At 42.8% G+C, this 72,089-nt stretch overlaps 1 protein-coding gene across 2 annotated transcripts; it reads left to right on the top strand.

Moving 5' to 3' along the window:
- The first annotated feature begins 29,028 nt into the window (after positions 1-29,028).
- Positions 29,029-64,103, top strand: tsc22d3 (TSC22 domain family, member 3). Of its 2 annotated transcripts, none has more exons than XM_062393342.1 (3): positions 29,029-29,849; positions 61,658-61,709; positions 62,315-64,103. In XM_062393342.1, exons 1-3 carry the CDS (start codon positions 29,506-29,508, stop codon positions 62,588-62,590), a joined length of 672 nt encoding a protein of 223 aa, XP_062249326.1. In that variant the 5' UTR covers positions 29,029-29,505; the 3' UTR covers positions 62,591-64,103. The 2 variants fall into 2 exon arrangements, with proteins under 2 accessions (XP_062249326.1, XP_062249327.1); XM_062393343.1 differs by lacking the exon at positions 29,029-29,849 and adding an exon at positions 60,809-61,136.
- The last annotated feature ends 7,986 nt before the right edge of the window (positions 64,104-72,089 follow it).

Here is a 72,089-nt window from a genome sequence, read left to right as displayed (position 1 = left end):
TTTGTCAACATCTCTGCCTCTCGTGTTGGATCATTCAGTCTTGCACCGACAGCTTCACCCTGCCCTGTTCTACACGCGGGACATGGACGCCAGGGTCATGCAATCTGCTGCTCATCAAATGATCCGAGAGTAGCAGGGCGATAACATCACCAGGCTCGACTTTGTGTCATTCAGCGAGATGGTGTGCACGCAGAGACAGTAAAAATCAGGACAATAAGAAAAGCACTCTCGTGAAAGTTGAACACACAGGATATAAATCTGGATAAACCATCCCCGCTAATTACGATATGTTATCACAGTTTGATGATATGGATGAATGTATGTTTTTCCCACTTTGCTAAATGTGTAATCGAACATATCCCACAGCAAAATACCTTTGGAATTAAATAACTATCTTTTATTAAAAAATCTAAATGTCAGGTTCAGAGCTGGTCAGATTAAGTTGAGGTTAAATGGCTCAAATGTGCTGCTTTTCTTGGTCTTAACATTAATATAAATTTGAGTTTCTTTGGGCTTTGTTACTTTAGCCTGTAGGAAATCCCATTGTAATGAATAGTGAATATGATCGGCAGCATTACTTGTTATCATTAGTTGCAGCCTGAGCATGTTCTGTGTTCTGTACTTTGTAAAAATCTTGGAGAAGCTTTCATTAAAGTTTAATATATGTTTTGAGGAGGCAATAACATACTGGGCCACAACGGCTGAAGTTAGAAGCAGTGACCCATAAACATTGGTTAGCCAACCAAGTGTTTTTGCAGTGTGTGTGTGTGTGTGTGTGTGTATGTGTGTGTGTGTAAATGCACATGTGCATGAAGGAGGAAGCAGTCTCCCACAAGAGGAGTTTACTTGAAAAGAGCCTCCCATGACCTGGCTTGATCTTGAGCGTCCGTTCCTCAGTGGGGGTTGTGCAAGCATTTGTGTGTGTGTGTGTGTGTGTGTGTGTGTGTGTGTGTGTGTGTGTGTGTGTGTGTGTGTGTGTGTGTGTGTGTGTGTGTGTGTGTGTGTGTGTATACATTCAGCATTGGGGATTTGGGGATCTTTGTAACGGCTGTCCCCTCGAGTGCAGGGCTGCACTTCCACCAGTGGCTCATATGGGTAATCTGATTGACAGGTTGGTGCAGCTCTCCTCCAAGAAACATCCCACCAGCAAGGTCCAGATACCTGACCGCTGAAAAGCCGTACCCGCCTGGAGATGACAGAGGAGAAGACGCCTCTAAACACCCGTCGTGCACAAGCACAACTCTCTGCCTGTATATCCGCCTGCTTGTTGTTTGTCAGCACATCACCATGAGGTCACTTCTTCCGACTCAGCTGGATGTTGTCACAGTTTGACAGACTGTCACAGCAAAATATAATAATAATAATAGGGAGCAGAGTGATGTCATATTACTCCTCCAGGGGAATTTTGCAAGAACCCCTTTAAACTTTCAGATTTAATTTCTGTCAACACACTTAAATAATTTTGTTTTCCTTTCTTTTTGTTTAGTTTGTCTCGTAAGAAAGATCAAAACCAAAATCCATATTTTCAGGACCAGTTCACTTTTCCTCGGCTGTGCTCCTGTTACTGTGCCGACCACTTATAAGCCAAAAACTACAACAAAGTCTTGCCACGTCAGAATAAAGCACCCCCACATGCCATCTGCCGTCTTTCTTCCTCCTTCAGGGGTGAACTGTGAGCCTACTGAACTGAGATAGCCACTAATGAATCAGTGGGGCCGCTCCACAAACCATCCAGCTCAGCTTGAACCAGAGGACGGCAATAATTGAATATTAAACCCCCGACGAGTGGCGAAGGCAAACTACGGGCGATGCTGACTGGAGGCAGTCGCTGCCGCTGTCATGATTGCAGAGAAACGTGCGCGGCTGCTCAATGCACTCCCATCCTGCACTACCCTCAAGTTAATCTGTCACACAGTCATAATTTCAATCTCACGAAACGATAAGAACGCTATCTGCAGACACACACTCACTCACACACATGCATGGATGTACTTGGCACGCACACGCATTAACACGGCCAGATTTAAATCAATGGTGGCAAAGCGGGAATGCTGTAGAAAGGGTGTTTTGTTCGGCTAAGTCAAGAAATGAATTTGGCTTTTGGTGTTTTTATTTTGCTTGCTGTTCAATGCAGCATGCAAATGGCAAACAGGGAGGGAGGGGGGAAATCTGTGCAACAGATCAGAATAAAAGATTAAGGAGCAACCCCGTGACTCTGCAATATAAATATGATTTCTTTTGACTCTTATGAGAAATACAAAAATGATAAAGCGGGGTCGCGAGGAGCTAAGACTCCAGGAAATGGTCTTTTTCTGGTGTAGTGCCAAAATCATCTGATGTATGAAATGGAAGTTGAGGCGGAACGTCTTGCGGGGAGTGTTGGAGCTCCTTTGTGTGCTGCTACAAATTTAATTTCTTCAAAAGCAAAACGATGTATATGCAACCGATACGCAACCAGAGTGTTTCCAGAGAATTGGGTTTGTTACATCAGAGCAGAATGGTGAAAGCAATTTTTAGTTGAGAGCAATACGTTTCCAAAATGATCTGACACAATCCATATTAGGTTGCTTTTAAAATAACTCATTTACACAAAAATTATACACGCAGATATTTTTAAACACAGGTTAAAATGCTGAAAAGAAGGCAATTAACTCCTTTACTAGTGCCAGTAGGAATTTCTCTTTCAAGTTTTATTATTTCTCCCCAAGTGAGTGATGTTTGACGTCATCAACACGCAGGAAACCAACGCATTTGAAACCAGCCTGTGTTGCATCTTGCATAAAACGAGAAGAGAAAAGAATCCCCGATGCATGTTGTTCCCAAGATGTCAATTAACCCTATTTACAGGCCGATGTCAGTAAGCTGAATGTGCATCATGCCGCTGCTCTGGAAAAGGTGCAGAGTCGTGTCTAGACTGCCAAAATAGAAAAATAAAGAAGAAATTAGCACGTTCTCCCGTGTGTCGTGTCCAACACTACTGCTTAAGTTCACAGTAGCTGCTGATGTATCATATACACTGCATTAACACTCAATTATGACAATAATAAAACTACAAACATATAAACCAGGCCGCCACATCCAAATTTCACAAGAAACCTCTTTTTCCCACAAGAGGCTGGACTTCTATCCCTCTGAAAAATAACCAACAAACAAAAACAAAATGCCAGATCCCCCCCCCCCCCCCCTGCTGTTCTTGAGAGGCTCCCTGTGAAAGCCCATCCAAGAGGCTGACTCAAACCAGCATCAAGTGTTGACAGACAGTGCAGAATAAAAGCCTTCCTCTGATCTGTGTCCTCTCCAGCTAACTGATCTGTGAGGAGAACGCCATTCAAAAGCTGTGCAGAGAGCCTCCCCATGCAAACAAAGAACGTGACCAATGGCTTCTCAAAGATTAGTGGTCGTGACAGTCAGGCACAGGAAAACTGGAAAGTAAGACGTTTCCCGTTTTCATTAATGTTTCATTGAGTCAATCTAACATAAGTGTAAAATGATACTCTGATATTATGACCGAGCTCAGAAACTTAATCCAAGAGTGAACTAATTATGCATGGGTGTTAAGTTTCACTATGTGGGTCAACTACATCTCTTAACGCTTTGAAATTGCATTCTGGTTCTGCTGTGGCAATCACCAGAGCAAAAAACATGAAAGCATCTAAGACACCAGCCACTCGGCACAGTCCTCAGATCTTAACAAACATCTCTTCGGTCAGTTTTTTCAAGGTCGGTAGTTTCACAATCTGCCGGCAGAGACATTCAACCAACGTGCTTCTACCTATTCCTGGAAGGCATCGCAGCATCGACACAGAAACGCCGACCTTCTGTCACGGACATCATCATCCCAGCACACAGGAGCTGACGCCCTGTCTCCCCCTCTGACAAAGACAGTGCTCTCGTCCTCATTATAATGTCTTAATAATGATCAGCTAAGGGTTTTTTGGGAGACACAGAGACAGAGACAGAGACAGAGAGAGAAGCAGGCAGCCTCCTGATGAATGAGCGTGTCAGCTGTATTCAACCAACGAACAGTGCTCTCTCTCCCTTGTGCACAGAGACCTGTCTCCTTAACCACTGTGTTCATGCACTAACAAGAGAACCAGTGAGTGTGAGGACATAAATCATGTTCTGTAAGATGGTGTGCCACTGGTTTTTGAACGTATGATAACCACCTCAATGGATTAAACACAGTGCCACTAGTCAGCATCATGTTACACTGCAAACAATGCTTTGTCTTTGATTGTGGGGCTGTAGCTTTAATTAAAGTACATGTAAATCAATCATTTTCTAACTCAATTGTGTCCGAATGCACCTGTAGAGGAAGGGGCGGTCAGGGGCCAACACTGGACCTCCATTTCTGGCCCCTCATTGTTTTGGCATCCTGCATTATTGATGCAGAGCTGACATCCTCCACTCAGCTTCTCTGACGCCAGCGCTTCACCTGCAGCGCTGTCTCCACAGTAACTCCACTGACATGCTGTCACAGCCCTGTGGGGACAGTGGAAGATCCCTGCTGTACTTGACAGTGAGTTTATTCTGCGATGGTTCTTCTAACGGATTCATAATCTCTCTCTCATACGAATAACTGGTAAAAAAACAAACGTTTCTTCTCCTGCTGGATACCAACATTTGTCATCAGGTGTTCATTCCTGGGAGTCTGTATATTGCTCTGGCTGGAGTCAGGGGCGTGGCTGGGAGTCACCCCAGGATCATAATAGAACTACCACACCATGATGGAGGAGATGTATGCAAGAAATATGAAAATATTTCTACATAAATCATCCAATGGACTTTATAACTCTCACAGCACATTCTCATCCAGCAAATCAGCCCCACGTTGATTCCACTGAGAAACGGATTCAGGATCTCTAACAGTGGTTTAATCCCTTTCTTTAAATAAAGATAAATGTGTGTGTAACTATGGTTGATGGTGTGATGATTACGCACGTCTCACCTCTGCTCTCTCTCTCTCTCTCACTCACGCGCTCCTGGAACCACCAGCTCAGCCACACTCTTTTGTTTTCATCCAGCATGTTGCCACTTCGCACGCGCTCTCACGAGCAGCCGATACGGATCATTCTAATGCTGCAGCAGCCACATCCCGAGCACAACAATGCACCTCGTTGACCTCGCACATCGCACAAACTAACAGCGTGCACCCTCATAAGTGACCCCCCCCCCCCCCCCCCAGAAGAGAGGAGAAGCGCAGCTTACCTCGCTCCGCGCTGACAGCTCCGTGCGTCGACTTGTGGCGGCGGACGGCAACAATGTGACGGCCGCGGTGCAGATCACAGCCGGGGAGCGCAGAAGTTTTGACGAGTCGCTGACTGAAGGGATCACACGCACACCGGGTCAGAGCGGGTTGGATCTGAGCAGCACACACACGCACGCGCCGCCGAGGAGTGTGCACGACAACGCCCCGAAACAAAAGTGATCTGCTTGATCCGCCGCCGGGTCATCAACGCGTGCCGGAGATGCTGGTGCCCAACTCGGCTGTGCGTAACGGTGCGCTCCCGCTCCCGCTCCCTCCCCAAACCGAAGGCTCCCCGAGGACACGTGACCGACCCACGGGGGACGGAAATAGCTCTGGTTCCCTCACGGCAGCAGCTGGGATCGGTTACACCTCCGCTCCACTGCCTGTGCAACCCAACCGAACTGAGCGCACCCTCCTCCTCTCCTCCTCCTCCTCCCGCCCAGCTCCCATTCCCCTGACGCCTCGTGGTGTCGCTGTCATTTGGGCACCTACTGGTTTGGAGAGTTCAGTGACCACATATATGAGTTTATTGTCTGCTACAAAGTGCGACTTAAGTCTGAATAACTTTGGTACAACTTGGAGTTCCATGACTCTACTGTGATCACACTTATTTTTTTGCTAATTAGTGTGCCAGGGTAAAACGTCATCAGTGTGCGTCTTCCACCTGCGCAGCTACAAAGGTATGTGTAATATGTGTATGGATAGAAAACATCCACTGAGCAGAACATGAACACACTCTTGGCCATTGAGGTTTTAGGGGTATAGGGTTTATCATGTTAACAATCAAATCAATATTGGTTGGCTGTTAGATGTAGTTTGTAGTAGTAGTCACATCCTGAAATGATTTAATATCTGTCACTTCCAGAATTTAGTCCCAGACTATCTCTGGCCCTCAACGACCATCTCTGAACATCTCGCACACTTAAGTAGGGCTGACTAACAGTATGGCTTCAGGCTTTACATTATAGTTGACAGTAACTCAGATTGTCCACATTATAATCTCACAATCTATTATTATTATAAGCGTGAGGCAAACTGCTGCAACCACCAGTGAAGCGTTACATCTAATTGTCCTGTGACCACAATCAGATGGTTTTACCGCGCCTAGTTTGTGTTGTTATTCACTAATTATCGCTAATTATTGGGACTTGGGGTTATTTTTTTTTTAAGGAACATTGAGTTGTCATCCAAAAGTCACTGAGTGCAGATATATGCTGCATGACACTTTTTTAAAATACATTCATTATGACAACGTACGATATGACTACACCCTCGAGAAGGTTGTGAGGTTCAGGTTTCTCCGAAAGAAAGGTGTGGTTTTATACAAATCCCCTCTGGGTTCTTTGCATTAAAACAAATCCTGATTGGTTGAGAGCATGGCAGAATGCCATTTGTTTTACAGTTGAACTAACTGTAATCATAGATCAAAAAAAATAAATGTCTGTACTTTATGGACAACCCCAGTGTGGATGTTCAAAGACTCATAAAGTGAAGAATGTCCCAGGCTTCAGTCTTGACCCGTGTTGACCTGAAGGACATCCTGACCATGTGTAGTGCTGGAGCTCAAACAAACACAAAGGTGGATGTAAATATACTTAATAGAACAAAATGTTCTTACCGGACAAACATTGAAGCATGGAGAAATTGGTGAAGCAGTTATAATATGAATATACTTCTTTTATCGATGTTAACTTTATATTTCGGCAGTCTCTGTCTATGAAATGCACCAACTTGTCACACTCGTTTATCAAGTAAGTTGCAAGTGAAGCACAACTTGAAACTTTCCAGACTCAGCCCACCTGCTTAGCTCCCTGTGGTCGTGTTTTAAAGGTGGGCAAATGGAAACAACTTTGCCTCTGCCATCATTAGCCTGCTGGGCTCGTGTGGGCGGGGGAATGTCACAACATTACTGTCTGTCTGCTGTGCATGCACAATGGAAACAACTCGCTGTTGCAATGGAAACCTCGGAGTTGTGGTGCAACAAGAGAACATTATCCTGGAACAGGCTTGGAATAGATACTTGCAATTTTCGAATTTCCTTCCAGGGCAGCTTGGTGTTTGCTCTGGGATTAAACGCTGAGTTTTTGTAGACAGCGAATGATCAGACAGACCGGTGGTTAGACGCCATGTGAGCTGCTGAGAAACATGGACCTGTCTGCTGAATTACTACCTTCACACAGCTTGCAAATACAAATGGGACAGATGTTTAATGGTGGCAGAGCCGTGCGATTCGTACAAGTTGCCATCTTAATTAGTTCCTCTGTGTCAAGCTGTTCCTTCAGCGGAGACAAGAAGGACAACTTAATGCTGGAGGGGAAACCGATACGTGGTCTTTGTCTCTCTGTCTGCCTCTCCCTCTGTCACATTCACCCACTCGCCTCCCACACACACTGCCACTCACAGTTTCCCTAACACAGATCATTATTGATTGTGCTCTGTTGTGCAGTGAGTGTGCCGTGCACAGGGCCAATCAGTGCTTTTCAACATGACTTCTTAATTTAGCCTGTTCATAGTTCAGTCTTCACTTGGCCTGTAAATGCACCAGGGTGTGCAGCTGCATTCAGACATGAGCTTTTGATCAGTGAGAACACAAAAGTGCGAGTCAGGGGGTTTGGACATTCACCAGAGTTTCTCCTTCAAGCCCCTTTAGTAAAACCTCTGGAGGGCAGGGTGAACCCATGGAGGTCTGCGAAGAAGTGGGCTTGTTGAGGACATTTCTAGCATGTGACATAAGCAAAACGATATAAAAACAAGTAACAGAAGGCAAATATCTCAGGAATGAAGAAGAGGTGCCGTACACATAGAAGACGCAGAGAAAGATATCAGCTTTAAAGCAAAAACAGGATTTGAGAGCTTATTGTGATCCGGGCCGGTGCTCGTTCAACGTACTGTAAACAAAAGTGTGTCATCTCCCGAGCAGGACTTATACATTAGGGTCCAGCCTCCGAGCCTGAATGTTCTGGAGATCTCTGTCTTGTTGTGAACACATCTGAGCAGATAATATCCTGCTGCGTTGATCATATGCGAAAGGCAAACTCCAGTGACTGTGGGTCCCGACTTCTCCTGGGCCTGTGTCCAAAAATACCCCAGAAGACTGGTGGTATACAAAGGCAGTAATTAGTGGAGGGATCCTTAAAGGGGGCTCAGAGGAAACTCTGAGATGTTCCTCACTTTTTCCTGGAGAGCATATGTGAGTGTGCATATGAAACAGGAAACATTAGGTACTGTAAGGCAGATGATAAATGCAGAGGGGCGCGCTCGGAGTCCTTCCCACACTTTATATTTATGCATCAAGTTGGTGAACAGGGTCCCCAGGGTTCAGTGTGTCTACAGGACTGAATATCAAAGGTGAAAGGAGGGACCTGTCCGCTGGTGCGCGAAGACTCCAAATCTGCTCGTTCCCTTGAGGACATGTCATTGCTAGCTAGGCAGGTTCCATCCGAGTCTCAGTATGACTCATTCCAGGACACGCTGACAGATGCAGAAACCACCCGGACATAATGATGCCTTTTTGCAAACATTGTGGACTTTTGTTATTTTGCTGTCGCTGTACTTCCAACCAACCCATGCACTTAGCCACACAAATCATGTGTCAGTCAGAAGTGTGCTTTCATTGAATACCCATTTTAAACTTCTCGTGACACTGTGACTTGCTATGCAACGTTACTCTTGTTTAACTGGAAATTACAGCATGTCAGCATTTTTCAATAAAACCTATTGTACAGCTGTAAGACTCAAAGAAGTGTATTCATCCTCTCAAACAGCTCAGAATGAGATGCCCTTGAAATGGAGAAGATTGGATGATGCCCTTTAATAGTGAATGTCCTCTGACCCTAAGAGAGAATGATTTTTCTATTACTTACACTCTCAAGATGTTCCCTGACCTTTACAACCTGAATTTAAAAATTGTATAGTAAGTATATTTGTTTAGTTTCAATTTCATCTGATTTGATTACAGCAGACCGAACCCAAGCAAAGTCATCTTTCTATGAAGGGTCAATACTAGTCTTATTAATCTCAAGGCTCCAAAGACGGAAAATGCAACTCACGGTTTTTCCTTTGAACCTCAGGTAGTGTGGCACAGCTGTCGGCATCTTGCTTTCCCTTCCATGCAAGATCAGAAATCCCCTGGTGCCCCTGATTTTCAAAAGAATCATCTTAGTTTATGAGACCAAACTAACAACGGCCAGAATTCTGAGCTATATTATTGTGTTTTAATGATCGTGTCCGAAGCTAATGATCGTGTTCATATCACCAATATCAGAAAGTATATGAATATTTGCATAGAGAAAAGACTTTAAAGGTAACCTGCGGCGTTTCTTACCATTAATCGCAATACGGAGCAGTTCTTCAATGAGTGGGTCCCACCTCATTTGCCCTACCCAGATGCATCCTCATATACAGCATACAGGCAATGTGATCCCTGCTGCCAGTTAAGGCAATTCTGCTGATGGACAGTTGGCAGTGGAAATGTGAGAAGGAGCATAGAAATAAGAAGAATAAAAAAACTTCCGGAAAATAAACACGGATTTGATAGCTGCAGGATATAAATCTTTGGAAGATATAACAACAAACATATCAAACATATGTCTGAAAAATTAGACCCACACATTTTCTGGAGATTAGAAATTCCACTGTGGAACTAATTTGTTGTTGTTTACAGCACATTGGCACATTCTCATTGTATTTTTCAAGTTAGGATGTCCGTAGGCTCTACGTGTTAGAAACCTCATCACCCGCTCACTGTTAAGCTTCTGGGTATTTTCCTGCTGTGTTCTCACATTTTCTTGTATTTTCGTAGACAGCCTCAAATGTCTTGATATTTGACATGACTGAAAACTGATTTAGTGTAAATACATGATACATTTAGACGAGAAACAGATACCTACTTCTTTTCTCCTCAGGCTACTTGCTGACTGACCTCAACATCAACGTTTTTGTTTTTGTTTGTTCTGAAACTTTTTGACCTCAGATAATTTGTACAATGAAGCAATTACAATGTAAAAGAAATACAGCTGCATGTGTGAATGGGGACGTTGGTATCTTCATAGTTTCGCTGACAATGAATAGAGAAGCAGATACTTTGCTTTGATTGAAACACCCACCACTGTTGAACCCTCGGAGGTCGATATAGTATTTAGTATTGTGTGCAGATAAGTGGCAAATTGCTTTATCTCTTACAAAGCTCCCTTAATTTACACAGAGATTAGCCCAAAACATATTGTTCATCATTACAGGACTTATGAATAGTTAATTGGAGAGGGATAACTGAGGCTGGGGAAAGTAATAATTAATGAGCCCGGGTGCACATGGGACAGAACGGGATACTTAATTAAATTTTGGCATTAGGAAGTGACCCATTTTTTGAAAGTTGTTTGCAGTGTGAGAAGTTTTAAGTCAAAGAAATCCAACTTTTTGTTCACGGGGATTAACACGTTTGTAGAGGAATTAGAGTACTAGTAGTTATCAGACTTTAAAAAGTAGATGTAATGAAACAAAGAGACTCAGGGAAACCTTGGAACTTGTGATCAGTGCTTCGCAATAGGGCTGTGCCTGGAGGCTAAAGCATCATCGTCATGCAGAGAGGACTCTTCATAAAGCCTGCCTTATACTGTGTTTTATACATTATGAAATATCTCAGCGGATGAATCTCTGCTCTCCAACTGTGCATGCCTTAGCATTTAAAGTTTTAAAAACACTAATTTGTTGAGCAGAGGATTTGTCTGTGTTTGTTGTCTTTCTGTGTGTCTGAGGATCAGTGTTGATGAAAGCAGCTGGCTCTCTGCTCACTGTCCAGTCAGTTCTCTGGGTTTGTGAGTCGGCCACAAAGAAAATCCTGCAAATAATGGCGCCTCATAAATGTCTGAGAGAGAAGATGTCTCCTCGCAGGTGGTTGGAGGCGGAGCCATCTCACTCCAGGGACTGCTCCCACCTGCTGGGACACTTCGCCTCAAGTGAACGTGACGCCTGGATGACTTGATGATGAAATCTGTGTGTAATCCATCGAACACACTGTTCTCAAATTGGCACAGTTAGATTTCACGATACTTTTTGACATTTACTACAATTTGAAATTTCAACCTCGACATTCTTATGAGTTTTTACTTTATGTTGATAATTGATCAAATGTATCAAAAAGGTTTAAGGTTCAACCTGAGGCCAATATCAGCTAGAAACGGCTCCAGCCCTGAGACCCGATGAGAGTAAGTGGCATAGCTAATGGATGCATGGATGGTTTCAAGTTCAAATTCCATATGTCTTGAGACGTGATTTTAAAGATGCCCCAGATTCTCAAGCTGGCAGTTTCAGAGCTGTGGGACCTTGACTGCAAAACACCCGGTCACCTTCAGTCTTGAGCCGGGAAGCCGGAGCTGAGGACTTAGCAGCACTGCCCGAGGATCTGAAGCTCTCGAGGGAGAGCAGGAAGTCAGCAGGGCTGAACCATGATGGGTGATCAGTGGACCTTAAGATAATTTGTAGGACTCCCGATTGAAGTCAGAAAGAGTATTTTATGGTTATTAAAAGCATCATAGAACCTGAATTTGTTCAGTTATAATTAAACACCAAAGTAGATCATATTTATTATGTAATGCAAGTAGTTTGAAATTGAAATGCTAAATTTAAACATACACATTCAAAGTACACCGCACTAATGAAACAAATATTATAGTGAAAATCTGAACCAGGTTTTTGACCTCATTTTACTTTGAGTTTCTTCTCATTTTGTATTTTGGTGAAGGTTTGGTCTGAAATGGTCTGCCTCTCCAGTGGTGGTGGGTGTAAGTTGTATTCACATTTCCTGCGTTATTGATACAGATTTGGGTCATCGTGTGCATAGCTGGAGGGAATTCTCAATCACAAAATCTGAAAAACCGTGAAGTTAGAAAAGCAGATTGCAAACGGATTAGCCCGGGGGCTTCTGGGAAAATGGTTATCTTGCTTCCTCTAGACATCACAATTCCACTGCATACTGAAACTGAGGAGACACGGACAGGGATTGTCTCACAATTTATAAGGGTATTGGTAAATGTTCAGCGGGGTGCACTGCGATCTAAAACTACGAATACTGTGGTATAGTTACACATCTCAGGGCAGGAAATAATGTGTCAACACTCGTCACTGTTGAAAGATGAAGATGAAAAACAGAGAGAGAGGAAGAATTACAAAAGGAGAGCTAGTTAGTGAGTGTGGGTATAGATGAAACACGCCGGAGAAAGTGTTGATCTACCCACTAGCTCCTCGTAGCTTTGGCAATTATTTCTCTGAACTTGAAAGCAAGAAAACTGTGAATAATGAACTTGCATTCTTTCTGTTACAGGTGCTTTCTTAAAAAAAAACACTTTCTTTTAGTTGCAGTGTATCTCCCATAGATTATATATAGTGTCCTTCCAAATGCAATAAAAGATAGGAAACTATAAACATGATCACATTTAAACTGCAGCATTTGATTCCACACCAGCACAGGTTGGACTTCATTTCAGGATTGCAGGGTGCTCAAACTTACTTCCAGTTTACACCTGTAGAATAAAACCCAGCTAGCTGTAGCAGTGGTTATATCCAGGTGTCTATAACCTTGTTTAATTCACAAGATGATTAAATGTCCCAGTCCACCACTCCAGACAGGCTCCTGACAGCAGCCTCTCATGTGGACAGGAACGAGAGACCCCAGGGGGACGTCTGATGTCACAGCAGACTTGAGCTGAAATGTCCAAGTGTCTGCTCCTGCATGCCCATGCCCACCAGATTATAATACCTGGAGGGGTCTCTAATAATCTTTGGACCCTGTCTCCGGCAGAGTCTGGGTTGGCCGTTGCCCATGAGGCAGCTTCCTGAAATTGAATTGGGAGAGATTCAATGGGTTTTAAAGACATTGGCTCTCGGTGTGATGGAACCAGATAGGGCTGAAAATGCTTGGCAGCTGTGACTGACAGAAGGCTCGACAGTGGAACGGAGTGAGAGGGACAGAGAGATCGGGAAAAAGAATTGGACACAGTTAAGGCAAACTGATGGGAGGAGAGCGATTGTCCCCATTAAAGGTCAGAATAAGGTCATGTTAGCTTCAAGTGGCTTCAGTCCTTATTTACATGCCTCATTCAAACATATGCTTCCAGTCAGGAGGGAACTATGTAAACAATGGTTGTATTCGTTAACTCTCTGAGCTTATAATAACGCATCAGCCACACATATTGTGTTGGACATATTGTTACACAGCAGATATGAAAATTAGAAATAGAAATAGAAAGAGCATACTCACTCGGTTTCCATAACCACTGACAATCGGACTGGAAGAAGCTTCAGCGACACAAACACATTGATCAGATTAATGTTCCTCTTATACTTGTTAACATGTGTATGGACTTACATTAAAACACATTTTTTCGATAAACAACAAAACTCAATTTGGGATGAATTCAATCGTCATAAATATTTCAACCATCGTATAATCAGTTTTGCTATTGTGTCGCACTTTTTGCACAGCGAAAAAAAAGAACCATTCATTCACATGACACCTGTTTGCCAGAGGGGAAAGGAAAAAGGACTGATTGCTAGTATGAGAAATGATTATAGTGCCTGTGTAAAAATTGTTTGAAGGGAAAGTGTGACAGAAGCATTGTCTCCAAATTAAGGCAAAAAAAGAAAAGAAACTGAGCCTGAAAAATATAATGCATCAGCTCGGATGGTAGAAATGGGACAGAAGCAATGGAGCAAGAAGCAAAGAGAAGTCGTGACAGTCTAATATTCACTTCATTTTCGATGGAACATTTGCCACATATCTGAAAAGAAATACATTTTTCTGCTTTTCATCTTCAACTTTGACTTCAACTGTGTGTGTCTTTGATTCTCCTTCTGAACACAACACCATAGAGCATGTGTCTGAGAGTGGTTTCACACCTGAGAGTCCGGGCCAAGGCCTGAACCAACACTCTCTCTTTGTTACATTATATATATTTGCTCCAGCTATTTTAGTTTCACATTCTGATTTAGAGATCGCACAAAAGGCAGTTGTATGACATATGTGGGCTGTGTCTACCCATGCTTTGCAGTGATTGGTTTGTAGAGTTCAAATGTGCTAAATGAACGTCCTCGTTTCTCAAACACTATCAGGGAGAAGAAGACAGAAAGCAATCAGGCAAAAATGTTTCCACTTATTTTTTCAGCATCAATTGGTTTCAAAGAATGAACTATCAAAAAAAATGTTGTTTTCCGACTGCAAACCAGCCGAACCATGGTTCCCTTTGATCCGGAACAAAACCGTCTCTTTTAGTTGGACTGAATTGGGTCCGTTGGTCTGGACTATGGTAGGAGGTTTGAAATAAACTTAAAAAAAAAGATCAAAGATCCCGACTGAACAAGGTAGATGTGAAAGCCTCTTCAGAAAAAGCTGGAAATACAGCCTGGTTTTCTACAAAAATGCCATGTCAGAGAGCACGGCAGCCCTGCAGGCATTGTACATTAGAGTACAATGGATATAAAGCTACAGCCAGCATGTCATCAGTGCTTTAGATCGTCACACCATCAAACTGAAAATATAGCGTGGGGAAAAAGGCAAACCAGCACTCATTGATCTACTTACAGTATTTCCAGTGAGGCATTGAGCTTATAGGATATCAATGCATTCAGATGAGGCTGCTAACAATAAGGGTCTTGTGAAACAGTCTGTGCCGCAGCTGAGTGCTTGACTCACTGCTGGAAAAGGGCACTGGCTCTTAGTGGTTTGCCTGCGAGACCTCAGAGTGGCAGGTACAAAGTGACAGCATTAACTTGAACTCCCATGGCGGCTTGGCTTCTCGGCTCAGGACTGCCCCCCTCCCCTCTTCGGCCTGCTGCTCCCACATTGTCGACCCCCAGACTCTTAATGATGCCTTCCAGAGGAGTCCATCTCTCTCTGCCCAAACCCGAGGGTCGTGACCGCTCGTCGTCATGGTTCCCAAACAATCTCACAAACTGTCAATCTTCTTGGAGGAGGGACGGCCTGCCCTCGGATGGCCTCAGAAACATCAGGCTTAGGACGTGATTGTAATAATCAACTGATCACAAGACTTATAAATTGATTAAGTTACTGTAGATCACATGAGGAAATTAGAAAGACCACAATCCTGCAAGAAGGCATAATGAAAATGTTCTGAATATATGTCAGCAATTAAAGGGAGACAGTCTGTGTTTGGAATTGTTGCCTTGCAGCAAGAAGGCTGTAGCAATCCCAGTTTGGCTAAGGGCCTGTTCATATGGTGTTTGCATGTTTATCCCTGATTCTCTCCAGGTTCTCCAGCTTCCTCCTTACAGTGGTTGTTGATGTGCTAGAGACCTGTGCAGGTTGTTACCTGCCTCTCGCCAAACGTAAGCAGGGATTGACTCAATCCACCTCAGCGACCCTCAAAGGATAAGTGATATGATGGATGGAACGATGGATGGAAGTCTGTCACCTGACAAATTCTATCGATTTATTTATAAACCTGTATGATTTTATATATTTTTTAGATTGCTCTATCTCATGTTTCACTGATTTATTCTCATTATGTCTTTCTAGTAAAGCACTTTGTAACATTGTTAAGAAAAGTTTGAGGTTAGATTCTGAAAGAACAGTCAAGGTGATATACATACACAGTGAATTTCCACTCTTTGTAGCGAGCTGTGGTTTGAATATGACGGGGGAATGAGATGCTGCGCCGACAGACGTGTCGTTCACCAAAACACCGACAGCTCGCGGACGACGGTCGTGCTGTGCAGTTGAACAGACATCAGAGGCAGATGCCTCGGATCGTTTCTCTGTCAAACTGTGTGACCCAGCAGCACCTCTCTTCCTCCATATGCACACAGACAAGCCGATAAGCATACAACCCATGTATGCTGTGCACTAACTCACACACACAAGCACACACACAGTGCAGCCTTTACACTCGACATTCATGCTCCTTCACCACTTCAACTCTCTATTATTATCCTGGCTTCTAAGAAGTGGAACTTGGCTTCCTTTCGAAGTCGACTGACCCAGCAGCCAGTCACAGTACTACAGGCAGGAATCTGTCACAGTTGTGTTGACCCTTGATCTCTGAGTCTTTGAAACCTGGACACCCTCCCACACCGACACCCCTGACCCCATACAGCTCCCCCCCCGAGTGGGACATCTGTGGAAACGTTCAACGGTGTGTTTGCTTCTGAAGGGAGCGTTGTAGAAGGCGAGCCACACAGGCAGAGAGGTGAAGATGTATGGAGATGCTGTGCTTGGTTCCTCAGAGGATGTATAATGTTTCAGAGGTATGTTAAAATCACAGTGTATGGAAACCACCACCAATTCTGTCTAATGGCAGGAATAGAAAAAAATAAGTTGACACGTGTTTTATAAAACATTGAGAATTGTAGCTACACCCACAATATGTTTCTTGCACCCATCAATATGCATATCATACCTTGATGTGGTTCATGGATTCACTCATAATCTAATTCTGATACATTTTGAGTGTTTGCTGCACTTGAGACATGGAAACCAATAGCAACTATACAAACTCAATTATAACAGACGGTATGTTACAACAGATCTTTCCTATCACTACGTTTTTCTCCAAATTCACTGAGCGAATCACAAATTGAATTATCTGGAGCAGGATTTGATTAGAAAAGACAATCAATTCAATAAGCAGACTCCAGAGAGGCTAACAGTGTTCACAAAAGAGAACACGCAAACTGTTGAGGCATTTCACCACAGGTTTCACCGCAGGAGCCTTTCCAGTAACTGACTGTTTACTTCAAAACTAACTTCAGACGCGCACTCACAAACACACACACTGTACAAAACACATGGAATCACATTTACAATTCCAATTTCATTGAAAGTAAATAGGCTACAGCTTAATTGAAGGAATCATCCTAGTATTTTTTAAAAAGGAAGAGGAACAAAAAATAATTGCAAAGCGCTGCAGGCTGTTTCTCGTCCCTCAGTGACCTGGGAATTCATTTTGGACAAAAAGTGATGATTCCCTTCAGTACGGTGTGACTGCAGTGGTGGAAGGACTTCAGGCCGCCTGCTGCCCGTGTTGCTTCGTCTAATGATGTTTGTCCAAAAAAAGATAAAAACCTCTCCATGGAAACACTTGTGGGATTTAATTAACAGTGAGTGACACGTTCAGGTAAACACAGCGTTGTTGTATTCAGCTATTTCTTCCCTTTAATTCTTTTGCTTAAGTTTCAAGAGAAGACACTGCTGTTGAGAGCAGGATTATTCATTTGAGGTTTTAGCTTAAGGGAATTACTCCAGACAGAACTCTGTAAGAATGTCCCAGGAGACATTGCTTCTAACTCTGAATTAGGCTGGAGGAAATGCTTTTATCTCACACATACTTCTGGCCGCCTCATATCTCCTGCGTCTGTTTTGTACGTCGCTTGTACTCAGAAATTCATGCCACACATCTTCAAGAAGCAATAGACATGTGAACAGTAGGGCCAGTATTTGATGAGGTCAGTAGGGAGTTTGCTGAAATGGATTGGTAGGCGCTGCTAGCAAGCACTGCTGTTCTCACTGGCTCACTGTTTGAGTTGTGTTCCATAATAGGGGGGTTGATTCGACACAGGAAATAATTCAATGTCCTCTCAGGCATTTGAAGATAATTTGCCGTGTTTCTCGTTGTTATTTTCTCACATTGGTTGAAACAAACTCTCCATTGACACGACATCTCTGATTTAAGGTCCTCACATATCATCTACAATGGTGTTGGTGTTCTCCCCGTGATCTAAGAAGTAACCATACACTCAACTCCACTGTTGCCTTGTTTTTTATTTACAGGAATCAAACCTAACTTAGATATGGATAGATACATATAGTTCTGGGGTGTGTCCTCAGGTGGAATACTCCATTAACATGCATAGTTCATAAGTATGACAACAAATACGCTCTTGATACATCTGGGTGTCTGACTGACTGTGTGGCTCAAAGGCAAGTATATCCCTGGACTTGAGCTTCCTCAAGGCTCAGTGACACCAAATACCTCCTAACTCTCAAATGTCGATGCCTCACCATCTCCATGACGTAAAAAGTAGACTTGTTTTTTGGGCTACACTGTAAACCATGGCGGATTACTGGCTGGTGCCTCTGAGGAGACACATCCTCTCTTACCGGCCAAACAAACACTGATTGCCTCAACTAGACTCAGACGCAAACAAACATGCATTCACCAGCAGCATCAATCAGTCAGTGCACGCCACAACACGGCAGCTTTCAGACCCACGAGCGGCCGTTTCACCCCTTGTCCGGATTGTTTTCAAATCCATTTTTACCCACATCTCAATCATCACTCACGTGCAAAACAAATGAAATTGGAAAGTTGTAAATAAACACATCCATTGTTCTAATGCTCTGGTGAGAGCAGTGTTTTAATTAACCCGGAGGAGTTGGACTTTAACAGCCAGACAAGGCCAATCAATGGTGACGTGACAGTGAGCAACAGAGGCCTCCTCTTAAACACAATCCAGTGAGGATCAATCAGGGAGAGTGCTCCTGCCATTTCTAGGTTAACTGCACTCCAACCTTAAAAGGACGGATTTGATGCTGGACGAGTTGCAATTGTCCTCAATTCGCCAGCTTTTCTGGAAGCTACTAAATGATTTAACCATAAACAAAGACAAGGCCACCGTAAGCTCACCCACATTCTCTTCCAGCCATCAACACAGCAAGAAACGGCATTTCTAATACATGCTTTTGTCCAGGTCAGTGAATTTGTTACACACGCTCTAATGCCTTTAAACATTGTGAATGACTTATATTGTGCCTGACCTGCATTATGTCCCACAGATGGTTGACCTGAGAGGTCTGACGTCCTCTGCAGGAATGCCTCAGATGGGATGTTTTATGTTTTGTGTTTGGAATTGTCATCCTGCCTGTGGTGTTGTGATAAGGTGAACCTTGAGAGTCTCTATCTTCTGAGCATAATAGGCATCTTGTTATAACTCATGGTGACGCACACCGCTATCCCCCTCCCCCCTTATTTGGTAAAATACTGAAATGCTTCTATTGTACTTCAGGCTTTTTGGTTTTGCTGTCAGCATGTGCGTTAGACCAGGAATCTGCTCTGTTAACAGATCAATGTTGTAATAAACTGTATGTTATACAACTGAGGTTAATTATTGAATTCGTCACCTTAAACATTGAATAGACATTTATCATAGTTACTTTTATTAGTTTCTGCCACTGTATTTTAGAAGATACTTGAATTTCAGTGGTATGTGTCTGTATAAAGGTTGCAAGTGTTGTGTTTATAGGCCTCCATGTGTGGGTAAGCACCAGACAATAAGGTTTGGGTCAGGTCTCTCTACACTGTGAGAGATGAGACTATTTAAACATGTGGCACATGTTTTATTGCATGCTTCTTATCCCTGACTGTTTCATTTATTCTCCTTCCATTGAAGATAATCAATACTTGCTATTGATTGCCAATACTTTTTCGCTCCGTGCCGCGGGATGTTCCCGCAAACCACCATGGAGCAGAGGCACAGCTGGTCAATTATGCGCATATGTCAGTATGAATACGGTTAAACTGTTTTCACATTAATCAATACCTGAGATTTTTATTTCCAGAAACGTCTAAAGCCCTTTACGATCACGCCACAGGGCCTCGCCGTGCTTTAATGCTTAGTCATAAAACTTTCATAATTAGAATGGTGGGCAGTTTTAAATACCGCAGGTGATATTTATAGGGATAAGGTGAGTGTGGTGCAGGTCTGACTTTATTAAGCTCTATAGGAATACAGATTCATCAGCAGTCGCAATGTAAGGCTTTGGTATTTTCATAATTCCCTCTCATACTTTATAATACACATACTTCTGAATATTTCTAAGCTTTCTCACTTCCCAAATAAATGTATAATTTAATACCACTTAATAGTTGAGACTGTATCTACAAAGAAATGTTCATAGATTTCAAGAATAAATTATTATTATTATTATTTCATAATTTTAGGCTACGTGTCATGTTAAATTACACTTTAGTGTCGCTTTCACAAATATAAAAATACTGAATCTTTAGGCTCATTAGCTCCACCTTATCAGGACTTTGAAAAGATTCCCCATAGCCTGCGTCTATTCCAAAGGAAGAGCACATGGAGGACACTGCCACTTTTATGGAGGAGGAAATTTGGTGTGGGGCAACTGTATAGCGTTGGTTACAGCTCCTTATATTTAAAGTGCCGACATTGTTTGACAGGATTGGTTTACGATTTTGAATCCAGGACTGAGAACCCTGTGAGCTAAAATTCTCCCTGCTGCTTATTTACTAAATTTTTGTTTTTGTAATTCTCATAAAATTACAACTTTATTCTAATAATATCTCAAGTTTCCTCTCAATAACAAAATGTTTCTGACAATAGTTACACTTTGTTTTCTAGTTTTTTTGGTCATCATTGACCTAATACTCGACGTATGTACCTCATACCGATGACCATTGTGAGGGCTGCATCCTGACCTCCGATTTAGTCATTGTTTCCCTAAAGACAGTAAGACCCTACTAGAAAAAGGCCTTCACTAAGTGACTGTTGAATCCATTTGAACTTCAAATAAGCTGCAGACAAACGTTATGACGAGATCAGGCAAATAAACCAAAGTAGCCGCACTACAAACATCGACAGTACTATCTCGTGAATCTTAAATTGGAACATTTAAATACTCGTTAGAACAATATCTCTGTATTTCTTTTTGATTTTGATGTATTACATTATATATGTATTTCTAACATCTGCCACATGGATTAATGGAGATCATGGTTCAGACCTAATCATATATATTCAGCCTCAAAGGTTCCTCCAGACATCAGTCACAGGGAGCTTGTCAAAAAGTATCATGGAAAGATGTGGAGTTATTATTATGAATTTACCCTGTGTCCAATTAGGGGACAGCAGCAGATTAAGTTTCTCTCCGGCAGGTCCTCTGAACGAAAGCAGAAGTGACAGACGAGTCTTACCACTGAGGGCAAATACTAATAATGTAGAAGTAAAGCCTGATAAAAGGAAGTCTGAAGCAGAGCTGAAGACAAACAGTGGTAGTTACTGACACGGAGTCAGTGCAGGTTTCCTTTAGCCAGGAGGACGGACAGAGAAGAAGATATGTTAAAGCTGAACAAGAGAAATATAAGGGTGAAAGCACACAATTAAAGTTGAATATCAGGAGCGATAGCAGGGACTGAGCTTTGACAGTCGGAGGGAAGAGTTTCAACCTCAGTTTCCTGACAATGCTAATTACCTCCCTGGCTTAAACTCGTGGCCTGAATCTCCTCCACAGCCAGCTAATGCTGCACCACTTGGGTTTGCAGCTGCATGTTCCTGTGATGAGAGATTGCCTGTAAAGAGTTTCTGCTTTGCTTTTCTTCAATCCAAGCCAAACCGGTGGTGCACACTTTTTTTTTTCCGATAATGACCGGACAGCAAATTTAATCCTCGGAGGGTGAGAGGAGTTTAGGATTATGTGCCATATCTTGCCAGCCAATGAGAGGATTTGAGACTGTCTGGCCCTGAAGCCTCGGCCAATCGTGGCCTGGGGCATAGGATCAAACACACATGGCAGGAAGGCAGCAGTGAAGAAGTGATGCACAGTGATAGCTGCAGCGTGAAGGAGTGGCTCTTTAACCAAAGAACACTGAATTGAAATTCATTCGCCCTTTTTCCTTTGATTTAAGTAACCAGCCTTGTTACTTTATGTAGTTGTTCAAACACCTGTTTAACTTGTAAAAGCGGTCAGTTTGACTATTTATCAAATATTTGTGTCTGTGATAGTTGTGCCTGTATGGATTTACCTCTCCAACATGTCAGTGTCCACCAAGTCAGTGCTAGCCATGAACTCATAATGGCGGCAATCTTTTAGCCTTGTTTTCAAACTTGACAGACAAAATAAATTAAATTTAGCACATCTCCATATTCCAATATAAACCAACTCGTCTCTTCTCTCCTTTCTCATTTTGTAGTGTTTTCTTAATTACCTGCAGTTGCTGGACCAACAATACAATGGCGATGGTCCTGCCATTACAAAGGGACTTGCAGTAGAAAAGCAAAATACTTTTAAAATTGACATTCATAAACAAGCTGCAGCACCTCATCCTTTCTTTCCCTACAATCACATCATCATATGGTACAAACACAAGTAATCACGGCTACTTCTGGGCAGGGTGTATCTTCTGTTTGTATTCACTGCCCTCTAGTGTCAGAGAAGTGGTGTTACTTAACAGGACAAAAAGCCACCGAACATGAATGATCATCACGTTATTATAGATTTTGTTAGCTGTAGGTTTTTTGCTAAACAGAATACCAGATTATGACCCAGTGGTTTTTCACAGGTTCCATGCATATATACAATAAATCTTGTTTCTGTAGTATAATGACTATTCTCCATTTGCACTCAATATGTGCATATGCCCCAATCTCCTTCCATTAACTTCATGCAACAATATTTATGTTTATCTCTGGTGCACTGTAGCAGTCTGACATACATAACCACGATGTCTCCCCATAGAGATGATTGATGTTGTTTCACTGGCTTGCCAAAGGGGGGCACTATAAGCGAGATGTTGGAATTTTGTGTTGAAGATCAGCCCACAGTCGAATTGAATTCCTCAGTTGGCTTGTAATGCCTCAGATAAGACAATGGAAACACAGCAAGTCAAAGTTTATGTTATTTTATTGAGTGTACTCGATGGACGCACCCTGTAACTGGGTCAGGTTTCTGATTTCAAGCCGTGCACATTTCCCACTGGTTTGCAGTGAGGTCTGTATTAAAAGAGCACTTGTATTGAAATAGTTTATTGAATAAAGAAACCCCTACGGTGCACCAACAACAGAAAGGTCTTAAATCTAAGAAAGATAAAAAAAAATGCGTTTTGGGAATAGGGTTGAACATTAAACTCAAATGTTTACTTCTACTCGATGGCACAGCCTTGCTTTGGCTGCAAAAGTGAGTGAATGACTCCAATGATAGATAATGATGTAAAGGTCTTAGGTTTTTTAAATATTCTTTTTATGGGGCTGATGACCCAGTTAGCAGTTGGACATTCCCACCTGCTCCTGTTGACACATCTTCATCATCAAGTGTTCTGTCACCGACACATACATGTGATCAGTTCACACAAACCTTGTCACAACAATGTGAAAGTATTTAGGCTGTGTACACAGCAGTGTTAACATGTATCTGCTGATAGACCCGATGACCTGCAGTCGGTGCTACCTTTGGTCAGTCGCATTTCGTAACGGTGCTGGGTTCTCCTCACTGTGCAGCTGAACACTGACGTCTCTGTGGGCCTGCAAACCAGGTCTCAGTAAGATCGACAGGTGAATGAGACATTATGAAATGGTGACTTCATATCAATCCGAGACACATTAACTGCCCTGAAAAGAAAACTGTGTCGACATAAATGTGAAAACTTACTTCAATTGGTAACACAATCTTTTAAGTTATATCTTTATTAAATGTGTTTAGATATGACTATATATATGATGCACATAACAGAAGGCGTACACTCCACTCTGCATCGGCCAATCCACCCAAAAGGTGGAACGAGCTCCCTATTGAGATCAGGACACAGAAAGTCTGCATATCTTTCGCTGCAAGCTAAAAAACATCTCTTCTGACTGCACCTTGGTAAAGAAAATGATGTCTAATAACCATCGTCAAGTTAGTTGCACTTAATACTGCACTTACATGTAGCACTATGTAGTTTGGCTTTTTTAAAGCTAATTGTACTGACATCATTCTTGCTGATCTGGGTTTGTTGCTTTGGGTAAAAGCGTCAGTGAAAAGATATATGATGACATGTAATGTAAGTATAATCCACTTATGAGCCTTGTGGGAATCCTGTTTGCAGATTCAAACTGATCTTCCTCTAGGTTACAAACACAAAATATCTTACTGTGTCCCAATGCAGGGTCCTTCGTGTGGCAGACCATCCACATATATAGCTTATTAGCTTCTTCACTGGAGCACAATGAGTCCTAGGTTGACCCAAGAAGCATCGACCGGTCTGATCTTGCTTTGCTCTGGGATGGACACACTTGTTGGTAAATAGTCTATTTATACAGTGACTTTCTAGTCTTAATGAGCACTCAAAGCAGTTTATAGTACGTCATTTGCCTTTCACACCCATTCATACGGTGCATCTATGTGAAGCACTTTCTCCTTCACACATCGATCACACACGGCTGACACAGCTCCTGAGTCACAGTCGCTGAAGGGTACGGCCCCTGAATTGAGCCATTGCTTTTGACTTGACGTCAAACGGTAGCAGGTGTAATCCCAGGAAAGTCTTAAAACTATGAAGTCTGGATCTCTACTGAGCATTATCATATTGAATGTTTTACAGCACATGTCGGTTTACAATCAGAAAAAAACTAGAGTACAAAGGTACAGCAGCATCAATTACATCCGGCTAACGTTATAGGGACGGACAGAAATCCAATTTGCTTCGACTCAGCCTGATGCCTGACTTGGCAGCCTTTAAAAATGTAATCCAATAAACAAGCCATCAATAATTCCACGTCTCATAAGTTATCGAGCATTGGGAAATGAACCAAATTCAACTGTGTCCCACTGCTGAAGACTGAAAGTGTGAGTGGACTCGTATATGGCTTTAGAGCCAACTCATTACACACGCACTAACCACTTTGGCAACAGGGGATCCTGTAACTTCTTTAATGTTTGGTGTGGCAGCGTAAAAGGACTTTAACAAAGCAGTTACTCAGAATTACTGGTAATGATCTGTACATTTTAAAATGCCTTACAGCATATTATACTAAATTTATATGTCATAGACCATGTTTTCCGTTTCTTTAGGTTCTGGATTTAAATGTCACTTTTGCCTTTTTTTTCTTCATAAAATCGTTACGTTAATTCAATATTATTTATTATAAACTAATTGATCTGGATTTTCAAACTGATATGATAGTTAACTTTTAATAAAAGTACCTGACATCATGTTTAATGTCCATGTTAACCTTGTGTTTCACTTAGAATTCAGTATATCAGAACCTCTTCTATTAAAAACTAAAGGAATTGTTTTGTTTTTTTACTGTGTTTTTATTTGTTTCTTTTACTTTTTTCTATTTTACATTTGTTTATAAACAGGTTAAAACTAAAATATAAATAGAATATTCTTTTTAGCTCCTTACTCTTCTTCCCCAGTGAGTTCTCAGATCATATCAGATAGGAAGGGGAAAAGAAAATGTATTTAAATATATCAAATATATAAAAAATATATAAGCTCTATATTTTGTGAAATTTTCTGTTGTTCTTCCTTTTGTGAGAACAAACTGTGGCCATGTGCCTCGCTGCCTGGTCAAACCTATCAGTGTTATTTGGACAGATTTTGGGAACGTGCCACTGATAGCGATGAGCTTCCACTATCCTAGTTTCACTGACCTACTTTTAACAGCTGTGGGAGTCGATCTGTAAAAAGGCAAATCTCCTCCAATTAATCATTTATATACGCTGTTTGCACCATTTAGCGCAGCACTGTCTAACGTTTTGGAAACAAAATGTTACACCCAAATCTGAGCCAGCAGAGAACAAGACCTGTGCTGCAGCTGGCATCAGGTCGAGTCTCTGCTTAACACAGGATCCTACCCGGGTTTTCACAGGAGATATTTCAACATGTGATATAATAGAGGAAAACTTGACGGACAACATAATGTTCAGTACAAGTGTCTCAACATGAATAATACAAGGACCCTAAAACAGGAAGCAGCTAAATGGAATTCAGTCAATGTTTATCAAAGAAGCTTTTTACCCTGCTTACAGTTATGCTAAACTAAATGAAATAGCTGCTGCCTTAAAACACAGGTATGGGGGTTGATCTTGTCACCAATCATAACGTTACACCCAATTTTGATGGCGTTAAAATGTTCCACCCAATATATGAAGGTGGGGTTTATGACCTATACTGCAGCCAGTCACCAGGAGACAATCAAGATGGCTTCACTTTTGGGAGCTGTCATGTCATCCATCTTTATATTCATTCAGTGCAAGAAAGCGCATGTGCATGAATCGCAGTGGTACTATTCTTTCTTGCATGCGAGACAATAAAACTAATTTGATTGTAAATAACTTTTTATAATTAAAGTGTCCTTGCAGTATTTTCTATTGTTTCACATGAACATTAATCCATCACAATAATAAGATCCCAGCTGGAGAAAGTACTTGAATTCTGATCATTAAGATTAAGATGCATTTATTAGTCCCAAACACATGCACAGACATGCAAAGGCACACTCATGCAGGTAAGGAAATTTAACCTCTGCTTTTGACCCATCTGGTGCAGGACACACAGAGCAGTGAGCAGCCATGTACGGCGCTCAGGGGGCAGATGTTGGGGGAGTAAGGTGCCTTGCTCAGGGGCACTAGACAGGGTAGGGAGAATCCTTGGATTTTTGGATAGATCAATCCAAGTTCGTCTTTTTGTTGTCTCTCCGTGGAGTCGAACCTGAGACGAACCAGAGACCTTTTCTGACCATAGTCCAAGTTTCTGCCACTAGTCCATCGCCTCTCCCTTCATGCCTTCTACAGCCTTTAACCTGGTGAATCAACAAGAGAAAAATCTTAACCACAGATATCTTATTACACATATAATCAGTTTAAGCTCAAGCATGAAACTGTTTCAGTGATAAACTAAACCAATGTATTAAAAGTGTGGAGTTCGATCAGTGTACCACATTTGTACCAGTCGTATCAATGACTATAACAACAGTTTCCCACTAGAGGGCAGCCTCTACCCGACACATTCCTCAGTCCCATCCCTCCACCGACCACAGTGTAACAGCCCGGCTGCCCGAGGACATCATTACACACTCAATAAAGCAATAGTCAGTCATTTTCTCTGCTTAATTGATCCCAATGCTGCCCAACAATGCGTGGTGTGACATTTCTTTACTGCAGCAGACACAGCAGCATGCCTCAGAGTGAGACATGCTATTTGTAACTATCTTGTTGTTGTGCTCTTGCGTGACCGACCATCTGCAGACACCGTGCTGTACACTTGCTGGTCAGCGGCCGAGGTCAAAGCATCAGCAGCTTGTTCCTCCGGGAGCCTTTTGTGTACGTCTATCGTGACATTATCCCACCGGCGCTTGTGAAACACACGTCTCGAAGACAAATAGCGAAGGACGCTCTTGCCCAATCACAAACTGTCTCGGTACAAACCGACAGAATCGTGAACCAGCCCACAGTGGGAGGCCTGATAAGATATGTCTGGCAGAAGACGTGGCCACCGGGGACTCCCAACAACAGCCCGAGACAAACAACTCAGGTTTCAACATACTTACATAACAGATAAACAAAGATAAATATGTTTATGTTTACTATGCAAGTAACCTGTATAGTGTTTTTTACTCCCAATTGCAAACAAACCCAGTAGGGTACACATGCACATTGGAAACTTATGCCACCACTGTGCATTATTTATTTGAATGGACGTCATTACCATCATGTGGTAAATTAAAACAATATTTTTGCTTTACCCGACCTATTTATGACTTTTCATTCTAATATTATATGCTTAACTGTGGCAGGAGAGCATTCCAGCGGTGAGGTGCACCCAGGACAGGCGGTCTGTCTATCACTGGACATAGAGACCATTTGCATTCACATCCTTCTCTGGCACAAGGGTCTTTTAGCGTTTATTTTTCAATGAAACTACAAATTTGTACTATGAAAGGAAACAACAACACCAGTGAAAATCCATGCAAACAACGTACAGAAAGGATCTGACAGTAAAATCACACTTTTGACTTTCTAACCATTAAGCTGCTGTGCTTAACATGCACCAATAACTACAATAACACTCAGTCGAACTCGTACCTCTGCCAAAGCCAAAGAAGATCTACGCAATTGCCTAGTTCTTATAGTCAAAATATAAAAGAGAGACGGATGCACTCTGATAACCACCATTAAGTATTTGTTACAAAACATAGTTAAAAACAGATTTATTAGAACAAACTCATGGATTTGCCCCTTACTGCGTATGTGTTCCCCCCAAACCAAGCTGGTCCCATCTCTTCATCAAGTTTGGTGGAAACCAGGGGCGTTGCAATGTTGAGGTGGTCGTGGTTGTTTGCGGCTAAACTTTAAAATGTTACTATTAATAAGATTGTTGTTAAGATTTATAAGTTGTAAATGAATGATGTTTGGTATGTCTTTCTGTTGTGGGAGGGACTGAGGGTTGTTATGCTTCAATGAGGGGCCCTTCCTTGACCCTTTTCCCCTTGGGCCTCCAAAGGTCCTTGAAATTCTCCTGGTGAAAACATAACCTCTTTGGTTGAGGGAAAACAAAATCTTTAGACCTATTCACAATCCATTTCTAGGCTTGAGATTTGTGTGACGACTGCTACTTCCTCAATAAACAAAGGCAGGAAACGATTGATTCAAAACTGTTTTCGTTGAACTTGAACATCTCCTGGAAATATTGTTTTCATTTTCATCCCTTCTCAAATCGTCGCGACAGACATGGTTGCCTTGTGTGTTGCAGTAGCCGCCCACTCCTTGTGCTGTCAGGCCGGCAGGGTGGAGCTGACAGAAGTACACATGTTTTAAGCATGCTCGGATGCTTCTCTCTCGCCCTCTGTATTTCCCTCCCTCTAATGCCTGCACTGCTTAGCTGAAAAGCGAAAGAGGAGGGCCCGGTACGCGAGCCAACAATGCTTTCTTACCAATCACATGGTTTCCCCACCCTCAGCTCCCTCCCTCTGTCCCTGTCCCTGTTTACTCCCTCCCTCCGTCTCTATGCACGCCAACCAAAGAAAAAAAAGTGCAGGAGGAAAAAAAGTGATAAGCAGTAAGCAGCTTCTGGGTTTTGCTTTCAAGCGCACTCCTGCTGAAACGGTGTGAGTGAGTGTGTGTGTGTGTCTCTGTGTGTGTGTGTGTGTGCGTGGGGCGTTCACTTTTTCTCCTGCCACAGTAGCAACACTTGCAGCAGCGTCAGACCAGGACAAAAGGCTAAACGCAGCAGAGCCACAGGAGGGGAAACTCAGGGATAGAAGCCGGCAGAGTGGCCCAGCGTGACTGCACTTCTCAGGGAGGAACTCAACCTGCATTTAGCCCTCCAGGGCGTGAAGAGGGGAAAGGACAGATCTCTGTTAACCGGCCCAGGCTGCCTGCCAGCCTCTCCTTGCCCGAGCTGAAGAGCACAGCCTGATACTGACAGTGACTTTCACTTCCTTTTTTCACAATCACCTCAGTCTGTGTCATCCAGAGTCTAGCCTCCTGCACCTGGACGTCCTTCCCTTCCATCCACCTGTCCTCCAAGATGTCAGAGGATGACTGCCTCTCGCCCATTGGCCTGGACTGCTGCAGTTGCTGCCTGGACCTGGCCAACGGCTGCGATGACTCCATGTCCGGCGGTCCGGCTCAGGGCCTCCAGGGCACCAAGGGGGCCCTGCCTGGAAGCCCAACAAGCCCCAGTGTCAGTCACTTCCGCCAGCTCCGCAACCAGCTGGTGTACCAGAACCTGAACACAGACAAGCTGAACAACATCATGAGGCAGGACTCCCTGGAGTCGGTGGTTAGGGACCCATGCTTCCTTTTCAACGAGGGGATCTGCAACAGCAACATTGACCAGACCATGCTGTCCATACTGCTCTTCTTTCACAGGTACGTCTGGTGTTCTCTTATCTGATGGGTACAGGCTCATCTGATAAGGCAGCAACCGAATTTAGAAGGTCTGTGTTTAGTATGTATCAGCTGAAAGTTAGCCTGAACTTCTGCTTGGGACATTCAGTTCTAAATCCATCTCACCTCTTATGGAACTGCACATATTGAGCATCCTTTTGCTGATATTTTGCTTCAATGAAGCAGACGGTTTCGGTGACTCATCTGGTTTCTTGGATTAGCCCTTCCTCTAAAAAGGCTGACATAAGTTTTTACTGATATGGATTCAGTAGAGGCCAGAAAGAGGCTTACCGATATTTCTATGTAAAAAGCACATCTATAACCTCTACACACCATTTGATGTAAACATAGATCGGGTCAGGTTTTGTTTAATTTACTCAGGTATACTTTGTGTTTTTCTTACTAATATTTCAAATAAAAAGTAGTTGGAATGTGCATCCAAAACAAACCACGATGCAAAAACATTTATGCTGCTAACAGTGTCTCCAACATCCATGTCTGTCACGCAGCACATCTTACACGTTACATAACGCGACAAGACGCGATATGTCCATTTGCGGAACTCTAGCAACATTATAAAGTGTTTTCCTTTGAGCGAGGCAAATCACTTCAACGATGACTAATAGCTGCAAGACGTATTTTTAACTCTTAGAAAGAGATGTTGTTCCTAAATTCCATTTCAAAGTAGAAGTGAAACATTATCAAAGGGTATTTACTTCAAAACAACACAATAGTGGAAAAACATGCCAGAGAACAGAGGTAAACAAGAACAAACCTTAATCCAAAACAGCAGGTTCTTGTCATATTGTTTCAATTAAAAATAACTTTTATCGTTAGAGGTCAATTAAAACTGGCCCGACTCCCTCTCAGCCTCCACCAAACAGTGTTTCTAAATTGGTGTTTGGCAGCTCACTTCGCACTGTATTGCGAGGAAGAGAATATCCTGCTACAAAGCTGTTGGCACTGTGATGGTTTGTTTGGCAGCTGCCGTCAAATGACTTCAGCCCTCAAATTAACAGTTACCACCCTTGCAGTCGGCAACAGTTTCTGACCGTCGCTGAACTCCTGAACCCGAGCCAGCGGGGAAGCTGTCATTTCACATGGCGTGTGTGCGGTTATCGGAGCAGTAAAATGTGGAGATGTTCCCGGGAAAACGTCAGATAGCCCAGCAACAACACAAAACTGTTATTGAGGCCACCTTTGAATGTCATATATTCTGGAGCTGTAGTTACCTGAATCCATAAAACAGAGATATGTGTTAAAGGGTCATAACATTAACATGTGTGTCAGACATACTGTACATATGACATGTAGGATAACATGGGTCTGATAATCAGGCAATAAAGGTTTTATATGGTGTACCAAAGGAATCTTGATAAAAATTGACCTTTGGCCTCAAACGTACATTACTTTGTTGTCAACAGGCTGTTTTATTGAAGTCACTGTACATTCAAATCAACTGACTGGTGTCTATTCCCAAACTGACTCTGTATAAAGCTGTACAACTAAGCTCTTGTCATATTATATTTGAAGTTAAATAATTAGAAAAAAGAAAATACCGTGAAACTATGTTTGAATAATATAAAATAATTGAATGACAGCATATCAACTTAAAAACTTAAAAAACTTACCAACAGAAGTCCTCCCCTGGTACTGATGCTTGAGAATATTTTTTATTCTGAGTGACATGAATTAACACATCACATGTTAAACTACTTTCCCTCCTCGACAGATAATGTCTACCGTGATAAAATGTACCTGTAGTAAACATGTATATGGCGCTTGTTATCAAGGATTCAGTTATTTGCTGATGATATCATATCATAATGTTCTCTGGCTAAGACATATTATCAGCAAGTTATCACACTCAGGCTACCCAAGAATTGCCAAGTAAGTTAAATTTTAACCCGTATTAACTTGTTACGTGCTACGGGCTATTTAAGACAATTCTTATCGCCCTATGTATTGTTAGCTTCTGCTTGATTGCAGTCAATAGGAGTAAACACATTTATGGTGCAGAACACGTGATGGTTTAACTTGATTTGGTGACTTTTGTATGTGAAAAAAAGTGAATCCGTGCCAAACTCTCAGATGGATGGAAAGAGCAACAGGTTTTTTTTTTTTTATTGTTTTAACACCTGACAAACGGCCTGAGACATTTGCAGAGCGTCCACACACTCTCTTTATTTTTCCGTCTGTTGAAGTTACACAACAGCTGTTTCAAGGCTCATTAATTTGACAGCGTTTCAGCTGATATTGTGCTTGCTGATCGGAGCTGCATTATTCAACGAAGGAACAATCTGTTCCTGATTTATTTATGATAGCGAGGGCGTGTCGTTATGATTCTGTTGGATGAAGAACAACAGGTGAAGGAACTCTGAGTTCAGGACTGCCAGCTCCAACTGGCACGACCTTTGAACGAATAGAGCTTCTCAAACTAAACTTTTCTTTTAGTGCATACGAATTGTTCTCAAACTTATTGGATGTGCTAAGAGGATTTATTATTCCCTGCATTCGGTGATTACACTGTCCTACCTTTATTAATGACCGCTGGCCGGGCTTTGCTGGAAGCTTTTCTGAACTGCTCTGATTCAGTTCTTCTTCAGTAACCAAGGGTTTGAGGATTGTACAGTTTTGTAGAATATTCTTTAAATGATTTTATCAGCAAACAATTCAGTGTACAAAGTTTTCATCTTGTCTGTTTATGTGAAAAACTATCTCCAGTGTAGATGATTGAATTAGTCACAGAGCTCACATGTCACAGGGGTGAGGAAGATAATGTTATAAGTGCCAATATTTCTGCCGTTTCTGGCTCAGAGTCAATGTGCTCACTCGTGCCATTGGCCGGAGGGGCGGCGCACCTGTCTGTGCCAACTGTTTGCCTGACAAACAAAGTCTTTAGCCAGAACACTTTGTTCCTGAACCTTCCCTTCTTCAGAGGGGGAGTCACACACACCGATCATGTGGCTTCCATGCAGGGGCTTTCTCGCAGGATTAAAACATTGGTTTGTGTTGCCATGTGGGATTTTCCAGCAGAAACACAAATGCACTCATTCATTCAAACGTGTACTCAAAGTCTGATCCCGGCAGTTGGGACGAGAAAGCTGCCTTGCTGAGCTGAGGAGTGCAGAGGTTCATGCATTTTTCAAGTGCTCACTTCAGAAGGGCCCAGCTTCTGATGAAAGCCCTGCCGCACTTATTTACTGTGACCTCAACATGGGTGGTCATTCTACCCAGAAGCCATCACTCTCATTTGACACTCAGTATCCATCAGTATGAAGCAGTGGCAGCGAACGTGTTATGTAAATGATTCAAGGGCCACAGAAATGTGCTGAGAGGAGAATTCGTCCTGTTTGAGGTAGAGCCAGGGAGCCGAGAGGGATGGGATCCACAGGATAAGACCAGAGGGAAATGTGCTGATTTCCTGTGAGGCTTAGAGTTGGCGACACTTGGCTGGAACCAGAGAGGCACTGTGACACACCTTTACCCCAGGCAGCCACTCAGCACATGGCGTGGTCAAGAGCGGGGAGCCTGCAGCGATGACACGTTCACATTTATCACAAGACTTCATGTCTGTGACCAGTCGGTCAGTCAAAACCCAAAAGAGAAAGAACATCAAGGCCCGCGGCGGCAAAGAAGATGTAACAAAGTGTCAAAGACGGGACCGAGCTGAGCAGGAGTTTGCACCCTTCATCTGACAGAACTCCACTTTTATAGATAAGACCATGATGACCCATCTTTTAAAGTGCCAATACTAGATAATGCGATCACTGCTGAACATACTGTCAATGCTGAGTTAGTCAAATGAAAGAAGTGATGTTGACACACTGCCAAGATCAAATGAAAGTGATGATGTCACCAGGTCCTCCTATGATGGACCAACTCTCGAAGCACCCCGCAGACACCAATTATAAAATTCCCAACATTTAGAAAAAGCTGAATGTATCAAAAGGTATAGTTGGAATAAGAAACAAGAAAAAGACACATGTCCTGAACAATCGAAACATTTATATTTTGAATGGATGAAATCGATTGGTTTGCAGGATGTTTTCTTTGTCTTTATGTTAAAAGCTAAAGTCATTCTCTTCCAAAGAAAAATTTGCTCTTAGACTAAGGCTAATTTGCGGCTCCGACTTGAATGTTTGTCCTTCTGAAAATTCTGCTCTGGCAACCATGGGCTTCAAAACAATGTTAAAGGTCGGACTTTGGAATGGGATGACCACTGGCCTTTGGCTATGGCCCAGTTAACTACTGAGCATGACCTCGGCCCTCCCATGATTGAGTGGAGACAGACTCCAGCTGTGTCAGAGACCCCACTGGTTTCTAAATTTGTGATCCAAGTGTAAACCGCAAAGTAGCTTTGCCACTATATGCCCATGTTGTTTCTGAGTGGAGACCTATGTTCAGTGATCAAGTGTGGAAAGGTTATGGAAAGTGTCTCTGCCACGTTGTACAAAATGTCCCTGGGTTAAATACTGAACATCGGATTGCGTCTTATAGAAAAAGGTGTTTCGAGTGGTCATCAAGACTAAATAGCTCAATATAAAAACAGATCATCTATAACATCCGGAAATCCACACAAATGTATATTTAATTATCCTTAAAACTGTGACTATCAATGGAGTTTTTTTCTAACTCAGGGAAGGATTCAAAGTCAGATTAGTCCTACATCCACAAAACTGTGTTTTCATTTCGAACATGACCTCTGTCCACAAAAGTAGTTTGGTTCTGTATCAGTATTAATCCCTGTCTATACTACCAGATCTGTAAATGCACATTAAGTGACCACTCACGTTGACCCAATGTAGGGCTGAAGACGTTGCATTAAACGGGATCTATAGAAGATTGCTGCAATGATTTTGCTTGGTTCCTACGCATATGAGCAGTTGTATAATCAGCGAAAACAACAGGGTCAGCAATATGCCTGTAATTGATTATCCATGTTGGCTCGCTTATCAGTGTTTTCTTCTGGAGGAGGTCATCAGCGCCTGATAAATCAACGAAGGCTTCGCCGGGACTGAAAAGACCCAGTGTCGGCTCTAAAACAAATTCTGTTTCACATTTAAGCATCAGTGCATGACAGTGGACAAATTATCTGCAGCACAGAATAATACCTTATAATAAAATACATTGAATATTCCTGGAGATTGATCGGTTAAGTTAATTTACATGTCTGATGCACCTGAAACATGATCTATCAGTCAAAGCAGAGCAGTCCTACCTGCCCAGACACTGACGGCTTGGATTTGCATAGCATACTCATCACAAAGGCAACACACCCACACATTCTCTTCAGACAACAGAAGAGAATGTCTCTCTGAGTGAGTCCTCACACAGGGAGGACTCACTCAGAGAGAATGGTGCACCCTGTCTCTGGATGTGGGAGGGAGAGAGGACAAACAAAGGTGCTCAGTCACATCTGGACTTGCAAAAACTGTGGGTAAATAACATCTGGCTGTTCCTCCCACCACCAACCCTGGGTGTATACTGACTTATACAGATCACATTCTGTAACAATAGAAGCAGATAAATCAGTCAGGAATGTAAAGATATAGGATAAAGACAACTAAACACTGTTTCCTCTGTATTATTTAACCTCTGTAAGATTTTCCGGGCCAGTTCTAAAGAATGGGGAAAAAAACAGCATATCACAAACATACAGCACAATTAAAGCAGTATTGTGTCTTTGTTTTTATAAGAAGGCTGTTGCAGGCTGTAGCATGCACTGGGATCAGATTGAATCTGACTAATGCAACAAGTGCTGAAATTCAAATGTCTTATCCCTTCCACTGCTACAAAGAAATTCACAGGAGAGAAAAGTGCGATCTTGAGTCCTTTATAAATACAACACAATCATTATGAGGTGAAACACATATGCTGAGTTTGATACTTTTGCTGTGGTGGTCTCTCCCAGTTGTCTGCCCCACATTAAAGCTTTGAAAATGTTAGACACATCCCTGCTGACCACAGAACCTGTTTCCAATTACATTTCATTGCGTGTCTCTTGTCAAAAGAAAATATTACGTGTCCTGAAGAAGTTTGAGGAAAGTTACATAACTACACGGATTGCAGGTGGCAGGGGGATGTAAACAAAGGTCGGGGGATTAGTTGGGAGAAGGCGAGGGGAAGGATGTCGGTTGAGGGAACAGATCCATGTCCAGGCGAGTCTTACCGAGCCAATCCCTGACAAACAAAGGGCACGGAGGCGAGCTCTGAGCAATGTCAGGCCAGAGGGAGGGAGAGAGAGAGTCAGAGGTAGTCTAACAGCCAGACAGGAGGGAGGCGCAAAGACAACACATAGACAGGAGCTGGCAAAAATAGTGCACTGTTGACACTTGTAGTCGGACTCTAAGATATAGGTGGACGGCAGTTGTCTTTGTGCGGCTAAAGGAAGTGATCGTTTGGCTGTGGGAAGATGTAAAAAGCCATGAAAAGTGTTTCTTTTACGGCTGTTTTTATGGGATTCCTCAACGGCCAGACTTCGAACACCTCAGTGTTGAGAAGTGACAGTCGGAGAGCGAGAGATTAATTAACAGTGTTGAAAAAACATTGGGTTTTCTAAAACGTGCTGGTACAGATTTGGTGATTTTGCATCACGAATGAGTCATGTGCCTGATTCTCATCCCTGTGGGACCAATTTAAAGAGGGATGGACAATAACGGCTTTTTAATAGACCTCTTGAGTTACTGACTTGTTGTGTTGTCACCGTGTGAATGGGTTGCCCTTGGTGCTGTGCCCGAAGATTGCCTGGAGACTCATTTCAATGGTCTGTGTGCAAGTGCTACGTGTGTGTGTGTGTGTGTAGATGTGCATGAAAGTCCCTGTATGTGGTCCCTTTTAGAGCTCCTCTATTGGCTCAACCGTCTCTAATGTCCAAGCGGTTGATGGTGCATACTTTTAGCTCGCAATGACACACATTTAACTGACAAACTCACAAACATAGACGCACACAATGAATGCCATTATTTCCACCGACTCCAGTAGACAGAGGTCTACAGACACACCCTGTACCGCAGCTGATACAATTACCTGTGTTCAGTCTTTATCATCACAGAGTGGTTACAAGTTCACTCGTCCAACAACTTCATGTCAAACATACCATGCAGTGAAGTACACCTTTGCACAGGCCGACATATTAAAGAACACGGGTACTTCCTTATTTTGAGATGATCATATGCACCTGATGACAGAAAATAGTCATTTGCAGCTCATAGCTAGAAATACTCTCTCAGAATTAACTATTTCATCTTCAAAACTTTGAAACCTTGACATTATTTTAGGCTTTTTTATGTTTTGGGCCATTTTCATCATATTTGGTCAAAAAGCACAAGTTTTAAATGAGAAGTTTGACCATGGAACGACACGTAGAAGAATAGTATATGTTTTCAAAAATATACTATTGTAGGTAATATTGAATATTTTTAATATAATATTATATAATATTTTCTATAATACATTTTTTACAAAAGTATTACCCTTTAAGGTTTAGTTGAAAAGGCTCCATCACAACCTTAATAGCAAATCTATTTACATTTATTTTGTTTGAAATAATTCTCGGAATCTTTTAATCAGCCTATCTTATTTAATAACAGCCATAAGGCCCTGGGATTAGAAGATTGTCTGTGTGTCTGGTAGACAAGACACACGCCCCTTGGCAACACAAACACTCACACACAAACATGAAGACATGCACACTAGGTGAAGTAAAGGTGACCCACAGCATTATGTTGTTGTTGACACATCACCACAGCTGAATCCAGCTAAGCTCTTTTGTCCTGTGTGACAGACAGTGGAGATACAGTATGTTCCAGAGGTGGATTAGACGCGTATAAGAAACATGTCAAGGTTGTCATCTGAATCAAATCCTCGAGATCAGAGTGTGTCGGAAAAAGTCTTTGTGAGGCATAAGAGGGGATTGACCACGCCCTGTTTCTTTAATTAACTTAAATTCATATTGTAGGGCACTCCCTTTTTTTTTAACAAAAAACATATTCGATAAAAATGTAAGACAAATATGCATTCAACATTACAACATTGCTTGTAACGGGAAGAAAACTCACTTAGATGTCATCTACAACTATTTCTATGAAAAAAAAGAATTCTTATATACGGGAAAAAAAGTCATTATTTAACAAGAATTGTCATTATATTCTGTTGAACTTTTGCTTCTCATAAAATCATTATAACAGACTTTGAAATTCTAATTATTTGGTAGTAAAGAAAAGACTAAAGTAATTAACTGAAAGTGAAAATGAAATCTGCCCTATGGGCAATTCCCTCATTGCTTTAAAACTATGTCAGGATTACTTTGCTATGGCCCTAAACCATCATTTAGTGCTGTCATCACGTAGCAAACTGTTAACAGAGTACAAGAGCTTTAACCCTCTAAACACCAATTTGAAATGGTTGAAGCTGTCCTAAAACAAACAAGAAGAAATAATAAGAATAAATATCAAATCAAAAATAAATACATGGCTCTCCACCCAACACAGACACCTGTAAGAAGGGTGTGGAACGTATATAAATTGGGAAATATTTCAACAAAAGGAAGGAAGCGTTCTTACAAAAATGATTCAACTATTACTTCAAAAGAGAGAAGTAGCACCATCCATCCATTTAAATCCTTTCATGCTTCTTGTTTATGCAAGTCTCTTTGGCCTTTCCTCGTATATTTGCAACATCTATCCTCCCATTTCTTTATCCTTGTTTTTTATTCCCTCTCTTTCTTCATTGTCTCTTTCTCGATCCCTTCAACTCACTTGCTCTAGTTGGCAGCAGTTGGACTTATATAAGGGGCGTTGGACTGACCAAGGCTCACGCTCACTGCCTTATCTGTTTGGACCATGGCTATGGCGCCTATCTAGATAATAAGGCAGCCTGTCAACACTTGCCATAACGCACATACATACACACCCACAAAGACACACACAAAGCCCGGGATGTGACTATGAGTAATTCAATATCAAACAGTCTATGTCTTATAATTACACTCTTTTAATAGCCATTAGACAGTCATACCGTTTGCATGACCCCTGATATTATTATTATATTTGGGTTGATACCGTTGATACGTTACCTGGCTATTTCCATCAGACTGCAGTCTGCACACAACAATGTGCTGTACTACAGTGTTAGTCCGACAATGGAAAGTATGTGTGTTGCCTAGAGTTCCTGGTCTGGATGAAGGGAAGCTGAAATGATGCTGTGATTAGACTTGCACCATCCAGGCTGAGCGGTACGAGCTGCCGGCTGGAGAGTAATACAAATTTCATCCAGTCCTATTTTCATTACCACAGGATCCCCGGGCTCGTTCTCTGACTGCATGATGAGTGAGAGTGTGGTAACTCAGCCTGCCACTGAAGGCCAAGTTCAAGTTTGGCTGAGATGTGGAAACACAATCTTTTCCGGACTGTATCTTTCTGCAGATCCATGGGGATTGAAGTAAATTTAGCAACTGACTGTGTCAAAGCTTGACTGTGATTTTGTGTCCAATTTGAAAGAGCTTGAATAGAAAAAATTAAATGGAATTCTGGTGAATATGTAACTATTCTTTGCGTGGCAGCATCCTCTAAAAGGACTGGCATACCCACCATTCATTTTCAAATTCAGTCCGAGGATTTTTTCCATCTGTGTCTCCCTGGACGACTGTTTCATAATCCCGAGCACAGTTATCCCACACCAAATCTTTTTCTTTCTTGCCACAATAGTCTGAAGCACAACACAGCCAGACACTGCTTTTGTGGAGTGGGTTTCAGCCAAGCCTATCATTAGCCTGGGTTTTATTCACACACAGGTTGGGTACATCATGTACCTAAAGTGTACCTGCACCCACACAAACACACACACAAGGAAAGAGTAACAAAACTATAAAGAATGGAAATGAGAATGCACTTCAGAACTCACCTTGCATCAGCTCAAATCACATGCAAATGTGTCCACAACCCTTCATCCAAAGAACACAGACTCACACACACACACACAAAGGCTCTTACACAAACACTCTCAAGATGTCTTGTACTCTGCATGACATGCCGATCAGTATTAAAAAAAAAAACGCTTTAGCAACGGATTTTGTCACAGCCCATTACTGAGAAATGAAAAAGAGTCACTGGGAAAGAACACAGTTAGTCCTCAGAACTCCTGCAGGTCATGAGATCAGGCTTTCGAGTACACAGGAAAGCAACGCGAGCAGTCACATGACCTGTTGTTGAATGTAGTGGTCATCTGCAGACTGACAACACACTTTTTCTGATTTAACTTTTCTTACTCACTACTAAACAAGTTGAACTATTTGGGATGGATGGGTGATTTTTTGCTGTCAGCGTTTTCCGAGCATGCCTTTCCTGCCATGCGACTGGACAAATGGTAATGAGGTTGGTATAAAAGGCAAAATAGGAACCAGTTTGGGTCAGAGAGTTCATGTCAAACACAGTTAGGCACCATCAATAAACGTATAAATAGATTATTACTGAAGTGAATGGCATCTACTTCCCATTACACAATCACACTGGTAAGTTACTCCACAGTATCTGAGTGGAGTTTAACATATAGGTGAGTTAAAAATATATTTGTATAATCTTGAAAGACACCCTTACAACACCCACCCCAACTCTGGGAACTTTTGTGTTTCACTGACATCTGTAATTGCATCAATAAATCGGGCCTATGCACAACATTGACAGTATATGAAAAAACAAGCGAGCGAGAGACTTCAGCGTTCAAGCTGGGAAACTGAGTGGGAGGCGTGTTGGGCAACCTGCCGTTGCTTTGGTGCAACGGGTTTGTTGCACCAGATGAATTGTGGAATGCAATCAATTTCATTGCTAAATCAAGAAAGTATTTTTTTCCCCCGTAAGGCAAAAGCAGAGCTTGGCAGAAAACTGAATGTCATCTAGCTGCCATCAGGAGTTAACGTTTACGGTATACATTCTCTGAAAAGGCTAAATGACTGGCAAATCCCCATGAACTATAATCAAACTTTGACTGCATGGTTTCCTGTTTGTTACTGGGGCTTCCAAGTTTCCAAACTCTCATTGGCTTTAAATGTCCCTGCAGTAATGGAGGCAGGCTCTGTGTGAAAAAAACAGAAAAGCAGTGAATGAGAAAGAAAAAAGGAAGAAGCTGAAAGACAGAACCGTTCAGATGGCTCTTGATTTTCTGGTTGATTGCATTTCAACCCTCACCTATGGGCGCAAGCTCAATCAGACAAATTAAGTTTACTCCGTCAGGTTGCTGGGATCAGCCTTAGAGATAGTGTGAGCAGCTCAGACATACCGAGCCCTGGGTAGACCTGCTGCTCCTTCAAGTAGAAAGGGAACATTGGAGGTGGTTTGTGCATTTAATCAGGAGGCCTCCAGGACGCATTCCACTGGAGGTTTACTGGGTCACACAGCCAGGACTGAGGTAGATTCAGAATTCACTGAAGGGATTATATTGGGGGGTGGCTGGGGAGAGGGATGTCCGGGGATACCCCACTTGGTCGGCTACTTCCGCAACCTCAGCACGGATAAGCGGCAAAGAAAAGAATACCTCAAAAGGCAAATTGTTCCTCCTTGATAACAATAGAGGAATTGCAGTGAGACAAGGATAATGAAAAGATAATGCTGATTATATCAGCGTTTATTATGCGTACAGTTCTGCGAAACTAAAAGCAGAAGCTTGCAGGGCTGAGGACCAGATTGGTTCCACTGGCAGGCTACAGCAGCGGTTCAAGGAAAACGTGGAACTGTCCTGCCAGGCTCTTTTTCTCTGGATAACTTTATGGCAGACGAGAGCCTGCAAGAGGAAAAATAAACGCCTGTGCTAACTTTCAGTGAGTCTGTGATTGTTCCTGGTCGTTGCCCAGCTGAGAGACAGTGCGAGGCTCTAGCAAATGAGCAAAAATAACAAGATGTGTCCTGTCCAAGGCCTAACTTGTGCCTTTGTGTCACTGTGTTTATGAGAGGCATGTCGTACCAACGGGGCAGCCTGCGGTGGTCGAATCTGATGGGGGCATTATGCCTCCCTCTGCCCAGCCATCTTACTGTGCCATCGCAATTAGCACCAGTGAAATTAAATGACCTCCGTCTGCATTCCTTCCAGTATGCTGTCATGGAGCAGAGTGACTCACAGACACGTCGTTATGTTCGCATGCTATGGTGTGTTTACACAGTCTGGGATTGAGCTAAACAACAGCCATCCGAAATAATGTAGATGCTTTTGCAGCAAAGAAACACATGCAGCGCCGATGCTGGGCTGAGGAAGCAGCGAGGTCACTGCCAAGAAAGTGTCCGAGCCCGGGAGGAATGTTGACAAATGCCTGAAATGTCCTCTCCCTCCCTTTCCTCATTTGTTCTTCCAAAATCGAGTACCAAAAAAAACCCAACAACCTAATTCCATCCAGACAACCATCAACAACTCGGACACGAGTCTGTCAAAGACCGATTTCACGCTGGCCTGAATGCAAGGTGTTATAACGTGGAAGCGGAGCCTGCAGTATTCTGGCAGAGGGAGAGAGAGGAAAGAGGGAAATGTAAGTAACGCTCCAAGTCTCAACCCTTCAGTACTTGTGAGCCGACGGTGAAAAGGTCAGTCGGGGTCAAGAATGTTTTTTTTTTGGCGTCAGTAGGTGCATCTTCTGCTAAGAGCTCGAGCTCAGCTGGGAGACTGATAGTTGACCTGGTGGTTGACCTGTTCTTAACAGCTCTGTGATCAGCAATGGTCAAACCGAACAACTGAAGAGGAGAAAGCTTCTAAGCAAATGAAAAAAACACATTGAGAGAAACAAGAAATTATGTTTTTTTTTAAATGAGACTACCTTGTTAATCGGGAGTGGGTTTGAAGGAGCATTATGATTCCTTTTCCTTGCTGCCATAAGTGGAGGCACCCATTTACAGGAATTTAACAGGAAATCATAATCATCTGTGTGCTGCATGACTCTTTTCCTCTCTTCACATTTCCATCTGCCTTTTCCACTCACCCTTGCACTGCTCAACCCTAACGTGTTACTGAACCATCAGCCTCGGGCTTGTTTAGCATAGTTCACGCGTTGCTCCACTGTAGGCTGCAGTCGTATGCAGGGTCAAGTTGTGTTGGAGGGAAAACGGTGCAAATACACAATCAAGCTGTTACGAAACAGCGTGCTTGGGTTGTTTTTCTTCTGTTGGTTCTTATTTAGTAAACAGTGGCTGCAGGAAGGACATATCTCGCCAGTAAAGCTAATCTACAACATATGAGGGGCAATTTGACAACCATGAAAAAATGGAACAACCACAATACCATCGAACAACCCAGTTTGCAGCGTATGGGCGACAGATAAGTCAAGGTTCCAACAGTCAAGTCATCAATGATCTGTAGGTTTCATCCAGATTCCAAGACAGAGGCCTATTCTCACCAGAGGTTACATAACAAACTGTCCCAACAAGTTAGCAAAACACTGGTGATCAGTAAATGCCTTTTCAGGGATGTTAGTGGTTAGATGAAGTTGTTTGCTGTATTTCTTGTGCACCTTTTATCCATACCTCCTAAATGCCCGCTGGAGGGAAAGAGCGCTATTCTTTGGAAATTCAGAGCAACACCCTGATTAAAGAAAACACAAACAAAAAAAGTCGCCCATTGTTGAGGGTTGATATAAAAGAGGGGAAAAAAACTGAAGACTAGCAGGATACTTCCTCCTTTTCATGTTCAAATCAGCTTTCTAGAACAGAGCCCGACATTGCAGTAGTCGTCCCTTCTGCAATATTAAGTCTCATAACATCTGTACCATTGTGTTGAAAACAGTGCCGCTTGGCGCCTCTCACAGGACTTGTCTCTGGTGCTCACTCTCATTTCAGCATCCTAACTGACATTTGCATTTTATGGAACCACAATTGTTAAATGTGAATGGTCAACTTGCTGCCAGAGTTTTCAGTTGTGTAACTTTTTGGATTGAAGATAATGAAATGAGTACCTCCTACAGAAAAAACACAAATTATTCCAATACACTGATTTATTTAACTTATTCTGCATCTATAACCATACAACAATATATAGATGTATCTGTTTTATAGCTTATGATGAATAGATAACCTAGTTCTACAGTTTGAATCGGATCAATATGATTCCTTGGCAAGAGACTTAATTTGAATACAGTGTTATACAATTATTAAAAGATTTAATTGCTTGGTCTTGTTTTGTTGAAATTTGTATTCACTTATTTCTTCATAAAAAGCCATAATTACTACAAGGTCAAATCTGTTGTACAGGCAATTAAAAAAAGAAAAATGTATTCAGTGAAATATTGTTGAGGATGTAGTGAAGCCAGTGTTTGAATCATCTAAACATGGCAACTGGTCAACTTTGATGCAATAAAACACTGAGCAATAGCATTTTACTTTACTAGTTTATTACTACACTGGTAATGCTCATGTTTTCAAATTTGTTCTGTGGAAGCTTTGTTTGTTATATTCAGATTTTTGATTCAGATTTCGACTTGACAGTCTAGCCCAGCCTAACCACATGCTGTCACAGACACTATGAGACGTGCAGCAGGACAGATTACAGACTCAGACTTCGCCTATTACCTTGATCTCATGATAAGTGGCTAACACGTTTTACAGATGTCAGCACTGCTACTCCTGCAAAACATCCGAATGAGCAAGTTTCAGGATGTGTCATCTTAGAAACAGGTGAGGGTTTGATCTGGTATATCTATTATTTATCTTTTAAAGGGTCTGACACAAATACTTGAGGATAGTGTCATTTATGTCCTTGATATTGTTCCTAGAGACAATAATATTCACTTTGAAACAAGCTCCTCCCCTCGTGTCTCAAGGTAACCACGTTTTTTGGACGGTTTACTTAAAGAACTGGGAGTACAGCCAACACCTCCTATCAGAGGAAACACTGCCTAACAACAGCTGCGAAAGCCCTCTCCTCTCTCCCCCCCCCCCGTCCCCCCCTATCTCTCTCCTCGTCCTCTTCTTTTCTCTTCCTCATTTTTGCATTTTCCTGTTTTGGCGTGAGCTCTCCGCTCAGTCTTTGATACAAAGCGAGGGGCTGTCCTCGGGGCCCAGCGAGCACAGACACAGAGTATCCGGTGAACTGAAAGCAGATACCACAGATTCTTGTTATTGTGATCATTTTGGCTTTGATGGCTCGGACACTTTTTATTTTGGAAATCATGACATTATAGGAAATATGCTGTGGTAACTACACAGCATCCTTCTAGCTTGAACAGGAGGAATATTGCCTCAAAATGTGGTTAGCTGTATTTCAATGTGAAAGGAAATAATCTTGCCACACTTCCTTAACTTCAAAAAGAGCCTGAACGCAGATCGTTTATCATAAATAAGCTTCTGTGTTTTATACGTGTGGGTCATGTCTCACAGAAGCAGACACCTATAATCAGTCTAATTTATACTTGCAGCACTGCAGCCGATAATAAGACACTTTGTTCCTATTTCTTAGCTTTATGATGTTTTACAACATGAAGTAAGGTACATGACGGCATCACTGGGAGTTCACCTTTACTCAGAGCACAGCCCAGACATGGGACCACTCACTGTGCACAAGGCTGTTGTTTTCACTGGGACTCCTCCCACCCGGCATTCAGATACTGTTCAGGATTACAAACACCGAGCGCAGTCTCACTCCCGCGTGCACGCACCCATCACAGGAAAATGTATGCCGCAGTGGCAACACCTGAGCCGAGAATAAGCGAGCGCGTACCAGACAACAAGGAATGTGCAACAGGTCAGAGACAGGATGATTTGCCTCGAGGGAAGCGTACTGGGCGAGGCTGTCCCGAAGCCTGTCAGTCAGAGATGAGTTACTGCTCAGAGACACTGTGAATAAAAAAAAAACAAAAAAAAACAGGAAGAACAATATAGCTGTTTGAGGGGGAGGCGTGCAGCATGTAAAGAGAAGGAGAAGGAGTAGAAGAGGAGGAGGAGGAGGAGGAGGAGGCGGGGGAGCAAACCAAGACAGCACGAACAAAAGACCCCGGATGACACAGAGAGCAGACAAATGACTGTGCACAAGGTGGCAGGCAAGACACAGAAGTTGCACAGCCAAATCAGCCATTATATCAATGAAATGTACACAAGAAAAAAACAAGGGGCTTATACTCATACTATTGCTGTTATGGTTTTATAGGGGGTATCCTTGTAGTAAACACTGGCAGCTGCCTCGCAGGCGCCACACTCCTGCCTTTGTGGTTGGACTATAATTATAGTTTTACCAAGGAAGAACATCACAGTCATTAAACTGCTCTGAAGAAGTCACATAGAAAACAAATACAATGAGTCTGCATTTTTGCCTTATCGCGTGCAGTCTACTGGGTGTGTGCATGAGTGCATGCAGGTCAGGAGTTCTCCACTGGGTGTGGGAAACTTTGAAACAATTTTGTTTCAGTTCTGCAAATCCTGGAATAGTTCCTCAAAACTGCTCAGACCGCTGAACAGACAATCAGTTTCATTTTACAATTCTTGTGTTAATTTACCGTAATAACAATGGAGACCACATGCTGACATAATACCATTTTCACATCACGAGAAACCACTGAGATAGATGGAAATCTTACACTGAGCCAATATAATGAAAGGACACAAGATCTGAGCTGTATTTACTTGACATGGTCAGTGGTCTTCCCAGCAATGTGAATTCAATAAGCCACTTTGTGCTGGGGCCCAGGAGTTCAAATCACAAAACAATGACAAAGCACAAAGCACAATGGCAAATAAAACAACACAACTTTTCCAGGAGCCTTCACCGCTATTGTGTTTTGTAATTTGGACTTCAGGGTAACTGAAACTTATCTGTGCGTATCGAAACGATACAGGTGGCTGGACTGAAGGATAGATGTAGCATAGAGCACCTAGATGTGATAAACAGCATGCCACATTCTTGCTCTTCATGCAGGAACAACAAAGCTACGTCTGTTATATTTCTCCTGTTTCATGAACCGCTGCAGTTCATGACCTCCCTGGCTTCCTCTAGTCCTCTCCGATTGGTGGCGATTGCTATCCAGGGAACACTTTTGAATACTGTGTTACTAACTAACACGTAATTGCATCATAAACTCGCCGACATTCCTCCCTCAGCACCTTGCTGTGCTGATAAGCCGAGACATGACAATGCCGGTGAGAACCTCTTCCATCATGGCAGGAACTGGTGTGATTAGGGCACATGAACAAGGTGATGGCTAACTGGCTCCCAAACAGCGCTTACATGAAAATCTGTCCATCTTGAATTCAACACAGGGCACAGAGGTCAGATCTGATTAGAATTGTTTTACGTCAGCCTCAGATTTTTTTTCCATCAGATCTCAAACCAAACTATCATTATCGACTCGCTCTATTGTCTTACACTTTTTAAATAGTTTTTATTTTGACTGATGCCACTGAATGGCATTTTAAATTGAGTCTGTCACTTTTTCTTGTTCCTATCCTCTTGCAGGAGTAGTCTTGAAATCTGAAAGTGTCTTTAATCCAGTATGGACGAGAGCTCAGTCCAACGAAAGGTGTAAAGTTGATAAATAATCTCTCTATTTCAGTTTCGTAAGAATGTGAGCAGTCGCCTGCCAAACACTGTAATTCTACACGTCCAGACAGGGACAAAACCACAGTGTGTACTGCTTGTGCGTGCTTGCTGGTATGCATTTGTGTGTGTGTGTGTGTGTGTGTGTGTGTGTTTGAGCTTTTCTGCATACGTAGGTGGCTTCTAAAATTGTTTGCATGCTGTATATGCATGACAATTTCTGCGAATGTGTGCCTACGTGCCTTGATGCGCGTTTGACCTTTTTGCATCCAAAGTGTTGTTGTCCCCGCTTGAACGCAAACCTGTAGACGAGTGCGATTGTGTACCTGTCGCTCGGATGCCAGGCAGATACCAGAGAGCTCTTTGGTTTCATCAGTGAACTTTGGACCTCTTGAGGACGTGCTGGAAGCAGGCCAGTGCAAACTGCATTGTTTACCCAGGCTTTTATACAATGACTGGTACGGCAGATAACATGTGGCTGTGCTGCTTCCAGACCGGGAAAATTACAGCATCCAAAAGGCAAGTTTGCCTCGTGTACTCAGACCAGGCTCAAGTTCAAGTCGCTTCGAGTGGAAGTTTTTCCTCTTTGTTTCTGGGGGGAGAGCTTGAACCTCAACTTTGCTGTCGGACTATCATCTGCTGTAAAAGCCTCAAGTTGAATGGAAACGTGTGAAGTCGATGCTAAATGCAAGATACAAGTTCGATGGCGTTTGTATTTTCAAAGCAGCAAACTAAATATTCCCCTTGAAACTCGTCACAACCTCAAAAACCTGGTTTGGTTTTGAAAAATGCAAGATAGACACACCATCAGTGGGATTTTCAGCAACTACAGCACAACACACCAGTGGCTGTTTGAAGAGAGGTGTTCTCAAGAAGGATCCATTAGGAAAAGATAAGCTCTCCTCGTTTGTTTTCTCACAGTCACACTCACGGTTCGAAGTATCCTAAACAACATCAGGCATCTCTAAACTCGGTGGATGTAATGTGTCACTATGAAATTTTAGATGCTTTATACTCATTGTGTAATTGTCTATCTAATGCATTTGTCAGCAAATATCCTGAAGTCGAATCTTTGTTCCTTCCTTCTGGACCCTGACGCACGTCTGCCAATAAACTGTGACCAAACAAAAACAACAAACAACAAACAACTCTCAAATGACCAATCAGGGAAGCTTCTAAGACTTACATCTCTGACCGAGGCATTTTGGCCTTTTTGAAGGCAGGATAGGCTGGGGTTCCTTTCAACTCCCAGGGCTGGATAACACTCTGTTCCCAGTTTATTTGGATCACACAGCGGCTTTTGATACTGATCCTTCCCTTGGCTGAGTCACATCCTGAAAGGGGCCGCTTGTGTTACAGTATAAATCCTGCAGGACTGATATCCATCACGAAAAACAACACAAGACGATAGTTGAGGTTGATGCAGGTTTAAACCATACTAATCACAAATCTTGTTTAAAGACACAACTGTAACCCCAATGAATATATACAGCCTGATTTACGTGTTACAGCCACAGCTCAACAGTGAAGGAGGAGAATGAGGGATTCTTAGTGAATCTATAACCACACGGGCATCTCCACCATGGAATCAGACTTGTATATGTCTATGTGTACAGTGAGAGATATACTGTAACATATCGCTCACACATACCATGTGAGGAATGGGCAGCAGTATAGAGGGGCAGCAGTATAGAAGATTGCTGAAGTTAAAAACAGTACATACATGGATGTACAGCAGTGGTTACTACTTCAGAAACATGTAATTATACATTGTAACATAACTATAGGGAGATTACAGGAAATTGGTGATTTATTTAATTATTTGCATATTCACACAGTTAAAGACCATATCAGGGATTTAATGAAATAGGTTTAGCATCTTCAAGGCTGCACTTACTGCTCTCCCTTTCTTATTCTTTAAACTGCATCACGATTAACACACATTTCTTCATTACCTGTACTGAATTTAGCAGCTAGAATGATGATGTAATGTGTGCGTTTACAGCCAGAACATATTTGTTTTACAGTTTTAATGCGGGTGGCCGACATCTGGATGTACACTTCAGTGTTTCTCTTGAAGGAGATGGAGCAGCCTTATAATTGCACTTTCTCATTAGCGTTTCTTGAGAATTCATTTTATTAAACCGCACCATGTTTCCTTTTAAGACGCAGTTGAACGGGGCCCACTCATCTGGCCTCCTCTTCCTCTGTCTCTGCCCGTCAGCCGTAGGTAGACGATCCTCTGCATGCAGACAGGCTGAGGAGACTTTGTGTACACGATGTTCTCTCAGGCTTCAGCCCTCCTCTCTGTTCGCTCACTGTCCCTCTGTGGGAGGACACAGACCTATCGCCCCTCTGCTTTTTACAGACTCCAAAGTTGATAGGTGATGTTATTTAGTGGGGAGAGTTATACAAGGTGCTGAATAGACATGAGTTCCCCAGTTGCACCACTTCACAGCTGCACTCTGAGTTATATCACGTCTCCCCCCCCTAGAGCGAGAGTAAAAGTGCCATATGAATGGCTTTAAAGCAACTGTATGCCTCGGCAGAATTTATGTGCATATTTACATATGAACACAGTGCAGCTTAATGGCCCACTGCACAGATGCTGTGTCTGTGGCGATCAATCCAAGGTTTCAATAGTGCTGCCTCAAGTTCAAACAGGAGCAGGGGGTAAGATCCCTGGAGTAAAGAGCTGAAGAGGACACTCATAGGGAGAAGTGGTCCCTGTCCTATAGATGTTCGACTGCAAAGAATGTATATAGCTCCCAGTTTGATTGAAGTGATGTCATGTAAAAAGTTAAAAGCATTGCTCCTTCCTTTTCAAATCCAGCAAGTTTATGGTTCTGAAATTTATGAGTGTTCAATCTGGTACATACAAAAATCTGGATCTAGTGAATTTAAATGTGGTTCCATTATGGGCCTGTTGGGCCTTGGCGGAGGTATGTCTCCATGTGCCATTCCAGTTTACCTAATGTAATACATCTACACTTAATGTATTACATAAACCTGCAGTAGATCAATTGGATGTTATTTCTGTTACCATTGATGTGTCTTTATTTCGTGTTTGAGTCAGAGCAAGCTTTGTGTACAAACGGGGAAGGTGAGTGAATTATGATCTGAGTCATTCCTGTGGTCTTGTTGCTGGAGAATGATTTGATTTTCTTGGCTTGAAAAGATCAATTTAATTCAGTCTAATGAAACTTCCTCAGGCTAATATGAGTAACTTAGTAAAAATGCCGCTGTGGTCACTGATATATATATTACATGGAAGCTATGGAGCTGTAAGGATTTCACACCAAAAAATCCGACAATAGCTAATGTAAAAAGGATTTATGCTTCTACTGATAGATTTGAGTTGCACTTTCCTTCAGCAATGACCGCCAATGACTTGTCTCAAGTTCTCCGTGGGAACTGATTCATTGCCCCTTCGTCATCTCGCAGGTGACAAAGGATTCGCTTGAATTCTCAGCAGAGAAGCCTGCTGGAGTCTGTGGGAACGATTCAGTGTGCGGACGACACTGACAGCGCCGGATAGCAGGGTGCCTATCATCCACTTAAATCCAGACCCTGTTGACAAGGCCAGACGTGCATGAGCATGCGAGCGTGTGCAAGCGTCTGGCCGACCGCACACATCGGCATACACACGCGGGCAAACAAAAACACACGCAAACACACAAACACACACCGGGGGACGGCTCATTGAGGGCCCAGCTCCCTCCGTGTTGTCCCAGTTGATGGTGACTCAGGTCACGCAGCTGCATGGTCCGCTGGATGGGAACATGATGGGAAAAGTGGGGAAATGCAAAGAGGGAGAGATGACAGGGAGGACAGGATTGAAAGAATAAAGTTAGATGCAATTGCAGTGATGGATGCTTTAACTGAAAAATATATTTTATATGCAGCTGAGTGAGGAGAGTTTAATCATCGTGCTGCTTTCTTGTTAAATTTGAACAGAAGGCGACACCACATATTTTACAATTTATTTTCCAGGACAAAAACATTTGTAAAACTTCTCACAACGGCTTCTCGTCATCCCTCAATCCAATAAAAGATATTCTCTATATTTTTTGGAAGTGTTTGATTGTCTTTTGTCCTCTTTAAAAACACATGAGGCAATTCAGTGGTCATGTCTGAAGATGCTTCGATTCCCAGTCGTCATCGCCACCAGACTTCTCAGTGATAGCACTCTTTGCTTATGATAAATGTGCGGTGCCAAAACAATTTTTCAAATAACATGTCAATGTTTAAACTCCATATGCAGCTCATTTCAGACCGACAGTAAAAAGTGAAACTTGGAGCTGATAGCGTAGAGCCCATTGATTCACCTGCAGGATCGATCAGTTTCACAGCACATGACGATAGATTTCCACTTGTCAGCATCATGACAGTCTTGTGATGGCGTATTGGAGCAGCCTGTATCTTATAGCCCGATGTCAGCACTCTGACGCCCAACCACACGACTCAGACAGCTGAGGTAAACTTTGAACTGGAGGAACATCGGCAGATGAACCCAGACAGATGGCCCTGACCTCTGTAACCTTTTGCTCTGGTATATGAAACATACCAACAGACGTATATCACAGTTGTCAAGCAAAGTGGCAGCCATTGCCACTCGGGGTGATACATTAATCATCTCTTTGAACATCGCTGTTCTTGCTTTGTGTTACATTAAGCTGGCAAAACCTTTCTCTCACCTTGTTTTTTGTTTCAGAAATACAAAGAGATATTTTAGAATCAGAACCTGTGTGGTGTTAATTTAAAATGCAGCAGTGCGGACAAAATAATATATCGCCCCAACTGCTCTCATTAAGGTTTGTGGTAAACCACGCGACCCGTGACGAGCCAAAGGGCTTCGACATAGCTAATAACAATGAGCACCGCTGTTTATCACCGCCTGGTCAATTGGGTTCACAGCCTTTGACCTGTCACAGAGCCGCACAGGATTATTAGCGAGATCACATAACTGAGAGTTAAATCCCTGCTCTTCCAGTGCAGACAGGTTCTTTTTATACGTGCGTGTACACATGTTTGCACTAAAACACAGATGGCAATCCTATGGGCTATGGACTAGAACATACCGTGACTTCTTTTGGGGGGAATGCAGGTTTAAGGGTACGAATACGGCCGGACATACCGCAATGCTTCCTCAACTCACTCCTCTGGGACCTGGCTCTATTTCAGTTTTTAAGTTTAGCCAGGACATTTCCCTGTTGGAACACAAGGTACATATATACCTTATGGCCCTGAAGCTGTCTGACTTCTGCTGAATCACAGGCTGGCGCCAGATGCTGCGGAGACCCGGAGCTTGTTAATGGCCATACACGGCACAGCACCATTTGCTTCAGCGCATCTCATCTGCTGTAAATTGCCATTAGTTCCGGTGAAGGCTACTGTAAATGCACTGTAAGTCATTTTATGTTTACTGATATTAAGTGTGGTAATTTCTGGTAATCAAAGCATGAACGTGGGCCGTCGTGTTATCTCAGGGAATTGATTCAAGGCAAGCAAAATCCCATCTTGTCTTCTTAGTAGTAATGATCAAAGAGCTGCATGTCACCAAGGCAGATGTTACACAGCAAAGGAGCTCCTCTATCAAGGGATTTATCCACGGTACACAATCCTCCACAGATGGTGAAAGGCAGAGATGGGAGCAAGCACACACGTACGCCTGCTTGTGATGGCTTCTGATTTCAGCTTCAATTAGAAAAGAAGAAGAAGAAGTGGTGCTATGTTTCCTACCAAGAAATCACAATTAAAACATTCCTGCAGGTTAGAGCGATCTATGTTAGCGTGGCGCTATAGGGGCCTGTGTGTCAAATTAAAGCAGTTTTCAGACATGAGCTCCTGAAAATTGGGTCCAAGCAGTTTGCTGTTCACATATGAAGAACGCAGCAGGACGTACTCGGAGTCACAGACTCGTTCACAGCCACAGGTGCATGTCTGAGACAGTCAGGCGAGCTTTGGTGCCTTGGTATCACAAGCAGGAGGCAGGGAATTTCATCAAAAGCTCATAAATGGTTTTGTCTTCCCAGGTTGACATCTTGAATTCATTCATTTTCTACATTTTCTCTTTTTCAACCCGACATATTTATATTATTTTAGTTTTTTTCAATATTGTATCCATTGCATGTTAGAAGCGTCATCAACATATCAAATCGCTCGCTGTAAATCTTTTCACATGGGCTCACTCCTTCTGTAACAAAGACTCACGCAGCTCCTATGAAAGATTTCCGGGAAACATCCAGACTTCAGTGCGTGTCTGAAAACAAGTTAAACGCTTTCACACGGCAGACTTAGACCTGATGACAAGTCAGTTTTATTTTTGTCTTAATCCCTAATTGATTTGGTTCTGATAATCACAGAGCTGAATTCCTGTTACTTAAAACGACAAGATAAGATGGATAATCATCTTGTAATGCACTCTAACTGTTCTTCTGGATGTTTCTATTCATATTTGTACAGACAGCGTTGATCATGGGTGTGAGGAGATCATTGTCAGAGAACATGTTAGTACACAGCACCACTAGAAAAAAAAAGTGGTTTGCAAAGAAACAAAGACATATATATATAACGTGGCCGTGATGTTACCCAGTGGTTTCAGCAGAGGAGAAAGTTTCAGCTCGTGTCAATGTTGTCACTAGCTGGGGGCAGACACATTGTGAAAAGACATGTTCAGGTACACATCAAGGTATTTAAAATCAAGTACTACATAAAGAAAAATAAACTATACATTACAGAAAAAGATGGCTTGTCTTTAAACATGACAAGTCATGAAATTGTAGATGGTTTAAAAAAAGAAAACCACAAGAACAACCCACCAATTAAATTTGACTGGCAAAGATAAATACAAAAGGATCAAATGTCTAAATCCTCTCGTTTTACATTTTTCCAAGGAATTGCTCCTGACATGATAGGTGTAAACATGCATGGTACAAATCATCTCTTTCCCCTGATGAGGCTGCGTGAGAACATTGTGATCAGTGATTATTAAGTGAAACAGGAATCCCACAGCTAGCTTGTTGATTTAGTGAAACGACACCTATCAAATGATAGATAGTTTTAATTTGCTCCATTAATATTTATAAGTCTGAACAACAAACTAACATTTCAGACAGACACTGATGAAGCTTTCTCTTTGATGGTGTTGACGGATGGGCTTGACGCTCCCTCCCTGCACGCACTACATCACATTTGTCCCATCATGCTAAACTTAAGTCTCAAACAAACAAGAAGGGCACTCAAAGAGCGCACAACTCCACTGAGGCCAACGCCCCATCTCACCATGTTGAGGAAAGTGGGGGAATACGCCCATTTCTCTGGATCTGGAATGACCGGACTCTTCCTTGGCTCATCCACCAGACAGACATACAGACAGACAGACAGACGGCAGAGAAAACAGAGCCTTCTGGGCGGAGGTGACGATCAGTTGCAACAAGATTACCCATGTGGTGAAAAGTATGAACATACAAATATCACAAGCCAACGGCATCATGCGGAAACTGGTTTTATCTGTCATGTAACTCCAAACTCTGTTGTGCATCACATTCTGTGTAGCGTGTCAAATAACTGAACCCTCCACCTGCCATTAAAAAGGATTAAATTGAGACAGAGATGTGAAGCAAACGAGAAAGCCGCCCGTAAGTAATCGTGACAAGAACAGCTTACATTTCTCTGTTACACCTTTGCCTGCACGGATAGGTCTCTAATCAGTAGTACATTAATTATGATGACAAAGAGGCTCTCTGAAAGAGGTAAACACACTTAATCAGAATCTCCAAAGTGTTTTGGGGATTGTGCGTGCCACACACGGAATTTTAAGCATTACATAAGAAACCACTCGGCTAATTCATCTGCTTAACTGTCTTGAAGTTACGAATCACAAGTCGTTGTGAAACATGAGTTTTCTCAGAAGGGTGGCTGGTGTCTCCCTTAGGGATAGGGTGAGAAGCTCATCCTATCATCCGTGAGGAACTCGGATTAGAGCCGCTGCTCCTTTACTTAGAAAGGAGTCAGCTGAGGTGGTTCGGGCATCTGGTAAGGATGCCCACTGGGCCCCTCCCTTGGGAGGTTTTTCAGGCACGTCCAGTGGGGAGGAGACCTCAGGGAAGACCCAGGACTAGGTGGAGAGATTATATCTCAACACTGGCCTGGGAACGCCTCGGGATCCCCCCGTCAGAGCTGGTCAATGTGGCCCGGGAAAGGGAAGTCTGGGGCCCCCTGCTTGAGCTGCTCCCCCAGCGACCCGACCCCGGATAAGCGGATGACGATGAGTGATGAGTGATGAGTTTTGTAAAGTCTGCTGCCAGACAAGGTCATTATAAGGAGGACAAGTTTGTTTTACAACATGAACCAACTATGATTTACTACCCACATTATCACAGATTAAACAAGGTGCGCGGTAGTGTAGTGGTGCCCGGAGGAGTGTGTACACGCTTCATTTGTCTTTTTCAGCCCGTCCAGCGAAGGATAAACGTTGTGTGTTATAAACAGTGACAGGAAAGATTACTCTTGCGTATTTATAGTTCACCCAGAAATTGGCAAATTATCACTTGATTTCGGGCCAAGTAAAGGCGCTTCCACAACAGATTTTTCAGTTGAAACTGCACAAACAGAAGTAAGAGGTGCCACAGATCATGGTCTGGACCAATGCGTCAGAGTTTAGTCTGACCTAAAGAGCTGGTCGGGGTCTGGGTTAAACTGAAGCATGATTTAGATTTGGACAGCTGAAGTTGCTCCCAGGATTGCTTTTAGTCCTCACGCCTGCTGATATAGTGTTTGAACGACAAGGATGTTTATTTTGCTGGTATAATATAATGATATAACAGTGGCAACAAAATTCACAAAGTGAAATGGTTTCTTTCATTTTCTCCACTCAAACAGAAACATTAGATTCTTCTACGGACTTTATTCAAAAATACTTAGCAAATACAATAGACAACTTGTCAACATGCAAATGTCAGATGCAGGCCCGTCTGCAATCAGAGGTAGACACAGGCCACGTGATGAGAACAGGACATGTGTATGATATACAAAAGAAGAATTGCGCACTCCCTATATTACAATGTGAAACCAAACCTTACTGGATTAAATGTAAACAATTTACCAGAGACATGAACCCTGTTTGGGACCATGGATCAGACTTGGTGGGAAAATAACCAAAGTGAGAGATTTTCTTCCTTGTCTGTCTGACACTACTGCATTGTGGAGCATTTCAGGAAACAGTAATTTGTATTGTGACTATGGGGCCATTGTGTTCCACTGAATTGGTGACACATTGTACGAGTGCCAGTCTGAGCATGGCACTCACAGTTATGGCTGCATATCCTGAGGTATCGCCAGAGCTCAATTGTCCCTTTGTGCTCTGAGAACACATTGCTGGAGAACAAACAACAGGAGGACAGTGGACGAGCAGTCATAGGAGTCCTGCCTCGCAAACAGGCGTCCATTCGGAAGCCAAGATGGGACACTCTCAGACACGTCTCGCTCACGTTGCCTCTGTCGAGCCTCGGCTGCCTTCTCCCAGGACGGTTTGTGCCCTCCGGCTGGCCGAGCCCCACCACAGAATCTGCTGCCACCACCAGCACTTCAGCTTCCCGGAGAGAGCCATAAGCTACTCGCCCCCTTACTCCCCGAATCTGTTCAAGAGGCTAGATCGGCGGTAAGTGGGGGCAGCAGAGGGTAGCAGCCAGGAGAGTTTGTCTTGTGTGCAAGTGGGTGTTGGGCGTGACAGTGACTTGTGACAGTGACATATGTGCACATTAAAGACAATTCAGGAGAGGATGGACGGTAACAGCTGTGTGTCGGTGTCTAGATGATATAGAGCTGTGGGTGCTGTATTTGTCATGATATACGGCTCGTCCTTCAGCTGCACTCAGAGTGGATGGTCTTAGTATGAGTCATTTGAAGCCAAACACTGTTTACATAACATCACTTGGCAGCAGCAAGTGAACCTGCAACCTGTTCTCCATATGACTGACTCGTCTCCGTTTCCCTAATGCAAATCTGGTATTTGGAAATGGATGCCATTTTCAACATCTATCTCTAAATGTCAGTGTTAGGTATTGTGCTTGCAGCGCTGATGAGACGATTGCCTCAATGACTGCCTCTGGCTGTCCTGATGTATGGAGAGTGTTCAGTATTCATTGGCTGTAAACGGTCGTGTTGCCCTCACGTACAGATTCCTCTGAGCCGCTCTCTGGCTGCAGCCAATGGCCACACTCCCATACACACCCTGCATTCCTAATTGTGAGTGTGCAGATGGGCCGTACACCGCAAAACTAAGCATCTTAATCCAATAGAAGTGTTTTCATCTTGTTGGGATTGGTCATCGATCTTTCTCATTGGGCTGCATTGTTTACATTTTATATCTGGTGTCCCGAAAACCTCAAAAGCTTTGCTAAACAAAAGCTGGGCAGCCGGCGGCGTGTCTCAGCCTCGTTTGTCTTCAGCTTTCGGTGCAGATGAATCACAGTTTTATATAATGCGGTCGGCTCTTGCACCGGGGACATCTGATGCGAACCGTGGCCTAGCTTTACAGTGACTCACTGGGTTTGCCACATGCCGAACATGGTCAGGCAGTAAGTGTTGCACAGAAATGTAAGGGGGTGCTGTATCTTGGAAAGGTAGCATAGGTCAATATCTTTAAACAAAGTGCTGTGTGTAAATATTTTTTACTTGTTAGGATTTGTATTGACGCAGTTGCAGACGTGCAGAAAGAAGGAAGGTTATGACCGACCTTGTCATGCTGCCTGTGGCTCATCTGTTGTGTTTCAGTGGAAAGGAACAGGACGGCTCCCCACTGTCTGCAGTTATATGTCTCAGCTGAGCCACAGGTAATTGTTGCGACTCGTCCCTCCTAAATGGGACTATCACAGCGGGGCAAGGTAACTCAGCCCGATATTAAACCTGGCGGCTATACCGCCACAGCACGGGATGCTAGATGTCAGCCACTGCGGGCCCTAATACCCAGTCAATCTGCTTTTTGCTTATCTTTGTTAGGCCTCCCAAAAGTCAGCCTTTTTGCTAGGGCGGATATTTTGTCATGTAACACAACTTGTTTTTCACCAGAAGACCTTGCCCATGCACGTAAGACCTTTACTTCAGTAGAACAGAAAACAGAAAGGGCCTTGGGTCGTTTATTGCAATTTGAACTGCGTTTCCATCTTTCCGATCTGGCAGAAAATTTGCATGGAAAAACCAATTTCCCACTATATTGTCAGTTCAAATGTGTGGACTCCAGAATACAAATTGATGTGTTATTATAGGAAGACAGAGCTATTGTTCTTCATAGGATAAAACTGAAGAAACGTGGATTTAATGAACTATGAACAAACCAAATTATGCTTGAACACTAGTGTTTGATGTGAGGTCCGTGCACTCAGAAGGAAGTTTCATTAATTTTCTTTTTTCGATGAGCTGATAATGTTTTACAAATTGCTGGTGATTTGGAAGGAAAATGATGTTGCACCAGTGGCTCCCTAACAGAGATTTAAGTGGCCTATTATCAGTATCGAATCAGATAATTGTAACAACATAGGGAACATAATGTGACAGCTGAGACATGCTGGGCAATGACATTACAGCTATTAAAACCTGCACGGACACCTCAGTGAAAACAAGGTGTATTGCTCAATAACAGTCAGTGTGTGGTGGAAAATGCTGAAGAGAGAGAGAGAAAAAAGAGCGATGACAGCAGGTATGTTTTCCTCCGTCGGCCTCTTCTGTGGTCGGCCTCACACCACAAATTGTTTATTACATTTTGCATGAGGTATGAGTGTACTCCCGTCACATGCAGTGACATGCAAGTTCAAAAGACTATCTCAAGTGCCAGAGGTCACACGGTGGGGAACAGTGCCTAGGTTTATGAGCAAGGCAGAGTCCTGAATGCCATAAATATAGCCAAACTGTGGTGGTATACACAACAAATATCTGTCTGCGTTACTTTAAAGTACCCTGGACTATGTTGTGGCTTTCAAATGAGGATGAACTGCAGTACAATGGAAACTAAAGTAAAGAAAGTCGGGAGTCAGTGATAAGAACAGCATTGCCTAAGTAAATATATAAATAAATAAATGACTAAATACATAACTAAATGTCATTGAGTGCCCCTTGAGAATTTTCCTAATTATTTCCAAGCAAGACAAACAATCTGTATTTTTCCGGAACAGTGAACTCATGGAGCAGGAAAAAAAAGTTTATGGAAAATTACTTAGTAAACACATGAGTCCAGAAACACAGCTGAACAGTGTCCACTGCAGGGGCAGTGGTGTGCTCTACTGTTTTACCACTAGAGACCGATAGAGTTCAGATATATACTGCAGGGGAAACTCACAGTGAAAGTAGATGGAAAAGTACCTGTGTGCATCAGCAGCATCAGAGGCAGATGTTCACCTATGTGCACATGTGCACCGTGCGGGACATTCCGCTGAAGCATGATCTGTGACACAACAAGCAGGGGGACAATAACATGTTGTCATCATTACAATAAGAGTGGCAAAATAATCTAAGGCGGTTAGACGAATAATTCAGTTTTCAGATGGAAAATAGACACCTTTAAGATACTAGACACAGACACATACTTACAAATCATGGTTTCGTTAAAAATCAGACGATTGCGATAAGCAACATTTTAACAGCAACACAAGTGAGTTATTTGTACAAAACTTCGCAGGGTTAAACTTGTTCTGTTGGTTATGAAGTTGTTGTTTGTTGCCATGAGTTCTGCACAGTTTTGGTCTGTGGGTTAAATGCAGAGAGAGAAGTTCAGAAGCAGGGAACGTGCAGTGCTGCGTTCAAGTGCTCCTCTAAAGCTCGTTATTTCGAAGAGCGCTCTTGTTTACAAACAATAAAGAGTTCCCATGACTTTGTTTTTGTTTTTTTTTGATAAATGGACTGAATTGAGATTTGTAGTTTGTACTGCATTGCAGAATAAACACAACAGGTGGCTCATTTTACGGGACTGATGACACAAAGTTGTTTTGTCATTGATTAGTTAAAGTTTGATAACTATTAATCAAAATAAAACAATGCAAGCCTATCTTACATCACTTTTGTATCTACAATCTGTGTTTGTGCAGTGGTGAGTTTATTTTGATGTTATAACTAACAAATGCTCTTTGGGTTGGAACTGGATTCTTATTCAAATGTGAATCTTATCTGACAAAGAATAAGCAAACGTCCCCCTGAGCAGTGAGATTAATATTAAATTGTCATAAAACAGAAACATTCGGGCTCCCTGAATACTTGACCATTGGTTCGTGACCGCGTGTCCCTTATTATACCTCCCTCTGGCTTTATTATGTAAACGTGGACGCGCGTCAATAAAGTCAATGGCATAAAGTCAGATTTTTTCCCTCTGGCACGGGAAGGCAGCACCACCCGCTCCCGTTGCAATAAAGTGCGCTCGCGTCAGATGACGTCACGGAGGCAGCGGCTCTTATAGCAGCCCGAGGCAGGAAGCGGCTGCAGACAGTCGCTCGTTCACACCGGCGAAGCTTCCCCAGCAGACTCAGCACTGGTCCCAGCAGCGGCTCAGTGCATCGCTCCCACCCGAAACCCGAACGCAGTAACCCCGGATACACAACGAGGACAACCCCCCGCCGCAAACCTGGCGAGAAGCGTGATCCAAGCGAGCGTGATCCTCAACATGAGCACGGAGATGTTCGCTAAAAGCCCGATGGAGGTGGCCGTGTACCAGCTGCACAACTTCTCCATCTCCTTCTTCTCCTCGCTGGTCGGAGGAGACGTCGTGTCGGTCAAACTAGACAACAGGTAAACACGGGGCTGCGCTTTAAAAAAAAACCCAACGGTTTCCTTCATGAACCTGTTTAAACTCGAACCCAACACGGGCCCGTGCTCTTTGTCGTGCACATGAACCGTTTAAAAATACTCGTGCACGGTGCCTGGTGCGGGTTGTGGTGTTGTTTGTCTTCCCGGCAAAGTCTCCGTGCGTCTTCGTGTAGCGGTTTGTTTGGACTTTGAACATGTGACTGCACAATGGAGACTCACTGATAGTGCTGCACTGTAACCCGAATAACAGCATAACGGTCCAATGGTCGACATGCAGCTGACTCTCAACCACAACAACAACAACATTAGTAATGATAATAATAATAGTAATAATTACATAGATAACAGCTGGATAGTTTTCCTTTCAATTTCACTGTGTGTTGTAGAGCAGGGATTCCAGGAAACCCTGGTAGTGTGGTAATAAGTTGTTTGACTCGAACTCAAACATTAGTTGTATCATTGAACTCTTCATTGATGTTCTGTTTTTTCTCTTTTTCCTGCAGTGCCTCTGGTGCTAGCGTTGTGGCCATTGACAACAAGATCGAACAGGCAATGGTGAGTTGAGATCACACTTACACACACACACACATACACAAACAGGTGAGTTTTGGTTCCACGACACTGTCCAGGCATGTCTTCGTAACCAGAGTGTGTTCGAGGCCCCGTTGAATGACACAATGCACAATTAGCATTTAGCAGTGAGCTAGTGGTTCTAGTCATATGGACTCATTACAACTAGTACAAATGGTGCAATAACATGTGAGATTTTTAGATGGCCTGTTAGTTTGGCCTCCAGATGTTGTGCATCAGCACATATGGAGCGATCACAACCAACAGACTATACTTCTGCACAAAACCAGCTCTGTGTGCACGCACAGGGAAGCCTGAGTCATGTGAAGGCAGCACAGGCGGTCTGCTTTGCTCACGTGATGAAGAGTAGAACGTGTGGGAGTCAGGGGCAGGAAGTAACCCAGTGTACTTTGATGTTGACATTATGTAAAAAGAGACCGATACAAGTAAACACACCAAATAATGGCTGCGTTCCCAAAGCAAACTTTCCTGGTAACGCTCATCTTTGTTTTGGCCTCTGATTTGCAACCAAGCTGATTTCTCTGTTTTTGTATCCAAACTGATCCGCCTCTTCTTCTGTGCCCTGCCAGGATCTGGTCAAGAACCACCTGATGTACGCGGTGCGCGAGGAGGTGGAGATCCTCAAAGAGCAGATCAAGGAGCTGGCGGAGAAGAACAACCAGCTGGAGAGGGAGAACTGCCTGCTGAAGAACCTGGCCAGTCCAGAACAGATGGAGAAGTTCCAGTCCCGCATTCCGGCGGATGTGCTGTTACCGCTGGATAACCAGAGCGCCCAGGTGACCACAGACCACCAGCACCAGCAGCAGCAGCACACCTGCAGCTACAGCACAGGCTCTGCTGTATAAGTGGCTCTGCCTTGGGGCGGGCAGAGCCACTGTCTCTTTACAGTAATGGACCTCCATTTTAAATGAAAGTGTTACAATTCGCCGCTGAGAGCCCTTCTCACAGTGAAGGTGCAGCACCAGGGCTGTAAATGATCGATGGGACACAAAAGGACTGCCGACACTGACGAGCACAAAACAGAACCTGGGACGCTCTGAGCGGCGCGGTGCCAGGCCCGCCTTCTGATTCCGTCCAGCTCTTTGTCGTCAGTCTCTCTTTTGTAGACAAAAGCGCTGAGAAATAGAGAGTGGTCTGACTTGGTCGCCGCTGAGCGCTTGCTTTGAGACAGACAGAGGGAGGGTGGGGGGGGGGCATTCCCCTGCCTGGCCGAACCCTTCCAGCCATCACCCTTATGCACTAGAGAGAAGGGAAAGGAGGGTGTTGAGTGGGCTGGCCCTGCAGGTGCCAAGTTGGGAAAGTGTGTGCGAGAGGGAAAGTTGAGTCCCTGCTGGCCCGGAGGAGACCCGTGTGTGAGACGTTCCTCCAAGTCTCGAGGAGGAAGAAGAAGAAGAAGAAGAAGAAGAAGAAGAAGAGAGCCCCTTCATGCAGATCTGTCCAGTCACGAAACATACGAGTTTCAAAGGACCCTCCCTGCCACAACCGTTCAGCCACCTAACTTTTCGGACTTTCTCCTGTACATGCAATGTGTTGCTCATTTTGATCATGTGCATCTTATTCATGCCTAAAAAGAATCACACCAGGATGAGCTGCCGCGGAGGTCGCCGCAGCAGAGGCTGCCAGTGGGAGCTGGTGCACGCTGCAGTGGACTGATCCGTGTGCTGTAATGATTCACAACGTGTAATCTTGTACTGTCTGCAGTTGGGGCTTGCTGCTTATGGGGGAGGTGAATCCTGCTATATCTTCTGTTTTTGTTTCTGATTCGAAACAAATCTCAGTTGTTGTGAAATAGAAGCATTGTACAATGGTCTTAAAAGATGTTATATATAAATATATATAAATAGATGTATAAAGTAGGGCGCGACTTGCCTTGTTGGCCTCGCTCTTAAAAGTCAAACTACATTGTACAGAAGGTCGAAACCTCGTGAGGTATACACGTAGTGGAGATGGCGAGAAAGCGAACGACTGCTTTCCTCGCTGCAGATGCACTCCTGCAGATTTTTGTTTTTTAACATTGTCCAGTATCTGTTCCATTTTTAAAACTTGCTCAGATGCCGACTTGAAAACGATGGCATCACACCAGTGCCTGTCTGTAGTGAGAGAGGATTCGAACTCTGCTGTCTCGTTTGTTTTTCTAGCTACCAAAGACTCTGCCTGTTTGTTTGTTTCTGAACAACAGAAAAACCAGGACCATGTGTGAAGCTTCACAGGGAGAAGTTGTGTACTGCTAAAGTTCCTATGTGTTCTGTAAAGATAACGGTGTTGTTGCTGTACAGTATCCTGGACAAATGGTTGCTCACTGAAGTGTTTGGATACAGCTGCACATTTTGCAATAAACCTTGTGTTTACATGACGCAATACGTTGACACACTCTGTTTTGTTCACAGCATGCATGACACAAACAATGTAGAATCAGGACTTTGATCCAAACATGAGGTTCAGAATTTTTAAAGTATGACACTTGGGTTTCCTTCAGAGAAACAAATGGGGAAAGAAAACAAACATATCATTTTACAGTTACTTGAAACACATGTCTGGGTATGATAAGAGCTGAAGTAAACAAATAATCTACTGTTTGATCTTCAATAATAGATCATGGGATTGGATTTATATTTAGTTTTAGGACAGTTTTAAGCTTTTGAGTTATTCCTTAACAAACATGTGATATGTCAGTAATACAACTTGAGCTGATGTCTACACACTGCAGTCAACTGGGCGGGTCAGAGTCACGAGAGCACATCAGACTGGTTTTCTTTCCCTGATGCAACTCTTATTAAAGCTTATATACTATGCAATGGAGAAATGTACTCATTGGAAACCCAGGCAGGGAAGACCGATGAGTCGCCTGCGACTACACCCAGGATGATTTCATTAACTGCTACTTTTTAATCTCAGAAAACATATGACGCGTTCCTAGAAGTAACCTTGCTGTTACAAGTTTGTGCAACTCTGCCACTACTTGTTTTCCTGCGTGCTGATTTCTCTTCCATCTGTGAGCCTTTGTTTGTGTTTACAAAGTCAGCATGACGAGCATGTGATCTGTGAATCTCGGCACACAGCCGCAGCGAGCCACAAGGCCCCGGACGTCAGAGAGTGGTATTTTCAATTTAGCACGATGGCTCCTCAGAAAGAAGAATCTTATTGTCTTCTAAGAGTAAAAAACCTGTTTACTAGCAGGTAAACAACTTTTTCCCTCTAAGTCAAAAACAGGGTGACCACTAATGATAGTGAGGTAATAATAGCTGCTTGCAACTGGACTGGAATCTACCAGAGGGGAAAAAACTGTTTGTCCCGGAGTATTTCCCCTCAGACGGATTGGCAGCCAGTCAGTGCAGCTTGGGTGTAACCAGATATGTTCTGGCTTTCCCGGTGCGGAGAGCAGCCTCACGTGAATCTCTCATAGAGAGAGACTCAGCTCCAGCCCAGAACAACCATCACAGATCAAATGGCACCAGAGTAAACACAGCGTCTCCCCCATTACTCTCTTTCACACCCGACACTGCAGACTCACTCCCCTGGTGGTTTATATGTCAAAGCAGCCGATTCTGTACGTGAAACCTGATCGATGTGGCTTCTCTGAAATGCTCTGTGCATTCAATTAGCAGAAGGCAGGATGCGCAGTGCAGCGACGGAAGAGGACGTCTGTTTAATGTGGCAGAGAGCAGAGGGACAGGTGTTTATTGGCTCTTTTTGCACAAGATAATTAGAGACGGTCTTTATGCTTCCTGTCCACATACCTTGAACTACCTCGTGCATGCCGATGGAAAGAGGCCGCCGGGTCAGTCACTGCAGTTTAATCATATCTGTGCTAATGCAGGCTCAAACTGTGGAAAATCCATCTGGCAGTAGCAAACCAAGGACTCCAGAAAGTCACTAAAAGCCTGAAGACAATAAGGAATCTGACTCAGTATTTACAATTTCTTTTCAAGGTATTTACATCTTTCTATTTTAAGAATAGTTATAAAGAAAGACTTCAATGCATGTGGCTTTTTTAATTAGGAACTGATTTGCTATAAATCTCCAGTTCACAACAGCAGCCACACCAGGAGACTACTTCTGTGGACATTAATGTGTCTTTGCCAGCGTCATGTTTTCTGTTGAGGCTTTTTCATCGGCCTTTTTGATTATTTGTTCCCTCCAGGTATCCTGAAGACAGGGAAATGATAAATGGACTGTATTTATATTGTCCTAGTCTTATCACATCTAAACTACAGTACAGGTCACACTGACATCCATACAGGGCTTCTAATCACAGCACTTTCTGTCTCACACCATTAACACACTGCCAGCACAGTGTCTTGCCCAAGGACTCTTTCTCATGCACACTGGAGGAGCCAGGGATCAAACCACCAACCTTCTGGTTAGTGAATGACCCAATCTACCTCCTGAACCACAGCCGAAAGGAAGTATGAGCCTTGTACTTTTGGTCGACCTAAATGTGAAGATGCTCCATTGCAGATGTGATTCTTAATTCACTGTAACATGAGTGGATGTAAAACATGCATGAATCAAGCATTAAATATGTCATCCATTACATTCTTCTAAACAGGAAGTTCAAGAATACTCAACTTGATTTTCAGCATGTTCTCTGTCAAACATTAATCTACCACCGGTTAAAAGCTCACTATGTTCATGACGTGTTCACATTCCTTTATTCGTTAATGAGTGAAAACAAAAGTTCCGGCTTCAGTCGGACTCTCTTAGAATTGAGTCAAAGCATCGGTGACTCATCGTCCTTCAACGTAAAAGTACAGTTAATTATTACAGGTGTGGGAGGGGCCTTAGGTGCGGAATAAACCACTTTATTTTGAGGCTTGAATCCAGGAAGAGCAAGAGTAGAGTTTGTGTTGGATTACTGGTGTTATGCATTGTAAAAAAAAAAAAAAAAGAACATCTGTTTCAGATGGAAATTCACGGATGGAGCTGGAATAAGCAGGCGCTGCAGCCACGGTGCGGTTTGGTTTTGCGTGCAGGGGCACTGATTTTGTCTGCCTGCTTCTCATGCAGACTGACACAACATGCGTCATCTGAATGTCAGCACATTCATCACGTCAACATAGAAAAAGGTTTTATCTTTATGGCACACGGTTAAGCAGCATCATGCACGGCATGTCTCCTGCAGCACGGACAAGGAGACACTGTTATCGTTTTTCAAAAAAAAAAAAAAAACGAATCCAAAGAGTTGCTGACAAACGGTTATGCAATGTAAATATGCGATTATTATACATAAGCATTGTTATTATAGCTTCAGGGACACAAAGACATCGCACAACTTAAAATACGACTTTGTTAATGTCTGCTGTCTTAAAACTTGTGTTTGACTTATTTGATGAGTGTGACCTCTTTTAAAACAGGAGGCCTTCGACTGAGGGACAGCACACAGCAGGGGGTTGCAGGAGGGGCCTTGCTGCCGTTTTTATGTCCGTTTACAAAAACTTGTAATACTTCATGCACTCGGTTTTATTGGTACGTGCATGGTTAGCCCGCATGTCACCTGGTCAGATTGAATCATTTCTGAGATCTGGTGATGAGGTCTTCGTCACTCACAAGACGCTGCGTGGACACAGTTGTTGCCTCTGGATCTTTGTCACTGTTTAAAGTTCAGTCACACACACACACTGAGATGTTGCACCACAGTCGGATTCTGGTTACTGGTACTGCCTTGAATCACACATAATCAAGTTAATCCTCCACTAAGCTTTTGTATATCTGATGCAGCCATGTTGGTCCTCAAACACAGGCGATTCTATTTTTGCCTGCATTTGACATGATGGACAAACAATATTTGACTTATCTTTGACATTACCAATGAGGTCACACAGTTGACATCTAGGGTTTGTTGTCTGAGACAGAAAAGTGCTCTCACCAATAGTTTTGAGTCTTCTCTGTCTCCCTGGTTAAAAAAGGGGGTTTGCAACATCCACCTGTGACACACAATCTCCCTGTGATAGCTTGTCGATAGAGTTATTGAACTTGCACGCTAAAACGGCAGTCAAAATATTTGTTTTGGGTTTGAAAGGTCATGAGTGCACAGCTTTATTATAAGCTGCATTACTGATGCTATTTGGAAGATGACACCGATGAACGTAGTGTATTTTAAGCGTCTGTGGGTCAGTCGTCTGGAGATTGTCCTGATTGTAGGAAGAAGCTCTAAAATGTATAAAGTTCACCAACGGCCTCGAACTTAACCTAAGCATGAAAACATTCGGTGGTTTCCTTTTTCAGGTATGGCATATATAAAAAAGACAACACAATAAAAACAATACATTTAGCATTTTGGTGGCTTGTATTTCATGGCTGTTGTGAGTGGATCAGTGGAAAAGCTCTTGTTTTGATTCTAGGAGGTGTCAGCTGTGCTTGTAGCCCAACGGATCAAAGCCTCTTTGGGAATGTGGCCAACTCAGGACATCTTATTCATGAGGACAAAAGGTCAGGTCAGCCACTGGTTTCGGATTTACAGTCATACACCTCATGGCACCACTGCACAGCAAGGGCCCGCACATAATATAAAGCCCCCGCAGACCCCCATCCTAACATGTGACACATGTGGGGTCAAAAGGGAGTCGGTTGCATAACCTGCACAATGCAGAAAATGTAGCCTGCAGTGGTCAATGATCACAAGATGGTTGTGATACATGAACTTAAGATGCAAAGATCATTTCTCCACAATGATCAAAAACATGAAATAAACAGGATTTTCGACTTCGCAAAAACATGTAAACATACCAACATGTTAGATTTCAGGGCAGCTCAACTGAAAACCAATAGAATTTGAAGCAAGTTTTATATCATGGGTACTGAGTGAAACACTGTGTACACACATTCTTCAAGAGATTCAGTAGAATTCAAGTAAACTTAATTAAAAATGTACAGAAGAGCTGTGTAGTGATGTGCTGTGCAGATGTATTTCTGAATTTAGTCTTTAATCTGTATTCAACCTCTTGTATATCTGACACTAGCTATAAGACTGTAACTGAGCATGGATCTTGAGGTTTTCTTGTGGCAACACTTAAAAAACAAGGGCGGTTCATGAAACTAAATTAAATCTTTAGAAAGGCAGAATGGAACTTACAGGGTTCAGTTTCAGCAACAATTTATGGTCAAATTTCTTTCTACCGCAAAAAACGAGTTTAAGAATGATCTGTTAGAGTTTGTGAAGGATTATGCAACTTTCCCTCCTGAATTGTGGTAAATGTGTGTGTGTGTCTTTTGTGTGGTGCACATCCTCTGACCTCTGTTCTGTGCTGTACAGCGAGCTGCAGGAAGTCAGGTTCAATGTAAACAGAACTCCACACAACCTTGGGAACAGGTTTGTGTTTATATTCCTTTTAGGCCCCCTCGTACACAAAACAATCAACAACTGTTTAGTTAATTGACAACATGTGAAAAAACTTTGAATAATATGTGTTGCATGTGAACAGGTTGAAAACACAATCGCGATATTTGGAGTTATACAAATATGAAGGCATCAATTGATGTCTTCAATTTGATAGCGCACAGAATAAAGTGGGATCTCTTTCCTCATGTTTGGACCTTGTTGACATCATCACAAGGTTCCCACATTGACGTTTAGTCTCTTTTCATTGAGTGCAGGGAGTTGGAGGGAGCTGAGCAGCTGCAGCAGCAAGTCGTGTCAGGACCAAGGCATCTAGTGTAGGCATTGTAGTCCTCCACCAATCAATGCAGTCTCTATCTCAATATTTTGACATCATTATTTTTACAGATCCATATAAGGTGACCTTTACCTTTAAAAACTTCAATGTAATTCACTTCATCTTTGAGCCCAAGTGACAACTGATCAAAAGTTGAAGGGAATTCCTTAAAGGCAGATTTGAGATATCCATCAAGAGGCCAAAAACATGTTTTTTTAAGGCCACCGTGACCTGTGATGTAATGAAATCCAAAGGGGCCATCCTGATAAACCACATTTACAGGACGATGGGGTCATTGTGAGCTTGACCTTTGACCTCAAGTCACCAACATCGAATCAGGTCATCTTTGAGTCGAGACTTACTCATGGACAAACATCATGAAAACATAAAGCCTCTGGTCACCGGCTGGGGCCGTCAGGAAGACATTAAAAAGAGCCTCTGCTCTGAGATGCCACGCAGGGCCAATACAAGGAGGGAAACACAGACAATGTAAAACTAGTCAGCAGATGATGCTCTTATGTAGGTCAACTGTAGTTTATCACCTGCAGTCTTGCAACTGGTTCATTTGCTCAAACACATTTCAGGTGGGGATATGTTTCTCTTTTGCAAATTATTGCTTGCAAAAACAATTCTTAGAAATGTTCAATTAAAGAGAGCGCTAAAGACAATATTTTTGTTGTTGTTGTTGACATATTTCATCCTCCCCTACACAATCTTCATAAAAGTGCACTTTAAGGGCCGTTAACAGTTGTCATTAGAAAATAGTGCTTGTTTCTTGTAACAATGTTACAAAGCTACAAATTGGGAAACATGCAGGCCTACAGAGCAACAGCTTTTCTAAATAAAGGGCATAGCTCGAAAGCAGGATGGAGAATAGATGCTCAGGCTCCTTCTAAAACACTGGAACAGTCAACACTAATGTTTGACGTGTCATAGCAGGAAAACAACAGGCGTCAGTAATAACACCAACAGTGGCTCCTGTTCCATGAAAGTGTCACTGAACTATGCACAGACACCAGGCACCCATGAAACTGGATCACCGAAAGTAACCAAGTCCTTTGTGATGTTCTTAATTACACTTGTTATGGCACGTCAAATATCGTCTGTAAAAAAGGGGAAACTTACCTACAAGGGAGGTGTGACATTTAAATAGAAATGGCTCTTCATTAAATACAGAACAAGAATGACCAGAATAAGAACAAAAAAACCACGTTACTTCATAGTTAAACAGAATTAGTTTCAGTTAGATTAGGTGTTATATATGTTTACTCAACGTCTGGAAAGACAGTTTATCTCAGGCTCTGTGTTTTTCAGAAACACAATAAACCATTGTGCGATTTGACACAGGTCGGAGTAGGAGAGTATTATTGTTATTAGTCTTTGTCACAGTCACACTATCCTTGTTGGCTGTAAAAACATTTGTGGAATTCACACGGCTTGAGGAAAACAAAACATTGGATGTCTAAGACAGTGTTCTTTTTTTCTTATGTTAATATGAAAACAGCTTTGAGAGACCTACCCAGTGTGTCACCTGACCAGCTGTAGATTCCCTCTTTCTCACGGCCACATTGTGTTGGTGAGAGTCCCGTCAGATTACAGTCCTGTGAGTGTTTACAGTTTCCACATGGATTTCTCAGAAATGCACACGGTCAATGTTGAAGTGAGAAGAAACTGTTCGACTTCTTAACTCATGTTGCTCAAATGAGAATTTCCAAATGACCTTAGGCTTTAACCTACATCCATGTCAGTCCTTATGTCAAAAAGAATTGTCATTTTCCTTATTCCAGTCTTCCCTCAGGTGTGTCAGACAGGTTGACGTCCGAAAAGTGAACCAGAGCCAAAAACCTTTCACAATGGTGAGTCAGACACCTTTTAATATTGGATTAAACTGACTTTACAATAATAATCATCCAGTTTGAACTTGTTTCAGGTCATGTGTACCACTATAATTATTATTACCCCACCAAGAGGTTAACGTTTTCATCTGCATTTGTTTTGATTGTTGGTTTCCCACAAAAGCTACTGGATTGATTTTCACTAACCTTGGTTGAAACATGTTGTGTGGGTCAGGCAGGAACCCATTCAAAACCCCTTTCTTCACTTTCTAAGAGGAGTATTGGGTGTTGGAGTCTAGTTTTTATATGACTTTATCCTCTTTTGTTAGCATTTACCGTCTATTCATCTTGTATATAATTATTTTGAATGACTAATATAGCTTTCAAAATGGATTGCACAGCATTTCACACCTGTCCTGTCCTTTACTCGCATGTTGTAGGGACGCCTCCTCCGAGACCGTCCTTCCTCTTGGATGGTAGAACAGCTTGTGCTCTGATGCTTCATTGCCTCACCGCGGTTTTCCAGGGTCGTGAACTTTGAGATCAGCTTTACAGCCGCTCAACCTGTCCCGAATTGTGTTGAGCTTTTGTGGATCAGAGAAGATTGATAGTGGGCCAGCTCTGTTTTGTTCCCAGACAGGCGGTTGATGGTTATGTTTTTTTTTAATTACAAGTTGGGCGACTTCTGCTTTTTTTATTCTTCCTGTGCTTAACACTGCTTTTGTATTCCAACATTATTCACCACAGATGCTGTGTCTTCAGCTGCAGCTCACACGTTTTCATACCCTCATATAAAATAGTATCAAATAAAATTTCAGGGTCAGTGATGACCTTTACAATTTTTGAGGAGTTTACAC

This window comes from Platichthys flesus, chromosome 8 (genome assembly GCF_949316205.1).
Source record: "Platichthys flesus chromosome 8, fPlaFle2.1, whole genome shotgun sequence".
NCBI classification, from domain to species: Eukaryota; Metazoa; Chordata; class Actinopteri; order Pleuronectiformes; family Pleuronectidae; genus Platichthys; species Platichthys flesus.
This window is presented reverse-complemented; position numbering and strand designations above follow the sequence as displayed.

What these genes read in the sequence shown, in the direction of transcription:
- tsc22d3 (XM_062393342.1), top strand. Translation starts at nt 29,506, where the DNA reads ATGTCAGAGGATGACTGCCTCTCGCCCATTGGCCTGGACTGCTGCAGT. An exon ending in ATACTGCTCTTCTTTCACAG is followed by an intron (nt 29,850 to 61,657) that starts GTACGTCTGGTG and finishes TTTTTCCTGCAG; the next exon opens with TGCCTCTGGTGCTAGCGTTG. An exon ending in ACAAGATCGAACAGGCAATG is followed by an intron (nt 61,710 to 62,314) that starts GTGAGTTGAGAT and finishes GTGCCCTGCCAG; the next exon opens with GATCTGGTCAAGAACCACCT.